General features: G+C 34.7%; 1 protein-coding gene across 1 annotated transcript; it reads right to left on the bottom strand.

Annotated features, from left to right (window-relative positions):
- Positions 1 to 18,519: 18,519 nt before the first annotated feature.
- Positions 18,520 to 43,656, bottom strand: LOC107854199 (probable proteasome inhibitor). The gene is made up of 9 exons (XM_016699203.2): positions 43,185 to 43,656; positions 36,580 to 36,751; positions 36,270 to 36,416; positions 36,101 to 36,187; positions 19,472 to 19,549; positions 19,316 to 19,347; positions 19,169 to 19,229; positions 19,008 to 19,085; positions 18,520 to 18,760 (listed from the first exon to the last, which is right to left on the bottom strand). Exons 1-9 carry the CDS (start codon positions 43,357 to 43,359, stop codon positions 18,682 to 18,684), a joined length of 909 nt encoding a protein of 302 aa, XP_016554689.1. The 5' UTR covers positions 43,360 to 43,656; the 3' UTR covers positions 18,520 to 18,681.
- Between the last annotated feature and the right edge of the window lie 28,433 nt (positions 43,657 to 72,089).

The raw sequence follows: 72,089 nt of genomic DNA, 5'->3' as shown, positions 1-72,089 counted from the left end.
ATGTTGTGTTAACATTATAGCAACATCACCACCATTTAAACAACACAACAATAATGCCTAATGACAACATTCATCAACAAAACATTCCAACATCACACATCATCATTCATATCAAAATATATTCACATTCATAATGCCTAACCATTAGGCAACATTAGTCAACAAAATACAATGCTTAAATTATTTTCCAACACCAAAATAAAATTATTTTTATGTCAACTGAACTAACTTAAAACAGTGATTAAAATACACCAATAGTACTATAATTCCATGGCATATTGGACTGTGAAGAAGCGGTATTTTGACTTGGATGGTTTGAACTACTTTCCACTTTTTTCTTACTTCTATTCTCTTTAAGTTCTTGTAGTTTTCTTGTTGAGATTACTTGGTGTATAACTAATGTCACCAGTTACATCAACTGATCTTACCACCTTTGCTTGACTAGTAGGGTATATCTTACTGCTAGGCATGCCAGGCTATAGGGAAGGATAAAAAAGTTTAATAATCAATATGTATCAATGACTCATAATTTACAAATGATATAACAAAGTAAAAGACTTACATTTAGGACTTTAAAGTCATTTTCAGCTTGAAACACACTCATTCCTACTATTATTTGCTTTTTGAATGGAGAAGTGTTTCCCCTACCATTATCCATTCCTCTTTTAGCAGTTTCAGCTACTGAAGATGATGTACAAAAATCAGGAAGTACAGAAGAGGATGCTGGAAAAATAATAGGTACTGGAGGTGCAGTAGGTAGAGGAGTTGCAGTAGCACCTACTGAAATTGTTCTTTTGGGTCTCCCTCTTCCTTTTTTCCTTATGGAGGTTCAGTAATAGCTTCTGATAAAGTTTTCTATAAATATAAAAGAAATGTTATGAATTAAGCAAATTATAACTAAATTCAAGCATTATATACCTTTGGTCTGCCTCTTCCCCTACCTGAACCATTACTTTTTCCTTGAGGAGCAGCATTAGGTGCTTCTGGTGGAGTTTTCTACATATAAAAGAAATGTTAACAATTAGAGTAGTGTTATAACATAATGAATTCATGTGAAAAAATTATCTTTGGTCTGCCTCTTCCCCTGCTTGAACCATCATTTTTTTCTTGAGGAGCAGCATTAGTTGCTTCTGTTGAATTTTTCTACATATTAAAAATAAATGTTAACAATTAGAATACTGGTATAACATAATGAATTCAAGTGAAAAATTTACCTTTGGTCTGCCTCTTCCCCTGCCTAAACCAGTATCTGTTGCTACTGCTGGTGCAGTTGGTTCTGTTGATGGTGCTCTGTGAGGACAACCCCTTTTGTTGTGGCCTCTAACATGACACACACTACATATCATTTCTAGTCCAGTTCTAGGCAATTTTCCTAACTTTTTTCCCCTACTTCCTTCTTCCTATTCTTAGCTGGCCTGCCAGGCAGGGTTATGATTTCAGGTGGTGCAACAGCAATGTTTGAAGAAACTGGCCACATTTCCATGTTTGTAAGTGGTTAAAGAACATTGGCATAAGTCTGCAAATATGTTTTCTTACTGCAGTAGCTATCAATATATTCATACAGAAGGTACTTTTTGAACAATATTGCAGCCACACCATGTGCACATGGTATGTCCTTTAACTGCCACACCCTACAACTATAAATCCTCTTGACAATATCAACATTGGCATAAGTCTGCAAATATGTTTTCCTCTAAAACCTTTAAACACATTGGAGAGTAATTGGACTTCCAAGTATTTGGAAACTCTCTTAAAGTGCCTATTCTTGTCATCAGCTTTACTCTGATTTCTTCAAGCATGGTAATGATGGTCTTGTGCCTAGGTGGTAAGATCCATGCATTAAAATACTCTGACATGTTATTATCCACAGAATCACATTTCACTTTAGTGTTGAAGTAAAGCTTGCACCAGTAATTAATGTTGAAGTACATTAAGTCATCAATCATTTTTGCAGGACCAAGCAACTTCATCTTCTGTATATTTTTCCTCAATTGAGACTCAAATATACTTTTGGCTATCCTCCAAAATTGTTGTCTTCTTTAAAGACCTCTCCATTCCTTAGCCTAATTAGCTAAGATGTGTCTTGCACATCTTCTATGCTCAGATTGAGGTAACACCTGCTCAATTGCAGTAAATAGTCCCTACAATACAAAACATGCAATTAGTCCCTACAATACAAAACATGCAATAAAACAAGGTAAACTTACTACATAATTACATTTACTTGGCTAAATTAGAAAAATAAGTACACATAATACAGAATACATACCTTCTGCATATCTGTAATCAATGTAAGACCTTCTCCTTCTCTAAGTCCTAGGTCATCCTTTATGCACCTAACAAAACCAACTCCAGGTGTTTGTGTTTTCCTTTTCAACTACTGCCCAAGCAAGTGGAAGCATCTGGTTATTACCATCTTTTCCAACAGCAACTAACAATTGCCCTTTACAAACTCCTTTAAGAAAATAATCATCTAAACCTATACACTTCGTACAATGTACCCATGCCTTCTTCAGAGCATCAAAACAGATGTAAAAACTCAGAAATTTTGGTTTACCTTCTTCATTAGCCTCACCAAGTTTAACAACACAACTTGTCCCTGGATTTGTCCTCAGTAGCTTATCCTTGTAGTCAAGAATTCTTCCAAATTCCACAGCATGATCACCCATGAATCTTTTAACACTTTAGTTCTTGCTCTTCTCACAGTAGTCTTACCAACATACAGTTTGAATTTTTTTTATTTGGCTGCTCAATTATTCTCTCTCTGAAGGTTTCAGCTAAAAATTTTGCATTGCATAAATAATTTCTGGTTGTTTTGTTGCAAGTATGTTTTGGAATGTAAGTTTTTATGATGAAGTCATTTGTGGGGTTGTTAAGACCTGTATACAAAAGCCATGGACAACCATCCTTGCATCTAACTCTAACCTTTTTGTTTCATCCACCCACTTCTCCACAGAAATTCTCTTTCTTACTGCATATTTAGTCACAGCTTTTCTAAATTCATTCACATCTTTAAACACCATACCCAACTACCAAACAACCTTCTTTGCAGTTGGGCCATGAATGATTTTCTGAGTTGTTGGCCTTTTTTTCTTGACAACTTAATAGATCTTGCCCTACCAGATGCAAGCACATCATGTTCTTCATCACCACAACAATCATCTTCATCTAACTCAAAACTACCCTCATCAGAACTTGCAAAGTAAGGCTCATCACCACCCAACCTTCCTTCATGACTTACTTTACCTGTTTCAGTATCATCAAATCCTAGATCTAGTCCTGCTTCACCTACTGGTACCTCTGCATTGTCAACTGGTAATCTCTTTTTTCTTTTTCTCCTTTGAAACTTCCTTTTTTCATCTCTCAACTCCCTAACCTCCTCATGTACATCACTACTATACTTTTCATCATCATCATCATCTCCAACTAATTCTCCTTCTGATTCAACACTATCTTCAGTAGACTAATCAGAATCCTCTACTTCTTCTTCTGAGAAATCACTTCCAGTAGGACCAACATCTAAATCATCAACTGCAGCAGCATTACCTGCAGCAACACTAGTTGCAGCAGCACTAGGTGAAGCAACACTAGCTGCAGCAGCACTAGGTGGAGCAGCAGTAGATGTAGCAACACTAGGTGAAGCAGTAAATGTAGGCACACTAGGTGCAATAGTAGGTGCTGAAGCATTATATGCAGTAGCACTATCTACAGTAGTGAAATGAGGTGTGGTAGTGCAAAGGGGTGAAGTTGAAAAAGAGGTAAAAAGGTTTTCCTCATTTATATGGTCCTCACCTACCATAAAGTTAGTCCTATTATCAAAAGATGCACCAGATTCCTCCATATTCTCAAGACTTTCATTTTCTAAGAATATTGGGAGGGTCCACAATAATTGGTTCATCCATTAAATGCTTGACAAATACATCCACTTCATCTTCATTTTTCAAGGAACACATCATTTCAAAAATATCCATATCATTATCCACATCTACCAAAATGCCACTATTAGGTGGTTTAATACTAAAGGTGCATGTTGTGCTGTATCCTAATTTTCTTATATAGTCTCTCAATTCAAAATATGACATCTTGTCAACATCAACATCTAAGAATTCTGTAACTTTTCCACCTTTGTAAATCAGTTCTCCACGACTTAAATCTAACACTCCACCATGGTAACATCTTAGAATAATCAAAGTAAAATCACTCATGTTTGACCTGATGATAATAAACACTCAAATAAGACAAAGATCGAAAATCAAGCATCAACAAACTTTAATACAACTACATCATGCTTAAACAATGAAGAAAAAACATAAATTTATATCACATTATGCGACTAAGATGAGAAAGATAAAAATTGATTACATAAAAATTGTTCTACTTCGGATGAACTACATCATGCTACCACACACAATTTATTGCTTTATATTTCAGATTAATAGTAAATCTTAAAAAAGTTCTAATTTTTAATGAACTCACTAAAACATTAACAAAAATCCTAAGTAGAGATGTCCTTAAGAACTTAATATGTTGTTAATTGAAAACTTAGACAACTTTTTTAGCAAGAAACACAACTTAATTTTCACATCCTAAGCAGTCACAGTCATCATATGCTTAGGGCAAACCATAATTAACAATGACAATAGTTTAGAAAAAAAATGACTACCTCTACTAAGTTAATGCTGCAATCGATGACAGAAGATTTACAAAACTTTATCAGTAACAGAAGATTCACAAACTAAAAAGGTTAAATTCGTATGTAAAGGTGGGAAAAAATTTGTCAAGGAAAGATAGGAAGAGAGGGGAGAGAGAGAAGAGAAGAGAGAGAAAGTTGAAAGGGTGATAATGGGTCCATTTACGTTTTAGGAGGGAAATGACCTGAAAGACATGGGACCCGCACGTGTAAATACGAAGGAATTATGATTGGTTTATGTTGTCAGCTCAGCATTTGGGGGGTAATAAATACATGAAAAATAGATCAGGGGGTGATAGGACTCCCGTGAAGATTAAGTGTGTAGTTGAGATTTGAGGTAAAGCTTGGACGGTCTTTTGTCCATTTTCTCTGAAGTTATGCTAAAATATTAAGCTATTAGGGATCGTTTGGTGTGAGGTATAAGTTATTATAGTAGCGGGATAAAATGTAGGATTATTTTATTTCACGTTTGATTGGAAGTAAGTTTGTCAAAGGATTATTTATCCCACCATTTATGTTTTAGTCATGAAAAAAATTATTCAATATATATGATGGAATAACTAATCTCGAGATTAATTATCTCGGGATAACTTGTTCCCAACCAAACAATCCCTTATATCCTTATTCTATTACATATCAAAGTTTAATTCTTAGGATGACATCAAACAACCAAAACGAAATAAGTATCGTGACTACAAGTTAAGCATTTGTCTAAATAGCTAATTCTATCCGTTGTAGAATAATACACAAGTATCTCATAGTCTTTCATCACTGAGATCATGTATATATATAAAATGTATCCATATCAATGTCTGCATGTGAAAAAATCCTCAAACATGTGGTGTACTACTTAATTGATATTCTCAGCGTCAAGTTAATCTATGTAGGTTAGTTCATTATTAATGAATGTTTATCATGTTCTGAATACTGAAATGTTGTTTACCATCATAAAATGGTTTCTAACTTTCAAATATTATTTTGTATCATGTTCCAATGTAAACCTACAAACTCTTAATAAAGTTATTTGATTTATACTTTTAACAAACTATTTGTACAAAATATGAGGTTTCTAGCTAACTTCAACACGGAGGCTGAAATATCATCAATAAGAGCAAGGTTTGTAGTAAAATACAATAACATATTTAACAAAAGGTTTGTAATCAAATTTATCGACTAATTTGATGACTGAATTAGATGAAATGTTTATTGTTCTTTTTTTTTCTCATGCATAAACTGAAATTAGTATCAAGACTCACAAAAATATTTTTAGGGAGATAAAAATTGTCATAGTTTTTGGTATGACGCCTTTCAGAACTATAGGAAATAAACAATTTGTACTTTGCCAGAATAATGGAGGACTTTGATACAAGTTACAGATATGAGATGTATAGATAAGTTGGCCAATAACCTCTTTAAATTTGAAAAGATGTTACTTAATCTGTCCTAATTTATGTGAAGTCTGTCCTTTAAGGAGGAAGCTTATAAAAAAGTCATTTTTATCTTCATAACCTTCAAACGTGATACAATAAAGACTTGGTGAAGTAACTATTTGTTCAAATTTAATAATTTATTTTAGTTTCGGCGCATTTGAAATGAAGAGTACACAATATAAGTTTTAGGCTCAACTATTTCAAAGCTTAGGTGATTCTCTTATCTCTTATATATATGTTGTGATTTTGTTTTGAAAATTACCATTACTAATATTAGTATGTGGGGATATTTTACGCAGAACAAATTGGTGATTGAAATTTGACTTAGCCATAAAATTTTGAAATTTTCGAGCCCCCATAAAAGTGGCTTATTTTGGTTGAAATTGAACTACAGGAATGACAGTCTGTTTAATTTAAGAAATGCTACAAAAGAGAATTTTCTATTTATGAAGTTGATGCTTATGTGAAAATACTCGTAAGAATTGACAGGTTCTGTTTTGCATAGCAGGTAAATAATGCAGATTTCTAAATTATGTTTTAAGTGTTCCTCTATGTACCATTTGGATTGTTTGGTTGAAGAGCATATGCTTTGAAGCTCAAAAATACTTATTTCTTATGTAAAGAGCAGATACATATAAAATCTGAACCTTTAGGGGTCGTTTGGTAGTGTATAAGATCAATGTAAAATATAGTGTATTAGTAATGCTTGTATTACTTATGCTTGTATTAGTTATTCATGTATTATTTCCTATACATTGTTTGGTTTGATGTATAAGAAATGATACATCTTACATAATTTCTATAAAAGAAATGTTTGTTTACAAAAATACCCTTCTTTGATTTTGTACACTTTTTTCCAACAAAATTTTTTTGTCATCCCAAATATAATTAGTATTGTTGAACTAGTATATAGAGATGTCAGATTAATTGCAAGACCTTCGTCTTTGCGCATGAAATATTATGCCAACGAATTAACATAGTCGAAACAAAAATAAAATATAAGACGTAAAATTAAGAAATAGTCTCAATTTTTTTTAATCTTTTTAAAGACCCTCTGTAACGACCCAATTTTCTAGAACCGAAATGTCACACGGTGCTCATGATCACGAAGGACCACAAGCTAACCCTCTACTGATATTTGTACCTGAACATAGCATAATATAGATAATAAATGCGAAAACTGGCCATAAGGTTCAAAACATCTAAAAATACTCAAAATTAAAAACTGAATACTGATACATCTGTCCGAAAAGCCTCTAAACTATCTGAAGTGGGGAGTTGATGGGACATGTCCCCAACTAACTCCGTCTACTGAAAATAAACTAAATCTGATATGATAATAAAATAAGAATCATCCTCTAAAGAAGAGGACTCACTGCTACGTCTACTGCTGCTGACTGGGACCGAGCTGCTAAGGGTACCCTGAATCTCATGCCTCTGAACCTATGGTGTCAAATAAAACATCATGGCGCAAATGCGCCAGTACGGGAATGTACTGAGTATGAAGATGAGATAAGGCTAAATGTAAGGGCTTATGCATGAACAATTACTTATCTGAATAATCATGAGAATATTGAATGAGGACATATGCATGAATACACAAACCATAACTGAAAACATCGCAACTCAAAATACTGAAACTCGAATACTGCTTTACTAACATCTGAACTCACTATTAATACTGAGATACTGAATAACTGAATCTCCTAATATCGATAACTGAGTACTAAAGTTGAGATCAGTCTTATCTAGTAAGTGATCTCAAAAACTGATGATACTGAAACTGATTAACTGAATCTACTCATATCAATTACTGAATTCTGAGCTTTCTACTACTTTCGACTAACTGAATCTGAGATCAAACCTCTCTAACGGATGATCTTTAAATCTACTATCAATTATATGAAATGATTATGTTTGAGAACAAACCTATCTAGCGAAAGATCTCTGAATCTGATAATGAGAATATTCAACTGAATCTGAGACTGAGATCAAGCCTATCTAACGGGTGATCTCTGGATCTGATAATGAGATTACTCAACTGAATCTGAGACTGAGATCAAGCCTATCTAATAGGTGATCTCTAGATCTGATAATGAGATTACTCAATAACTTTATGTGGGACCATGCCTATCTAGCGGTGGTCCATGAGTCAATGGAACTATCTGAGTTCCTTACTAAGATAGATGACTATATCTGACAGTCCTAATTTCTAAGTTCTACTCTGAAGATTGATACTAAAACTACAACTGTGGGAGTGCTCACTTAACCGACATGCCCCGAATCTGAATTGGTAGGGTCTAACCTATAACACTAGCTGGAAGGGTGTTAATACAGTGCCACGGGTAAAGACCTCAACTCTGGCCAAGCCTCTCTAACGGGTGACTCTCACAGGAAGTCAAGTCTAAGGCAGTATAATATAATAGTCAAGACTTTTTCTAATGGATGACTCCTGTATCCTGCGCTGGCTATGTAGTTCTGGAGTTTAGGGATTGATCCTAACGACTCTGCCTCTCTAATGGGGAGCTGTCATCCCTGTACTCGCTCGGTCTAGCTCCTACTCCCAACTGAAAGACTCTGAACTAATTTTTAACTAAACGTAAACTGAGTTGAATCTATTACTGATCATATTTCTCGACTAATCTGACTGAGTTAAGCTGAATTTGCTTGGTTTTGTTATCTGACAGAATACTACTGAATCTCGTTATCTAACTGAACGATACTGAGTTCTGGACTGAACACTCAAATACTACTAGATCTGAGTTGTGTACTGAACTGAGGATAGAATACTAGTGATACTAAGATTACTGAGATTTCTGAGATTCCTTATGTTCTGTATCTCTCTGAGAGTACAGAGTTCTATAACTCACTGAGTTCTGAGAATTGTGGCTTGACTGAGATTATAGTGAAAACTGACACTGGCTCTAGACTGCAGCTAAACTGTCGGGTATAAATACCCCCAGGACTCGATAACATAAAAGTAAAACATAACCATTCACTATCACAATCACTAAAGCATCTCCTCAAGTATTTAGGAATCACAAACATGTAATAACATAGGGAGACATGCTATTGGCTCATACTCGATTCAACAAGGTCTTACATCAAACACTCAGCATGTATTAAAGTCTTAGCATGTATCGAAGAGCACATAATTGGGGAATTTCATGTTATCATATCACAATTCATTCACTAAGACTTTTCAACAAACACTTGCCATGGATGGGTTTGCACACAATTGGGCATTTTGTAGTCCACATGTTATAATGACTCTAATTCTTTCACATAAGCATTTTATCAAACATATGGGGAGCATGCTTTGCTTATTCAATAATTTCTACACTTAATTGACATGAACACATCACTTAACAAGCAACTTGAAGAGGTTTTATCATGAATATCACATACTAGGGTCAAAACTTGAAACCTCATGAACAAAACATGAATTAAAATTCGATAATAGCATGAACATCAATTTCAAATCACATGAATCATGAAAACTCATAAACATAAGATCTTTGAAATTTATAAAAGGGTTCTTGAGCTTCTTGGATGAAAGGGTCCTAAGAATCAACATTTGCATACCTTAGGAAACTCTTTCTTGAAGGCTCTTGGAGAGATTCTTGATTTCTCTTGATTTTTCTTGAAGAAGAAAGAAGGGTTTTGATTTTGTAGATACCCTAGCTTTTGATATTGAAGAGGAGAAATAAGGTTGTGAGCCTTGATCGGATATAAATAGAGGCTGAAAAGAGTGGAAAAAAGACCAAAAGGCCCTTTTAAAATTGTCTTAAAAATATTGAACGGGGGCTGCGACGGATCGTCCGTCACACATCGATTGAAAAAAGAACACACTGCCTCGATGCGACGGTCTCAGCGATGGTCCATCGGATCGTCCATCACACGTTGGCCAGGATGAGCCACACTGCCTCAGCGCGATGGTCCCAGCTACGGTCTGTTGCAGCCTCAACGGTCCGTCATCCTGGTCGTCGCACTTGGTCCAGAAAAGGGAGTTACTGCCTTGGTTGCGACAATCTGGGCAACGGTCCGTCGCAAGCTCTACGGTTTGTCAACCTGGTCATCGCACTTGGGCGGTTCTGACTGCTTTCAGTAAAACTGCCATAACTTTCTCGTTCGATGTCGGATTTTGACGAAATTGGTATCGATGGAAAGCTTATTCAATTATCTACATTAAAAAAAGTTGACATTAGGAAAATTCTACTCGGTTCAAAATATTTCTCACTTGGGAAGGTACTTCTCAATCTTTTAGGACCGGATTTATGCTTCACTGAACACGCTCTTAGGCTCAGATTACAAGAGAATTTTTTGGGGTCTTTCACCCTCGAAGCAAAGAAAAAATATGTTACAATTATTTAAATCAATTATTCATTGTTATAGATTGAAATGGTGGGAAAAAATTGTGAAATGTTTTGAAAAGATTCACTATTGCAAATTAAAATGGTAGGAAAAGGAATGGTGAAATATTTTGAGAGGGAAATTGATGGGTATTAAGGTCATTTAGGGGTCGTTTGGTAAAGTGTATTGTAAAATATAATGCATGCATTAGTTAATGTGTACTACTAATACCTTGTTTGGTACGACTTTTTGCCTATGTATAACTAATGTAAACATTAGTTATACACTCTATTGTGTATTATACACTCTATTTCCTATGTATTAGTAATACAAAGACTTTAAACACATGCATTAACTTATTAATTGACCTTAATACCCCTCAATTTCTCTCTCAAAATATTTCAGCATTCCTCTTCCCGTCATTTTAATTTGCAATAGTGAATCTTTTCGAAACATTTCACAATTTCTTTTCCCACCATTTGAATTTACAACAATGAATGGTTGATTTAAATAACTATAACATATTTTTGCTTTGCTTCGAGAGTCTTTAAAAAGATTTTTTTAAAAAAATTGAGACTATGTCTTAATTTTACGTCTTGTATTTTATTTTTGTTTCGACTATGTTAATTCGTCGGCGTAACATTTTTGCGCAAAAACGAAGGTCTTGCAATTAATCATAAACCTCTATATAATAGTTCAACAATACTAATTATGTTTGAAATGACAAAAAAATTTTGTTACCAAAAAATGTACATAATCAAAAAGAGTATTTTTGTAAACAAAAATTTCTTTTATAGAAATTATGTAAGATGTATTATTTCTTATACATCAAATCAAACAATTTTTTAGAAATAATACATGCACAACTAATACAAGCATAAATAAAACAAGTATTACTAATGCAAGCATTACTAATACACTATATTTTGCATTGTTCTTATACACTCTACCAAACGACCCCTTAATAAGTTAATGCATGTATTAAAGAATTTGCATTACTAATACATAGAAAATGGGTGGTATTAGTAATACACACCTTAATACACAATAAAGTGTATAACTAATGCTTGCATTAATTATACATTGACTAAAAATTATACCAAATAAGGTATTCATAATACACATTAATTAATACATGCATTATTTTTACCAATACATTCTATCGAACGACCCCTTAGTGCAATAGTATGATAGAAAATATGCCTCTATTCTGATTGTCTAAACTTTATGAGAGTGTACTTGTAACATAATTTTGTAATCCTTTTTTTTAACTACCATTTTGGTACTCGATACTAAATATCATTTTCATACTCAAACTCATTTATTGAATTTTATCGTATTTTATAAAATAATTTGTCATACACCAGTCATGCATGAAATCCTTTTTAATATTTTTTAAAATAAATTGAATTCACTTAAGCATCTATGCATAATGTTGGGTCCGTTTTAAGCACGGGCATTACCTATTTAGTATATATATATATACATAAGAGTGAAGGTATGTGAAGGTCGTCATGTCTGCTTATTTCATAATTTTACTATATCATTTTTAATTAATTATTATATGTCATTTACGTATTAAAAATTAATTATATTTAATAAAAAAAATAAAATATACATTTATGACATGTCTATTTCAGTTGCTTCAATTGTAATTTTACTATTTCATCCCTAAATAATTATTATAAGTCATTTAAGAATTAAAAAAATTAATAATATTTAATAAAAAAAGGTAAAATAAATTTAAAAAAATGATAAATTAAATATTGATATTTTAAATTAACTTGACATCTTATATGAGGTCCTTTTAAATTTTTTTCACACCTATTTTCTATAGTAATTTTACTATATCACTTCTAATAAGTTATTATGAGTTATTTAAGACATGTCTGCTTCACTGCTATATCACCCCCTAATTAATTATTATAGTCACCTGAGCATCAAAATATTAATAATATTTCTTTTAAAAAAAAGTAAAATAGGCACAAAGTCAATATAAAAAATTTGGTTGACTATCGAAAATATATTAGTGCCACATAAATTGGAAGGGAAAGAGAAAGACGTAAAGTAACATATATTATTTGAAAATAAGATAAAATGTATTGTAAATAACAATATTAAGAACTTAATATAAAAAATATGAAAAAAAAATAGTTGTTTGTTGAAATTTTTTCTATGCCACATAAACTGGGACTGAGAGTCTTATTGAAAAATTATGTAAAAAACATTATAAATTACATGATGAACAACTTAAAAAAACTTAAAAGATATAAAATATTTGGCTGACTCATAAAATTATATCAGTGTCACTTAAATTAAAATGGAAAAAAAATATTATAAATTTCAATAATTAAAAACTTAAATAATTTTAATAATTAAGATAAAAGAAATATATATATTAAGTTTGTGCTAGCACGGACCACTGATATCTAGTTAAGAGTTAAAAACCGTTAACTTATGGAATATATTGAGACTAAACAAAGCAACTGAAACTTTATTTCAAAACGGTACTACTCCCACTGTACAATAAGGGGTTGTTTGGTAGAGTGTATAAGATAATACTGAATAGATTAGTAATGCTGAGATTAGTAGTGCAGAAATTAGTAATACTGAGATTAGTAATATTGAGATTATTTTTTATGCAGTGTTTGATTTGATATATTGAAAACAATATGTATTGTTATATTTTAAAAGAAATATTATTTGTTTACAAAAATACCCTCGTCATATTATATCTTTGTGTGTTTTCTTTGCAAAACTTTATTATTCTTTTTTTAAAATAAAAAAATTAACAATATAACTAATAACTTATTTTTAAATTTTAAGATTTAATCATTTACTTGCACAAAAAAAAAATGTTATCTTTTTTTTATTTGTTCATCATTTATTTGTTGTTCCCACTTTATGGTGTTCTTAAGTTGGAGGAAAGTACCTGTAACTTTTGAATGAGACAATAGAATCATTATTAACATAAAATTATGTTCAATAGATTGTTAAAGCTAAGTAAAAAAAAACTGTTTTTATTTATGAATATCCTATTTAAAAAATTAAAATTCGTATGCAATCATGCAATTTATTTCGAATTTTGATCAATAAATATTTTTTAAGTTAATGGAGTAATTTTTTTATGACTAAAATTATTTGAAGGGATATTATTATCTTGGTAAATTAAAAAGAAGTAACTCATATGAATAAATTGAAAAAAAAATTGAAAAAAATTAAAGGAATTTGAAGGCATTTTTGTCCTTATTCATATTTATCCATGGATTGTAATTCATGGATTACTAATCCCATCAAATTGAGTGTATTAATTATACACCCTATAATATCATATAGGGTGTATAACTTTCCATGTATTAGTTATACATTGCTCCAAATTTATTACCAAACAATGTATTAAATAATCCAACCATTTAATCCATGGACTATCAAAATAAGACATCCTACCAAACGGCTCCTAAGTGATTTCTTTTATCTTTTCAACGGAAAAGATACAAATACACCCCAAACTTTAATAAATGATATAAATATACTCATCATCATACTTTGAGTATAAATATATCTTTGTCGTTGATGAAAAGGTATACATATATCCTCGAACTTTAATAAATGATATAAATATACTCTCTGTCATATTTTGGATACAAATATACTCTTATCGTTAATGAAAAGATACAACCCTAAATTTAAATTGCCGATTCCGGGTTAACCCGATTCAGCCCACTTAACAGCCTTAGATACAACCCGACCATGTTTTAGGTGCGATCAATTAGCTTCAAACTTCAACACAATTTAGGACCACCTTCTACTTCTGTGGGAATTTATATGGCCCCAATACATTTTGCATTCAGTATCGCCAAAGACTTTTGACTTAGCCTAGTGGGTATTTATGGATTTCAATCTCTATCCTATTTGATCGGGCATAAAGTTTAAGAAATAAGAGAAGACTTGTAAAATTTACCAAATTATTCTTTATCAAAAAATGTGTTAATATTATTTTTTTTAATTAAGTGAGACCAATAAGGATAAAAGGGCAATTGTGTCTTTAAAAAGTTGTCAAATAAGGAAATGTGACACTTATTTTGGGACGAATTAAAAAGAAAATAATGACACATAATTTGGAACGGATGGAGTATTAGTTACGCTGACCTGTTTAATCGAATGAGACAAGTCATTCGAAATCAATTAATTAAATGCAAGGGTTCAGTCGATGCTCGGTTAGAATCGGGTGCCAAACACATCTCACCTCATTTTTAGAGCATCACACTTACAAGGAAAAGGAACAATTCCCTCAATTAGTCCAATAGCATCACTCTTACACTTAAATTATTGGTCTTAGATAAATATACTTACTTGAATTATTCACCCTCTTTATAGTACACATATTACCACTTAGCAATGCCATTGTATTGAGAATACTAGTCATTGCCCAGCTGAACAAACACACCCCGACTGTGCTCTTTTCATTTTCACTAGGCCCCTTACTTAGAGCATGGTTATTGGCCATTGCTTGTAATGGTTGTCGGATTTCTCCTGCTCGTTTCTGGCGTTCACTAGATGTCCACGAGTTCAAGTCATAAAAACAACCTCTTGCAGAACTTAACTCGGTGATGTGATGAAATAATTGATATTTCTTAGCCCTTAATCTAAGTTTTCAAATTTAAGTCATGAAAATTAAAAAATTCTTGGTTAGGAGTGTGTTACTCCCTAGGTAGTTTTGCGTGAATTCAATTTAATCAGCTCGGTGAGTTAAAAGATAAAAGGATGGTTAAACCAAAAAACAGAGAGAATAGGCAGGGTACTGATTGGTCTCTATAAATATTACTTAGTACAGATATACACAAAGCAAAAGTTTATCATACACTAATAGAAAGCCAAAAGAATCATTGGGATTTCCATGGAAAGCACTGAAGATTGGAGCAAGAACCGACCCAAGTAGCACTACACAATTCTTGTTTTTTTCCTTTCTCAACATCTATACCATCACAACACTTGCAAACCATTCCAAGAGTCTCAAATTTCTTCAAGTAATCTACTGATGAGGACAACTTATTACTCCTATGTTGTTGTTGCTGTTGTACAGTACTAATTGGTCTTGCAGCATATGCAAGGCCATATCTTGATTCCTCTTGAGATGAGAAATTGATAACCAAAAGGGATATCAACAGCAAATGAACCTTAAATGATGACATCTTATATTCTTTTTCCTTGTTTCAGACTTTGGGAAAGACAAGCTATTTATATGATGCTAATGATTATAAAAGCAGAGAATTATATATATAATACAAAAATGCATGTTCTGAGATGTTCCTTGTGAAGACTTTAGAGGAAAGTGATTTTTTAATTTAAAAAGATTTAAAGTCATATTTATATATCATAGAAAGGTGACCGCCTAAAGGTTCTGGGGAGTGATAAGTACTTTTTATTATTAATCAAAAGCCTTGAATTTTGAAAAATTATATAGTCATACATTTTAATCATAGAAAGGTGTCCGCTAAAAGGTTATAATTAATGAAATGATACCAACATGGGTTGTGGTGCAGTGGATGGAGCTGTTTCACCCTTAATTAGTGGTTGAGGATCGACCTTGGATATGGAGAAAATGAGAAAATTCTGTTGGGAGTGCTGTCAAGCTTTGCAACACGCGATCCAAATTAATCGGGATAAATATTTTTTATTATTAATTTAAATTTCAAACTCTAATATTGAGTTTCTTTAATAAGAATTGTATATATTTCTTAAAAAAATAAAATTTTTTATTATAAATTTAAATTAATTGAATCTCAAAATTCACAGAGACACTGGATTAAAAAACGAAAAAGTTCTACAGAAGGAGGCTGTTTTTATCAACTTTGAAAGGTACATGAAAGACATAACGTTGGGCTTCTAGAAAAATTGAGAGATTTTAGATAACACGACAGAAAAGCCTTGGCCCCCACACGTTTATAAAAGGTCCAATTTTCATACCTACTAAATTACTGTGTTGTTTGTTTAACATGTGTAAGAAGTTTCCTTTTTGTTACATTTGTTGGTTTTCTCTACGATACATCCCTTCTAGATCCAATTGCTATACACATGAAGACAAATAAATACTAATATTTTTTATATATATGCTTGAAAAAGCAGTTAATAGATTTATCATCTGGCTAAGGCAATTGTCCTAAAACACACTGAGGGTTTTTTTTATATGGATATTTCATAGTTAAATTTGGTACTAAATTTATGTCATGTTTGGTTGATGATATAATTTATTTTAGAGTAAATATATATCATCAACCGAATATATGAATTAATATCAAATTTAATTTTGGGATATTACATCTTATTTCATTCAATAAGAAATTATTTTATACCACCTTTTACATAAAATGAATTAATCGGGGATTATAATGTTAAGCCTATAATTTTGAGATAATATAGTCTACTATCAAACGATTCCTTAGGATAAAGATAATACTAGAGTTATCCAAATTAACAAAGTAAGATAATTATTCTGGAGGCAGCTGATTGCTAGATATTCTTGTTGTGTAGTAGAGTTGGGTTAGTTGTACTAGATGCTCTTAGTCCTCCTTTGTCATTTTCTTGTCTTAGTTTAATACGGAAAGAAAATATAGAATTTTGAAATTTGTAAAGTTTTAAAGAAATTATTGGAATATACAATTTTTTAGTCTCATTCGAAGATATCAGCAAACAAAGTGGAATACAAGAAATAGTCTCTCTGAATTTCATGTTGACGAATGTATATCTATTTTCTTTGATTAATTTGTTTGTCGTATTTTTCTTTTTTATTATGTTTTAAAAAGATACATTCTTTTTTTTTTTTGACAATTTTTTAATTCTAACTTTTAACATGACATGTCATATTTATGCATAATTACTTTAACAGGATTCGAACCTGCGCACATGATTTCTAATCATGCCCGATAACCACTCCGGCACGTCCACATCTTGGCGGGTTGCCTATTTCTTAGGTACAACACAAATAACAACAACATATTGAGTATGATCCCCCAAATGAGATTTGAGGAGGATATTATGTACACATATTTTACCCCAACAAATACATCTACAAGGTACAAAAGTTATTCCCGGTAGATCCTCAGTTCAAGTACAAATATTACAAAGCAGTTCAAAAAAATAAATAACTAGACCGAGATAAAATACTAAAGAAAGAATGACAAAACATATTAAAAATGAAACAGCCATTACTACAATATAATATAATAATTTAAGTGCTAGAAACATTAACTAATAACAAAAATGATATGGCAAAAAACTCTCATAGTAATACTACAAATACTAATATGAAAGACTAAGTGAGACAACCCTCTACCCTTAATTCATGTCCTCCATACTCTTTTATCAGGGGTCATGTCCACAATAAACTGATAAACTGAAGTTGCATCATAATTTCGTATATATAAAACGAAGGCATCATTGCCACTAAAAATTAATGATTGTAAATGATTTTTCTCGCTTGAATCCTATTTTAGATTAAACTTTGACGAGTTTAAATCCTATTGTAGATTAAATCTTTGATGAGTTTAAATTTTATTTTAGATTGAAACTTTGAGAGAGTCGATTCACCTACGTGTTTTACCTCTATTATATCACAAGTTACTTCGCATGCTATTTGACATAAAATGAACAATGGATTAGCTTCCCTCTTGTTTGACATTGTTTAAAACGTTAACGTTCGTTCTTTTTCTAGCTGCATATAAACTTGGGAGTCAAATTTGTTATAGTTCCCCATCAGAGAGCTATTAAGCATATTAGAAACTCGATTCAATAGTATTTAGTTCTGCCCATTATCTTTCTCAAGAAAAAATTGAATTCGCATTGCCAGTTGAATTACATTCTCAAGAAAAAATTATATTACCATGGCCAGTTGAATTACACAACAAACAACAATATCATGTCATGTTTCCACCAAATTGTTGTGTCTTGGTCTACGAAATCTTTTTCCTACTTTAGTCCTCCAGTAAATAACAACCAAAACTCGGCCAACACTGATACAGATATAAGGAAACCCAAATAACAAGAATCTTGACCAACACTATAACATATATTTAAAGTTGGCACAACTTATATACACAGTTGAGTAAAACCAAAATACTCAATCCAGTCTACAAAACCAACATTACAAAAAAAGAGACAGAAAACTAGTGTTTGAGGGAGTTAATTAGCTCTTATAATAGTGGTACTACTCTATATAAAGTCAGAATCACCCCCAAAATGCGGCAGATCTGGATGAGGACGACCTCCGTCTCCAGGCCTCCTTGGACCCCTGCATAAGATTTTAAGATGACATTAGTAAGAAGCAAAACAACTTAATCATCTAGTCAGAAGCAATTTGCAAGCTTAGATTATTTTCAGTCAACAAAATAATTTGCCAATGTTAGAATACAATTATCGTGTAAACCAATAAATAAAAGCACAATTTTGAGTTCACGTCTACAAGTAGCAAAAACTAGATGGGAAAAGCAGAATTTCACCAAAAAATAACATGTGAAAAAGCATGTTGAACAATATACCTGATAAAGCGATCTGGCTCAAAGCCAGGAATACCTGGTGGACCATATGGATCAAAACGGGCACCAGGTGGAACGCCCCTGTATGAAAAGATGACATAAAATGAATCCTATAATACACATTTCCCACCTCTGAAATGGAAGGGATAGAGAGACAGACTTACAGCAGTCCTCCAGGTAGACGAGGGTCCCCACCCACTCCAACAAATCTAGGGTCATCAGGCCCTGCACCATAAAACATAAACGGTCAGTTTTTACAAAATGCACAATTTGGAATTCCTATACTGAACTGGACGAGGCTAGTCACACACCTACAAGCATGCTCCCATCTCCTGATCCGCCTCTACAATGATAAATAATGTTGGTTGAGAGGGAAAAAAAGAACATTTAGCATATAAAATTTAGAACAAACGGACTGACAAGTGCCATTCACCATGACAACTCAAACTACAAAGAAGACGATAAACCTGGTCGGGTATACTCCAGCACCAGGCCCAGGTAAAAGATCACCGCCACCAAAACCAGGAACTGGAGGGACGACATATCTGTAAATCCAGGCAATTTAAGAAATAAAGATTATGCACCACCTCCAATAGAACGAGATATCAAAATCCTATACATATTTCTGTTGACTTACAAAAAGTTAAAAATGATGGTCGTACTTCAAGAACAGCCCAACCCACCATAAGGGATTTCTCCTATCGCAACCTACTAGCAAGTATAACTTACCCTCTTATTCAGAAACTAAAATAGAGAGCAGTCTCCATGTTTGTCTGCCCACTCCTCCCTTAATACCTTACCTGACTTTCGTGAGAAGATTATCCACGCAACTTATAATAAGAACCTGTTTTATCAACCCCTCCCTATAAATCTAAAGACCATACATTCTTCTTTGCCTTACTAGTGATCACCAGCAAGTTACCAATAGTACTAATCATTGCACAGCTGCTACCACTAACAACTCCTTATCAAATAACTAATGTAGGCCCAGAAACTAATTAAACCTGGATTCCACTGAGCAAAATGGCAGAATCTCAAATAACAATGTCTTAATTTGGTTCATAAAATACCCCAAGATTTCCTAAAAGCACATCCTTGGGGGTTTCATCTTATTTAGTCTGGTATGATCTGAGAAAAAAGGGCACTAAAAAGAAGCGGTTGAAAAAGTGAACGAGAAAAGAAAATCATTGCACTTGCTTGAGAGAAGTGGAAAATTTATGAGGACTTCATATGAGAAAGAATATAAGAGGACAAATAGAGCTCCGAGCTTAACGTTTGAAATGGCTTGAAAAGCCGCCAGTTGGGCGAGAGAGAAAATACATCCCAACTTTTTCTTCGATGAATATAGAGTAACAAATAAATCCCAACTTTTGTCAGGAACATCCTCGAGTACCTAAATTTAAGTTATTTTGTGATGTGCACGATAAAAGGGGCCTTTTACGAGGAAATGTAATCCCATCACCACCACAGAACCTACGGGACAAACCTGCTAAATAGGTTGGGAGGGTAGTAGGGTTGGGGTGTATGGGAGCAACTCCTCAAATGATGAGCTACTTCTACGGAAGGAAGAAAAATTGGACAAGAATCTTATACAGAAAGAATAGCATACAGCTCTCTTCTTTAGGGAAGACTCCAAGACAAAGCCATATAACTTGGAGGGAACCGCTTGGCAAGTTGAACAGCAGGAAAAGGCAGGGGAAAAAAACATAGCAGCAAGATCAAGTCGCCACTGTCATGAGCTCCAACGGCAGCACATAGGGCTATGTTCAAGGATCTGGCCAGACAATTCCCCATAGCGATTGATACAGAAACCTAAAAGGTGAATAAATCCTCGAAAAATACCAAAATCCCAAAAATATAGGAGTTGACTTCTCAAATGATTAAGTGAATTTCCAAAAAAAAAAGGATAAGATGTATGTCATTTAACTCATAGAGAAAGATGAGGGAGTCATTCCAGAATGGAACTTCTATCTGGACTAACCAATTCGTTCTTGCATGAATATAAATACACAAACATGACCTGGCAGGAATTTACCAAGTCAGAGCTCCAGACTTTTCATCAAGTGAGGAGATATCACTACACAACACCCAAGTAGGCTCATACCACATGTGGGAGATATTCCTTCCACAGATGCCCCATACTTCGAGTTAGATTTTAGCAGCAACAAGTCTATCAGGTTAGGGGTTAAATGCAGTTACAACATAAATTTTCAACTCCTAGAATTTACGAAGGTATGCTGCAGAATTTGAAGGAGACTTGTCACTAACGAATAAGTACAACGAGGTAAATAACTAATTCATTGCCTTCCATCTATTCTGCTCTTGTTGACATTGATTCAGAAATTAAAACTTAAAGTTCTAACATTGACAATTCACTTCAACGTTTTGTTAATAATATTTCGGGTAAGGCCGCGTACAACAGACCTTTGTGGTCGGACCGTTCCCGGACCCCGTGCATAGCGGGACTTTAGTGCACCGTGCTGCCACCTTTTTTTAATTTTTGTTACTAATATTTTTCATGTCCAGTTCTTTTCGCCTTTTGTACCCAAATCTTCATCTTTACAAGTTGAATTAGGGTAGCACTTTTGCCAAATTGCACTCCAATCCTTTTGCTGCCTGATCTTGAGAATTTAGATCTTTCTACTCCTTGAACTCAGGTTGGGTTCATGAAGAACCAATCATGTAAGGTACAGTCAATGTTCTCTCAGAGATAGTGAGTAATTTTTAGTTGGCGTTCGGACAAGCGATTTTATCTCGTGATTTGAAATCAGGAGATGGCGTTTGGACATGCGATCTAACACTGATATCATATAATGAGATGAAAGCCCAAATTTTTCAAAAAGCTTAATTAGGGGTTTTATATCATGATTTGGAATAAAATACAAAAATTGACCCACAAGTTTATATATTATTTAAAAAAAGAAACATCCAATCTACCAACCATTTATTTCATATGTAAATAAAATTTATAATTCATATTATTACTCTTTGAACCATTTATATCTCATATAATCATTACTCTCGCCAACATAAAATTTATTATTACTTCAAACCAACTCCTACTTTACCATTTATTATTCACCAAATTCATTCACCAACAAATTTATTATTACTTCATTCAAATCAATGCTTAATAAAAGAAACATGATTTTCAAGATTACAGAGGAAGTGAAGAGAGCCTTAAAACGCTAAAGAACTGTTTAACTTTAGACATTCATCGTTGCACAATATGATTGAATGAACTTTTGGAGCTTGGAAAACTAGATTCAGAATACTGAAAAGAGGCATGAACCATTATGATATTGACACAATGTTATAGCTTGTGCAGTGTTTACATAATTGTTTGCAAGAATACCAAAGGAGTGATGAAATATTCACGGTATGTACATGGAGATACAGTTACTAATAATATTGACCAACAAATGGCTCAAAGTAACCATGTTGTTCGTTTTCTTGGTCATTTGATCTAGAAATGCAAGCTCACTGTGAGGAGAATGTCCGTACTATGTGGGAGGATTGTATCAATAAGTAGTACACTACAACTCATGTTCAATTTTACTTTTTTATTTAAATAAAGTTCGATAGATAAATTTTTTTTGGAATAGCTTTGCAATAGTGTATAAAGTTTGATCAATAAATGTTAATTTTTTTTACTTTGTGATGGTGTATTATACTTTTTTTATAAACTTTTGCTTATTTGGTAAGATTGTATAAAAAATTGGGACAGTGTTGATAATTTTCACAACTTATGGGGTTTTTATGTTTATGAGAGAACATACAACATAATTAAAAAAATTCAAATTGCAAGTCCAAACAAAACTTCAACTTCATCTCATGATTTCTTCTCACATGTCCAATCAGGCCCTTAGTCTGTGTTTGCAAATATGGACACTACTTACTCTTTCAACCGTAAGGCGTTCTTCACTAGTGATAGTAATAAAACTAAGACCCGCAAGATGCAGCGGAGAACCACTTAAGGAAATTGTCCTATAGGTAACGACCCGCAACTCTTTTGCAAAAATTAGGCCTCAAGAACTAAAGCGAACTCCAATGCCACTTTACCAGGTCTGCAAAAACTCATGAAAGTGTTCTCACGGCACATGTAAGAGGCAGGATAGAGATCAAAATAACCAGAGCCTACAACAGTGTTATCAAAAGCAAAAAGCGCAGAAAAGCTCTAAGGTTCGTTGGGGCTTTAAGCGCAAAGCGCAAATAAAGTGTGGGCTTTATTGAAAAAGGCGCAAAGGGACAATAAAAAGATATAAGTTTGGTCCAAGATTAATAATTATAATCATGAATGACAAATATATGAATAAAAAAATTGAAAAAAACTTATGATAAAGTGAAATGTCAATTGTGTAGTGGCATCTCCTCAAAAGAGGCTCATTGGCAAGGAAAAGTATGTCTTAAAACCTTGATGATGACACTGAAGCTCACATTAAGCAAGGCGAAGCGCTCAACACGTTTTGAGCCTCGCTTTAGGGCTTAAGCACGCCTTTGATAACACTGGACTACAATGGATGCAAAGAGCAAGACTCTTCTTTGGTTGTCAACATACTTCAATCTCTAGTAGAAATTAAAATATAACTGGTTGAGCTGTATGTTCTACTTCTATGTGGTAGGATATATACTATTAACCATGTGTTAAAGACATAGTATATTCTAACAATTGTCATTGTCAAAAGTCTAAGTAGGAAATTGTTGAAACATGTACGTGGAGCGGAAGCATTCCAGAATCATATTGCTTACCTGAATAATAGACATATAACTTGAGAAAATGCTTCTTAAAGCGTGAACAAATATCTTCCAAAAAATCATACTCCAGCCCTTTAGTCAGCTACAGTGATCCCAAATTAATAGTCGAACTCTTTCATTAGTCAGCTACAGTGATCCCAAATTAATAGTCGAACTCTTTCAATACTAGGTTGAGAAAATATTGTTCGAAAACTTAAGTGTCTTCTCTAGGTCAAAAAAAGCCTTATATGTAGGTACATTTTGCCTGTACTAGACCTAGATAAAAACGATTTCTTCCCTTCTCTATCAAGAAATAAGATCTTGATATGGACCAAACATGGACTACAAAACTAATTCATGAGGTTCCATTAATAAAAATAATACAAAAATCTCATTTGAGTTATTCTTATCATAATAAATCACAAATAACTTCACTAGAAATTTGTAACTGCACTCTTCCATTTATATTTCGAAATTTCCATTAAACACTAATGTAATTCCCCACGTAAAGATTACATATACTCTTCAGAATGTCATAAGCAGAGTTCAACCAAAGTCTAGCACCCATTTGTTGCCATTGACTCCTATATTGCATGTTGTTGTAAGTGCATATACATTATCAAAATCACGTACCTATTCAACAATGGATGCACTTGTTTTTTCTTTGGACTTTGACGTTGGCAATCTCTATCAAAGTGCCACTTCTTGTGGTAGCCCCAACACTCCGCATTCTTCTCGTTCACATGAGACTTTGATTTGTGCTTTGATTTGCTCTCTCCACGTTGGCTAGTATGGCCTCTCACAAAGAGCCCACTAGCTTCATCATCTTTTTCTTCTTCAAAATGCCTCCGCACATCACAATAGTTAAGTGCTTGCCGCACTTGCTCAAGAGCGATGGGCTCCTTGTTATACATCATTGGAATCTCAATATCACCATATTTTGAAGTCAGTGAAAATAACAAAAGCAGATGCTAGCATCTCCTCATTCTTTTTAATTTTGGCGGTTTGTAATGCATCTAGATGGTCTTGCAACAAAGTACCCGACTCCATCTTAAATGTGTGAAGACGCCATTGTAACATCTTTGTTGTCATCGATCGGTCCTATTAAAGCCCCCTGCAACTTATCTCATAACTATTTAGTTATCTCGTCGATACCTATATTCACTTCACAAAGCATGTTCGATGCAAGGGACAGTTGGATGACAATTAATGCATCGCCTTCAATCTTCTACTTGTCAGAATTCAATGTACCATTGGGGTACCTTCCGTCAATAGCATAGACTAAACCTTCCCTCCGCAGCAACGCCATCATCTAGATCTTCCAGATATGAAGTTGTTACGCCCACTAAATCTATCAATTTCAAACTTCATGGAACTCATTGTTATTTGTTTTTCCTCTTCTACTATACACCATCCGTTTCATAAATATGTTATTTGACACACATATTAAAGAAAAAGCATTAAAGACATAAATTTAACACAACTTTCCATTTTTACCCCAAAAAAAAAAAGAGCTGACCTTGTAATACCTTTTCAAAAGTTAATTGGTTGTCAAATCATAAGGGCAAATTTGAAAAAAAAACCAATGATTCACTTATTTTGAAACGCCAATAAATACCCCAACAATTTACTTATTCCGAAACGGAAGGAGTAAATAGTATCTGAAATACAGAAAACCAAAAATAATTCTTTTCAAATGTGGAAGTTCAGACTATGCTGCAACCACTGAGCATACTCAGACAAAACCTTGGCTCTGATAAAAGTTATTAGTGGAAACATGAAATAAAGAACAAGAGAAAGAACACAAGATTTAACGTGGTTCGGATCCGAATGATCCTATATCCACAGATCCACTAGAGAACAACTATCTTTATAAAAGGAGAGATCCCAAACACACCTAAGAGAATTGTTCTCTCAACTCTCTACTCATACAACGTATTTAACTATGAACTTTTAACTCTCTACTCATACAACGTATTTAACTATGAACTTTTGGGATGATTTTACACTAACGAAGCATCATTCTTTATAGATAACAAAACTTGGCATCTAAACACAAAGAAAGAAAAGGAAAAATAAATACAAAATTTGCCCCACGAATTTTGTTTGTTCACCAAGTTACTTCCTAGCCAAGTAATTTGGTACATGGGATTTTCTTTCACATGGATTAAATCCCACAAAAAAACCAAAACCAACTCTTTCACCTATTAGGAGTCGTTTGGTACGAGAGATGGGGGATAATAATCTCGAATAAATGCAGGACTATTGTCTTGTGTTTGTTTAGGGGCATTAATTAGTCCAAGGATTATTTATCCCACCCATTTGCACTAGAATGATGGGATAAGTTATCTCATATATACGGTGGATAACTAATCCTATGAATATCCCAATCCATGGGATAACTTTGTCCATCTCATCCGCTATACCAAACTAGCTCTTAAGTTCATGGCAATTCTCATGGCACAAATACCATCAAAACATACAAAGAGCAAACTTGCAACCAAAGGTATGGCATACTGGTTAATGAAATGAGTCGATGTGCAACAGCGACGACGAAAAACAGTAGGACTTGACGAACGGGACAAAGCATTTTGTTAAAAAATAAAAATAAAAATGTCAGTTTATTGGGTCACTCTGGTTTTATTTAATTGGGGTCTATTTTTACTTTTTAATAAAAACAATCAAATACACCTAATAGGTCGGATCAGTGATTTTATATGACCCTATTTTTTTTTTTAATAAAAACAATTAAATACTAGATATATATATATATATATATATATATATATATATATATATACTAGCTTCATTTAGCCCATGCTAAGCCCGGCCCAAACTAACATACCGCTACCTCAGGTAAAGAAGAGAGGCCCGGGCCCAAACTAACATAAAAAAAATTATATATATTTTTTAAATTTTTCTCGTTCTTATTTTTTTTATTTTTTTGTGACATCAGTGTGATAGTTTTTAAGGAGTTTTAAAACAGGACAGTACAAAATGGTATTGAAAAGTAAAAAGATAATATTTTTCTTAATTTAAATATTAGACTTTCAAAAAAAAAATCAAAACAAATGCGTCTAAAATTCTAATTTATATTTTATTGAAATCTTTTGAGTTTCTAATCTTTGATTATTCAAATTGAGCTTTTATCATAAATTATTAGGAGATCAAATTATAATTTCTTTAACCACCTTTTTCTCTCAACATTTTCAGAATATATACAAAAATAATATTTATTATTTATTTTTAATATGGTCATATATCAGGTAAATTTTATATTAAAAATATGCGTACATAAAATTAGATTAACTAACTATCATATTATGAAATTTATTTTTTGACTGAAATAAAAGAATTATAACTAACATTTTTGACACATTTTAAAAGTATTTAATAATGATAAATTTAATTATGGCTATTCTTTAGTATAAAATATAATTTTATATAAATGAAATCTTTGTTGATTACTTATGTTTGTCATCATGTACAATATAAAATTACAGGTAAAATTAAAATAAAATAAACTATACTTATTAATCGATGACTAAAAATTTAAATTGCAAATTAAACATTATAAATAACATCAACAAATAATATTATAAGAAACACATTTTAATTCAATAATTAAGCGTGTATCAGGATAGAATTTAAAGAATAGAATAACTATTTAGGTGTTTATAATTAATTGATAAGATCAAATATATTTTGAAACAAATTCAGTAACATTTTCAAAAAAAATAAAAACTCAAATATGTATGAGTATGCTTTGTGGGGCCCACTATCACCTTTTTCATTTTTTAGTGGCATGTAAAGAACCTTAAAAGTTTTTAAAATTTACTAAAATGTGTGTTAACTTACAAAGTAATAAAAACTTCAATTAAGGGTAAAAAAGAACAAAAAAATCATGTGAGACTACCAAAAAACTCTATTCTCTTATATATATATAATAGCAATATAAGCAGCTACGTAATTATGGTAACCTAATTGAAAAGTAAAATCAAAGACAAAGGTAACTAAAAATAGTAAAGTAGCTAAAAAAATAAATTCTAATCCCTATGTGTCAAGGAAAAATAAATTAGTTTTAAACTGGGAAAAGTCTAAAATTGTCTTCATCAATAACATTATAAATAGATCCTCTATCAAAAGAAATTTTAACTTTAAAAAAATTATTATTCTTTATCAAATAATATGGCACTATCCGCATCGGGTAGTCAAAATGGAAAGGGTCCTATGAGACCAACAAAAAGTATAGGAGTAGATTTTGATAACAAACCATTATGAAATCATGTAAAAGTAATTCCAAGTGCTCCCAATGGCAGTGGAAATAGAACATGGTCATGTAACTATTGCAATAAACAAGTTGCCGGATCATATAACAGAGTTAAAGCACATCTCTTAAGATTATCGAGTTATGGAGTTCAAAAATGTAACGAAGTTCAAGGCAATACATTGAGAACTTTGAAGGTGGAGCACGAACGCTGAAAAGAAAAAATCTTCCGTTCAAGTTGATGCAAGAAAAAAAGTTGATTATGCATCTCTTCCGAAAGGCACTGATTTACTTCAACATAAAAAAAAAAAAAGGTTCAAAAAGTGGAGCCATAGGAAAATCTTTCGGCATCCATGAGAGGAATACTACCGACAAATTAGCAGCTAGAATGTTCTATGCATCAGGTTTATCGATTAATTTTGCAAATTCTCCCTACTGTAAAAAATATTTGAAGTTTTTAGCTAAAAATTTCATCCCCGGTTATATTCCCCCATCTTATAATAGGTTGAGAACAACTCTTTTGGATCAAGAAAGACTCATATTAATAGGAAGTTGCAACCAATTAAAGATACATGGAAAAAGAAAGGATTGTCGATTTGTTCGAATGGATGGTCCGACACTAAAAGACGACCTTTGATCAATCTATTGGCATCATCTAATGGGGTCCAATGTTTTTAAATTAAATAAATTCTAGTGGATGCACAAAGGATGGAGAATATATTGCTAATTTGTTTATTGAAGCAATAGAGAAAGTAGGTCCAAACAATACTGTTCAAGTCATTGCATTAAGATAACGCAAGTAATATGAAACTTGCTGATACTATGGTGGAGGAAAAATATCCTCATATATTTTGGACTTCTTGTATTGTTCATTGTTTGAATCTAGCTTTGAATAGTATGTGACGACCGTCTGATAAATCGTCTTACTTTGCTAATTGCCAATGAATCACAGAGTTTCTTAATGAAGTGAGTAATTTGACAAACTTTGTTGTGAATCATGACATGGCCCATGCAGTTTTTCAAAAACATTCAGACTTGTGTTTATTGAAAGTTGTTTCAGTTGGTGAAACAAGCTTTGCCTCATATGTTATTATGACGACTTGTATTCGCAAAGTGAAATCTTCTTTAGAAAAGATGGTCATGGATGATGAACGGAAGAATTATAAGGGGGATAAGGGCATTGAAGCCAAAACTCGTGAAATAAAAACCTTCATAATAAATGATGAGAAGTGGGATAGTATGACTACTTTTTGAAGTTTACGGAACCTATTGTACATATGCTTAGAGATGTCGATTTAGATGGTCTGAAATTACATCTCATTTTTAATATGTTGGACTCGATGATTGAGAAGGATAAAAAAATAATCTGTGAGCATGAGGGGGAAGATCTTATTTCTGGCCAATCAAACTTTTTTGATTCCATTCACGGTATTCTTGTGGCTAGGTGGAACAAAAAACACCCATTTACACTGTATGACACATTCTTTGATTCTCAAATACTATCATGAATCATGGCTTCAAGGAGAGAATTGAATTCAACGGGTAGCTCAATCTTCAAAATTGCATCGAATAGAATAAAATGCTTTCAAAGATATTTAAAGATTCTAATCAAATGAAACAAGTCTTATTGGAGTATGGAAAATTTGTGGCGAGGGTGGTTATTTTGGTGAGCCTCATGTGATTGATTCTATGGAGTATGAAGATCCTCTTTCTTGGTGGGAAAATCATGGTGTCTCGACTCCACTTTTGCAACAATTAGCTTTCAAGTTGCTTACTCAATCGGCTTCTTCTTCCTGTTGTGAAAGAAATTGGAGCACATATTCTATGATTCACAGCATCAAGAGAAATACGTTAGCAACTTCAAGAGCCAAAGATTTAGTGTTTGTACATGATAATCTACGGTTGCTATCTCGCAAGAAAGAGAAATATAAATGGGTCGAGCAAGTATTGGGATGTAGGTATGTCTACATTTTCTTTATTAGTTCCTCAATTATTTATTTTGAATGATAATTTTTTCTTTCTTTCAAGGCAAGGTGCCGTGGTGTATGTTATTTACGGATGATGTAGTGTTGATTGATGAGACGCGGGGGAGTTTGAATGAGAAACTGGAGGTTTGGAGGCAAACCCTTGAATCTAAGGGGTTCAGGTTGAGTAGGTCCAAGACGGAGTATTTGGAATGCAAATTTAGTGACTCGAGTCAGAAGGACGATGTGGTGGTGAGGTTGGATTCTCAGGATGTTTGTAAGAAGGATAGTTTTAAGTATCTTGGGTCTATGATTTAGGGAAATGGCGAGGTCGATGAGGATGTCTTTAAACGTATTGGAGCAGATTGAATGAAGTAGAGGCTTACCTCAGGAGTGATGTGTGATAAGAAGGTGCCCTTTAAGTTTAAAGGCAAATTCTACAGAGTGGCATTCCGTCCGGCCATGCTGTATGAAACGGAGTGTTGGCCCGTCAAGAACTCCCATATTCAAAGACTGAAGGTGGCGAAAATGAGAATGTTGCGTTGGATGTGTGGCCTTACTAAAGGGATAAAGTTAGGAATGAGATTATCCGAGAGAAGGTGGGAGTGGCTTCGGTGGAGGACAAGATACGAGAAGGAAGGTTGAGATGGTTTGGGCATGTGATGAGAGGCACGGATGCCCCAATTCGGAGGTATGAGAGGCTAGCTTTGGAGGGCTTCAGGAGAAGTAAAGGTAGGCCAAAGAAATACTGGAGGGGTGATTAGGCATGACATGGAGTTGCTTCAGCTTACTGAGGACATGACCCTAGACAGGAAGGTGTGGAGGTCGCGGATCAGGGTAGAAGGCTAGTGTGAGTATATGGGTTGTGGCTAGGTGTTAGGAGAGCTTGGGTGTGGTGGGAGTCTTAGGTCTGTGAGTATATGTTACTACTACATATGTTACTACTACAGGGGTATCTGTTTTCTTTTCATATTTCGTATTGTTCGTATTTCTCTTATTTCCTATTTCTCTGATATAAATTGTTATTGTTTCTTATCTCTTATTTCTGTTATGCTATCCATCTTTGTCTCATGTTTCATTACAACCTTGGTATACTATTCTCTATCTTGAGCCGGAGGTCTATCGGAAATAGCCTCTCTACTTCCTCTAAGGTAGCGGTATGGACAGCGTACATTTTACCCTCCCCAGACCCCACTTTGTGGGAATACACTCGGTCTGTTGTTGTTGTTGTTTGTATAAAAACTTTTTAATGTATCCATTCTTTTTAACTTATTTAGGTGGAGATCAATTTGAAGGTGAGGAGACAATTAATAATTTAACCGAGCTATCAATAGATGAACCTCAATAGGAAGGTGTGGCTTTTGACGAAGAATTAGAAGATTTGGAAGAAGTTGAAGAAGATGCGGAAGAGTAGTTAACTTGATAGTGGACATTTTTGTTTGTTCTATTAGTTTTGAATTAATGTTTTAAGTTAGGATGTTTTCTTGTTTTTGTTTTATGAAGTATTTTTAGAATATCTTTATAAATTTATATTTGATTTTTTTAAGCCAAATCCCCGCGCCCATATCCATACTCGGATTCGCACCTCCGAATCTTAATATTTATATTTTGATGAATCTGACTCTCGGATCCGCACCCGTCTCAGATACCCGCCCTTGAGTCCAAGCAACAACAACAACAACAAACCTAGTGTATTCCCACATAGTGAGGTTTGGGGAGGGTAATATGTATGCAGTCCATACCTCTACCTCTAAAGAAGTAGAAAGGCCGTTTCCGATAGACCCCCGGCTCGAGACACGGAATACTAAACAAATTCATAGTAAAGATTGGAACAAAATGGCATAACATAAATACAACACCCACAAGTAATAGTAAATAGAGAAAAGTAAACAGATTCGTAATAAAGCATGACACAAGGTATCATAACAAAAATAATACCCCCACCAAGTAATTCCCTACACTAGCGACCCAAACTGACCCAAGCCTTCTGCCCTAATTCGCGTCCTCCATTTCTTCCTATCTAGGGCCATGTCCTCAGTGAGCTGTAACTGCTCCATGTCCTGCCTAATCACCTCTCCCCAGTACTTCTTCGGCCTACCCCTACCCCGCCTAAAACCATCCAAAGCTAGCCTCTCACACCTACGAACCGGGGCATCCATGCCCCTCCTAATCACGTGTCCGAACCATCTCAATCGAACTTCCCGCATCTTATTCTCCACTGGAGTCGCACCAACCTTCTCCCTAATAGTCTCATTCCGAACTCTATCCCCCCTAGTCAGCCCCCACATCCAACGCAACATCCGCATTTCCGCCACCTTCATTTTTTGAATGTGGGAGTTCTTAACTGGCCAACACTTCGCTCCATACAACATGGCCAGATGGACTGCGAATTTGCCTTTAAGCTTGGGCGGCACCTTCTTATCACACAACACCCTCGAAGCAAGCTTCTACTTCATCCATCCCGCCCCAATACGGTGCGAGACATCCTCGTCAATCTCACTGTTACCCTGAATCACGGACCCGAGATACTTGAAACTATCCCTCTTACATACCATCTGTGATTCCAACTTCACTACCACCTCATTCTCCAGCCTCACGTCATTAAACTTGCATTCCAAATACTCTGTCTTGCTCCTACTCAACCTGAACCCTTTAGACTCAAGAGCTTGTCTCCACACCTCTAATTTATCACACACACACACACACCCCGTGTCTCATCACTCAAAACTACATCATCTGCAAAAAGCATACACCAAGGCACCTCTCTTTAAATACGCCGCGTCAACACATTCATCACCAAAGCAAACAAAAAGGGACTAAAAGTAGATCCCTAATGCAATCATATCAAGACAGTGAAATGCTCTGAGTCTCCTCCCGCCGTCCTCACCTGAGTTTTAGCTCCATCATACATATCCTTAATTGCTCTAATATATGCCACCAGGACTCCACTCACCTCCAAGCATCTCCAAAACACCTCCCTGGGGACTTTGTCGTATGCCTTCTCCAAGTCGATAAATACCATGTGCAGGTCCTTCTTCCTTTCCCTATACTGTTCCACCAGCCTCCGTACCAGGTGAATTGCCTCCGTCGTCGAGCGGCCAGGCATAAAGACAAACTGGTTCTCCGAAATAGACACTATCCGTCCCAGCCTCACCTCGACCACTCTCACCCAAATCTTCATAGTGACTCAATAACTTAATACCCCTATAATTATTGCAACTCTGAATGTTACCCTTGTTCTTATAAAGAGGGATCATAGTACTCCACCTCCAAGCCTTGGGCATTTTCGCCGACTTGAAAATTCTGTTAAACAATCCAGTCAACCACCTTAAACCAGCCTCGTCAAAAAACTTCCAAAAATCCACAGGTATCTCATCAGGCCCCATCGCCCTACCCCTTCGCATCCTGCGAACAGCCTCTCTAACCTCCTCTACCTTAAAACGTCTACAATAACTAAAATCCCGACACTCCTCTAAGTGCTCCAGCTCCCCTAACACAATAGCTCTATCCCCTTCATCATTCAAGAGCCTATGAAAATACGACTGCCACCTATTCTTAATGTGGCCATCCTCCACCAACACTGTACCGTCTTCCCTCTTAATGCACTTCACCTGATCGAGGTCACGACCCTTCCTCTCCCTAGCCTTAGCGAGTCTAAACAACTTTTTTTCCCCTCCTTTCTCCTGTAACCCCGCATACAACCTCTCAAAAGCTGTCTTCTTAGCCGCCGTAACTGCTAACTTAGCCTCCTTCCTAGCTAACTTGTACTCTTTCCTGTTTACCCGCTTCTCTTCTTCGTCCTTACTCTCAACCAACTTAGCATACGCCCCTTTCTTGGTCTCCACTTTCTTCTTAACCTCTTCATTCCACCACCAATCCCCCCGATGATGCCCAGCCCGGCCCCTAGAAACACCCAACACCTCACTAGCATTCTCCCTGATGCACCTAGCCACCCTATCCCACATACTATCCACGTCCCCCTACACTCCCACACCCCCATTCCCGCCAACTTCTCCCCTATCTCCCACGCATTCACTGGCGTCAAGCCGCCCCACTTAATTCTAGGTCTACACTCCTCACCCCTTCTCTTCCTATCCTTCTTTATACCCAAATCCATAACCAAAAGCCTATGCTGGGTCGAAAAATTCTCACTCGAGATGACCTTACTACAGTCCTTACACAACACCCTATCCCCTTTCTTAAGCAACAAAAAGTCAATCTGAATCTTGGCTATCGCGCTTCGGAAGGTGATCAGGTGATCGTCCTTCTTCAGGAAGCCCGAGTTCACTACCACCAGCCCAAAGGACCTCGCAAAATCCAATAGAGTAGCCCCCTCTTCATTTCTTTCCCCAAAACCAAAACCACCATGCACATCACCAAAGCCTCCCGGTAACGCCCCGATGTGCCCATTGAAATCTCCTGCTACAACAATCTTCTCCGAGCTAGGCACGCCTCTCACCACCTCATCCAAAGCCTCCCAAAACCGCATCTTCTCCTCCCCATCCAAGCCCACTTGCGGCGCATAAGCACTACACACGTTCAGGGTAAACCCCCGAATGACCAACTTAATAGTCATCAACCTATCGTTGATCCTCTTTACCTCTACTACCTGACCTTTAAGCTCTTCATCTACTAAAATGCCAACTCCATTCCTACGCCTCTCGCTCCCAAAGTGCCAAAGCTTGTAACCATCCACATCCCTAGCCTTAGACCCTACCCACTTGGTTTCTTGAACACACGCAATATTAATCCTCCTCTTTATAAGAATCTTCACAAGCTCTATGGACTTACCCTGAAGAGTCCCTATATTCCAAGACCCAACCCTCAGCCTACCATCTCTATCAACATGTCTTCATCTACCGCCCCTGAGGCCAAACCTTAGCCTCCCTCCCACCCCCGCCCTTTCCTCTTCCCCCGCCCCCACAACAGCCCCCCGCCCCAACCCCCTCGGACATGACCCTATCCAACCATCAACGCCCACAGCCACTACTACAAAAAAATATAAACAATGGTAGTAACAAAGCAGCAGCAAGAAATACAAGGCTCACACAAATTAGAAGAAATAATCAAGAAACAAAACTAAACTCAAATAGGGAGAAAAAACAAAACCCAGGTAAGGACAAAACTAACAGTAAGAAAAATAGAGCACACTAATGGCCTTGCACCAAGGACAGCCAAACAAATAATAAGGAGCGGTGCAAGTCACGAATATACTACAACAGACACGCAAGTCAAACCAAATTAGGTGAAAACCATGAGTTATCCGGTTCAAATTCCTGCAAAGACAAACTAGGTGATTTCTCTCATCTGTCATATGTCCTAGCCTTGATGTATTGTGTTACCTAGTATCTATTGTTGGTGGGAGGTCGAAGGTACACCATGGAATTAGTCAAGGTGCGTGTAAGCTTGCCCGGACATCCCAGTTGTCAAATAAAAAAAGCATCGAAAAGCAGCCTAGCTCAAACTTTGTTTTCTTTTGCTTGCAGAATCTTTTGTCATTCGTAGGAGTGGTGTGTTCCTAGAGTTGGTTATGGTCAAGAAATCTCCTAATCTCCAGATTGGTATGATTTTCAGGATAAAGGAACTACTATTTGGAGCACTTGACGAAGAGGCATGGCCATCTAGGGTCCAGATGTCTTCTCGAAGGTAAGTGGCTGCCAATATATATGGATCCTTGAAATGTGTATCTCGAGGTGAACAGCATCTGGCGCTAGGTTGCCTGCTATCAATCAGTTCACCCCTCCTGAGACCTCAAAGAAGAGAAGAAAAGTACTACATCCAAAGTCATATGGATAGAAAAAGTCACAGGGATTTAAGAGGAGACAGGCTGCTTTACTTTACATCTTTTTAACAAACACTCCCATTTTTTTCTTTCAAGGTAGAGCAGTATACACTCATTTTTTTCTTTGATAAAGTTAGAGCAGTATACACTCATATCTCACAGAATATGATGATGTAATATATAGAAAGTGAAAAGTCAGAGCATTTGTTTCTTATGAACATCTATTGCCTATATCTAGGTATGAACCAATTAGCAACATATTAACATATATATCAATAATTTTTTATATCCAACATATATATCAATAATTACTGGCAGGAATAACAATAACTCTTTTATTTGACATTACCCTGAGGGAAAAGAACCAGCAGGCTGATATGGGTAGTCAGGTTGGCGTTCAACATTAGGCTGGTCGTTGAGTCCTTTCTTTTCAGAACTGCATACAAGGAAGCATAGTTTATGAACTTAATGGTCACATCACTAAACCGTAAATTGATAAACAAACCAATTACATGTACCTTGAAGTTTGAGTAGAGGAATTTGGCATAGGAGAACCAGTATATTTAGTCAGGATTGCTTTGTTCAGTTCTCCCACCAGCTTTCCCAAATTCTTGAACTGGGTGTTGTAGTTAGTTCCCCCATCCTCAACAATGTAGTCCTCAACACTGCAAATTACCAAGATGAACCCATTAGAACATCCAGACGTAACCCCTGATTAACTAGCAACTACCAATGGAAGGGGAAAAAGATGCCTTCGATTCCTCCCTTTGTAGGTGGCCATAGGGAAGATACGAAGGGTTGTTGATGTAAAGGAAGGAAGTTAATTGCCTTAGTTCAAGGTAAAGTGGCTCGTTATCGCCATCCCTGAGTGTATCTATAAGCAGCTTATTGTTCATTGCAAGGCACTTCACCAACACTTTTTTGGAGCTCTTCTCAGGCTGTGAATACACGAATGCATAACTATCCTCAAATTCATTCCAATGATCAATTCCCACCTCATCTACAAAAAAAAAAAAGACACAATTATTGCAAATATATATGAAGTATACTAAACATTCCAATAACAGAAGTTTTACACAACCTGAAAATCTCAAAAACAGAACTGCAAAGAGGAAGGAAGTGGGAAAGCAGAATAAAAGGGATTATAGGGATAGTAACAGAAACTGAAGCTTCCATTGATCTTTTCTTTATGAAGAGCTTCCATTTATCTTTTGACAACCACAAGGATGTACAATAGAACAGACTTAAATCAAGCTAGATGCTCCCTCTGTTTTAACTAGACGAGTACAGACTAAAACTTAATAGTCTAAACTAGGAGACTAATTTTATAACGGGCAGAAGAAACACAAAATGACAGTCCACCCAAAATAGCAACCCAGTAAACCTGTTAAAACACTCCCAATGGTAGAGGTATGGACTGCGTACATCTTACCCCCCCAGACCCCACTAAGTGGGAATACACTGGGTTTGTTGTTGTTGTTGTTGTACACTCCCAATGGTGATGGATACAGTACCACGTAATAAAATAATGATCCCGCCTAATAGATACTTACATGACGTCAAAGATGTGCTAAGCAACGATCAAAACAAAGTTGACATCTACTAACAACAAATAAAGGGAAAAAATAGATCGAGTTGACATCTAGTCCTTTGTTTTATTAATTGATCAAGGAAGTTGAGATCTAATCCCTTCAGATAAGTCAGTCATGCACCAACTAGTTGCACTGTGATTCGGAAAACATAGAAGAAGCTGAAGGACTTGAGCAGCAATCCATGTAGTACACCTGATACAAGATCGACAAGGAACACACAAACAACACCAAAATCAGTTCACAAGTTGAAAGAACCGTGTACCCTTTTGATGACCACTCTCGGATTCAACAAAAACACAATGTATTGTGGTGTTTAACACCTAAAAATAGCCCACAACAAACTATGTTAACAACATCAAGATGAAGAACAAGAACAACACACGGGTTACAAGAGAAACAATACACCACACGGCTACAAGATTACAACAAAGGAAATGATAGAGAGTGTGACATACACTACTAAAAGACCAAGAACCTAAGTGTATTCAAGCACAAAGACCCTTGATAAAGATAGTAGAAACACCTACACTATGAGGTGGACACAAGAGAGGACCTCAATCCGTCTAGCACCCAACGATCCAAGCAAACAAACAACAAAAGTGATTCCACACCTAAGTTGTTTCCTAGTTTCAGCCAAGTCTCTATAGCAGAGAGAACTTGTGTTTTTCAAGTGTGTTATACAATCTTCAATATCAAAAAAACTAAGTAAAGTAACCCTAAAATTTTTCTTATATTGTGTATTACAAATAGAAGGCAAAAAGTCCAAAATGCCCCTTAGAGATTAGGTGCCCCTCTAGTGTGAATTAGTGGCTGCTTTGATATGTTTTAAGCCCTTAATTCCACTTCTCTTGCACACACACATGAACGAATTCAATACACATCCTCATAAGTTCATCTACGCGATCGCACTTGTATCATCCTCTCCATCTTGAGAGGAATTTGTCCACAAATTCAAGCAATCATCACCCGCAAACTCTCCTCTTTGAATTATCTTTTCAATGTTCCTCCCAAGGTTAAGATGTTCAACCAAGGTTTCCATGAGGTCATCAAGCTTGCAACTTGGACTTAAATGTTCTTTAACCTGCACATAAGAAGAAAGGATGCTAGGCAAAGTGCTAGCATCTTGGTTAGTAGGAAACAAAGGGTCTTTGTGGGCAAACCCCACAATCCTAACTCTCGGCTTCTTTTCTTCACTCTCCTCACTCTCGGCTTCTTCTTCCACAATCTCACTAAGCATGATTCTCCTTGCCATATACATAGGCACAACACACTCTCCATCCACCGGCCAAGTATCTTCCCCACCTTCATCAATTTCCACCTCGGCCTCAAGCTCTCCATCTTGAGCTTTTTCATCACCCTCATTCGATTCAAGTCCTACCTCCTCACCAAGATAAAACAATTTTCCCTCCCTAAGGATTACATTCTTCCGGTTTGGGCACTCACTAGCCTTATGCCCCCACCCTTGACATTTAAAACATTGAAATCCCTTAGGACGAGAAGTAGAATTTGATTTACCTTCGTTTCTTGGAGGATACTTTTGGGAAGCATTGGTTTCGGTTTGTACAACCTTGTTCTCAGTTTGGTTGGCATTGGATGAATGCTCTTGATGTTGGTGCCACTCCAAGGAAGGTCCTTGGTGATTCTTGGGTTTGGAGGCTGAGAGCTCCCTTTCAATTTCCAAGGCCACTTGGAAAATGCCATCGATCGTGTCAAACTTGTGGAGGGTCGTCCGAGAAGCTATGTCCCTATTCAACCCGACTTTGAATCGTATAATATCATGGCTCACTTGTTCTCCTCTATGGTCAAGCTTCAACATCAATTGTTGAAACTCGTCATAGTATGCCATGACACTTTTGTTTCCTTGCCTCAAGTTGTACAACTTGGCAAGAAGTTCTTGTTTGTAGCCCTCGGGTAAGTACCTTTGACGCATAAGGTACCTCAATCTAAACCATGGAGGTGGCCGCCCGGCAATCAACACATCACTAAACCTCTTTCACATACTCCTACCAAGTGCTTGCATACCCCTTTGAGCGATTGCATAACAACTCTTCTTCTCTTCAGTTAGATCATTCACTTAGAATATCCTATCACAAGATGACTCCCAAGCAAGATATGCCTCGGGATCACTCTCACCCTTGAAGATTGGAAGACTAACTTCGATGGAATTGAGGCTAAGCTCTCGGGTTTGGTTACCACCCCTCACTTCTCGGCCTAAATCACCTTGCCTACCCCTCTCCTCCTCTTCCCTCAAGTAAGCATCACCATAACCCCCATGTTGTTCCTCCCTACCATAACCCTCAAAACGGTTTGGTGGATTTGGATAAAGTGGATTCGGATTTGGAGGATAGTAAGGCCTTTGCTTCAATGGAGTTTGGATTGGAAAGTGAGGTCTTTGGATAAGTGGAGGGTTCGGGTTTGGTGGCATTTGGGTTCCAAATCCGTCATGTTGGACTTGGTGAAGTGGAGGGAGGGTTGCTCTATCATACTCACGGTTTTGGGAAACATTTGGTGGTTGGCTCGGTGACTTGTTCATTTGGTGCAAGGCCTTGGGAGTAATGGTTGGGGAAATATTTTGAGGGGTGGAAGGCCGACTCCTTTGACTTTCCACACATTCTAATCTCCCACTCATTGATGCCACATCCGTATCTAATTTCTCAAGACCCACATTCAACCTAGCCACATCTCGGGACATAGTTTCAAGGCGAGCCAAAATGAGATTGATGGCATTATTGTCCATTGTTTGAGCATTTGAAGCCTCGGGTTCCATTGTGGTTGTACCGAAAATAACCCTTCAAGTTTCTTCAAACTCAAGCTCAACAATAGTGGATGACTCAAATTACCACCAATTTAGCTCAAATTCGAACCCTATACTTCTATAGTGTTATAGAACACAAATTTAAAACTAAAAACACAAGAAAAACATGAAATCAAATAACTCAAAATTTGACTTAGGGTTAAAAACGGGTTTAGTATTTTTTGGGGAATTTTTGATTTTGACACTTCTTTTTTGTTGGGATTTTCAATTTCTAGACTCTAATAGTATTAGGGAACAAGGACCTAACACTAGAAACACACAAAAATCAAGTTTTTTTTTGAAAAATCCTAATAACATGAACAGTAACTTTACTCTTTTTTTCTACTTTTTCACTTTTTTTTTTTGGATTTTCAAGATAACAATCCCAAGATTGATTTTGTTGGAACAAAATCAAACCTTGCTCTGATACCAAATGATACAAGATCGGGAAGGAACACATGACCACTCTCGGATTCAACAAAAACACAATGTATCGTGGTATTTAACACCTAAAAATAGCCCACAACAAACTATGTTAACAACATCAAGATGAAGAACAAGAACAACACACGGGTTACAAGAGAAACAATACACCACATGGCTACAAGATTACAACAAAGGAAATGATAGAGAGTGTGACATACACTACTACAAAGACCAAGAATCTAAGTGTATTCAAGCACAAAGACCCTTGATAAAGATAGTAGAAACACCTACACTATGCGGTGGACACAAGAGAGGACCTCAATCCGTCTAGCACCCAACGATCCAAGCAAACAAACAACAAAAGTGATTCCACACCTAAGTTGTTTCCTAGTTTCAGCCAAGTCTCTATAGTAGAGAGAACTTGTATTTTTCAAGTGTGTTATACAATCTTCAATATCAAAAAAACTAAGTAAAGTAACCCTAAAATGTTTCTTATATAGTGTATTACAAATAGAAGCAAAAAGTCCAAAAATGCCCCTTAGAGATTAGGTGCCCCTCTAGTGTGAATTAGTGGTTGTTTTGATATGTTTTAAGCCCTTAATTCCACTTCTCTTGCACACACACATGAACGAATTCAATACACATCCTCATAAGTTCATCTACACGATCGCACTTGTATCAACACCTGAGCTCAGCATGCAATCTCGATTCGTTATATTTAAATGGCTTTTGAGAAAACTACTTATTGTTGACAGTTCAAGTTTGTCGTTGAACAAACTACTATTCTGCTAAGAGACCTCTCCACGTCAAAAAATCCTTTGTTTTATTAATTGATCAAGGAAGTTGAGATCTAATCCTTTCAGATAATTCAGCCATGCACCAACTAGTTGCATTGTGATTCGGAAAACATAGAAGAAGCTGAAGGACTTGAGCAGCAATCCATGTAGTACATCTAAGCTCAGCATGCAATCTCAATGCATTATACTTAAATGGCTTTTGAGAGAACTACTCATGGTTGACAATTCAAGTTTATCGTTGAACAAACTCCTATTCTGCTAAGAAACCTCTCACATCAAAAAATCCTTTGTTTTATTAATTGATCAAGGATGCTGAGATCTAATCCTTTCAGATAATTCAGTCATGCACCAACTAGTTGCACTGTGATTCGAAAGACATAGAAAAAGCTGAAGGACTTGAGCAGCAATCCACATGAAGTACACCTGTGCTCAGCATGCAATCTCGATTCATTACACTTAAATGGATTTTGAGAAACTACTCATGGTTGACAGTTCAAGTTTGTCATTGAACAAACAATTATTCTAATAAGAGTACCGCTCACGTCAAAAAACGGATGAAAAAATTGATAATGAGGTTGATTATAATAAATAAAAAAACTAACCATGTGACCACATTCAAGTCAAGTCGTCAAGAAAGATAACCTACTAGAGCAAATTCAATATAGACAACATGATAACATAGATGAAGAGGATGAAAATCAAAGATCAAAGTTATGTCTAGCCATAAACATGAGCCACATACAGATCACATCTATGACCATTTAAAGCTTCCTAAAAGCCCAAAAGATTTTATCAAAGAAATCATTAAATAAACAACCAAACCCATGATCTTCGGTTTGTAGCTATAAAATTGAGCTTCCATGTTCCTTATCCAGACATAAAAATGAGCTCCAATACTTTCTATTTCCAATTATTTACGCCACTTCCAATCAAACGATTCCCGGAGGCAGCTTTTCTATTATGTTCTCAGGGGAGAATGAGAATATAATGGAAAGCGTGCTTCATAACTTGATACTTCTTCTGGTGGTAGTTTCACTATAAAGTTCCTCTATATCTTTATTTTCTTAAAAAAAAAAAAAAAAGTAAAGCTTCTCGATTTCGGTCTGGTTTCTGAGCTTTCACCTTCAATTCAACACCTTGTAATTAATTCTCCTCCCACTTTCTCCTTCCCTTGGCCCCTAATCCCATTTTTCTCCAAATAAAAGAAATATATACCCGATGTAGAAAAAACTTCAATTTAGATACAACAACAACAACAACAACAAAAGGGAAACTTAGTAGCTCAATTAGTTGATTGTTGGACTTTCACCTTGTTAGGGTTTTTGCCCCGATTTTCTTACCAAATTTGAGTGAAAAATAAAAGTAATATAATAATTACTTTTACTTTTACTAAAAAAGAAATATAATTCTCTTTCGTATTTGGCTAATCTCTCTCTTGTAGGGCAGTTTGGGACCGCTATAAATAGAATACCCATCTTCTCATACCAGAAGACAAGAGTATCTCTTCAAAAGAGTCTGATTTAGAGACATATTTTCTCCTACTAGGTTATATGCTTGAATTAGCTTTTAATATGTAGGTCAATTGGTCAAATCCTACTAATAACATAAACACCTCATTCATCTTATTTATCTTCACAAAAATTTGCAACTAATTAGCTTCCGCATGACGCTATCAATTTCGAACCCAACACACCTTATTGGTAAAGGTCAGATTCCTCACAGTGTAATTCCCCTCCCCGATTTCCCCTTGCTAATAACATCAACAACATACCCAGTTTAAAAAAAAAAAAACTTTAAATTCGATAATAGGTCAAAGAAAAGTACCAGTGGAGGAGGAAGAAAGAGCATCATCGACGGAAGCAGAAGGGCCAGTAGCGTGAAGAACAAACCCAGAAGCAAGGAAAGCAGCGTGAACAGCAAAGGCTGCCTTATCATGGGCATTTCGGAAAGTGGGTCTTGCTGCCCGTATTACTGCAATAACAGATTGTTCATTCGCCATTATTATCGAATGGTAATGACAAATACACTGTTTTTTGCCCTTTGAAAAAGTGAACTGATACTGTTTTCTTTCTTTCTGATGCCAAAAGTGGTAGTGCTTGTAGAAGAAGAAAAAGGCACTGTATATATACCCCGCCCAATTCGCGTATGTTCCGTCTCTCAAACTTTGTAGAAGGTTAAATATTTCGCTATTAATATTCTGTAAACTAAGTACGAATATGTAGAAGAAAAGTAGGTTGAAATCATTCTTGTGAATTAACGTTTTTTAATGAAAAAATGGTGAAAAGCTTACTAATCTATACCTCAAATTTCAATTATATATTTATATTTTGTAGGGTCTAAATTATTTTAAAGTAAAATTATTATCCCAAAAACCTCGACAACCAGTCATTTTGGATAAGGTGTGATCCACGCATCAACAGTATTTTGACACGTGTTTTTTTATTTAAAATTAATTTTTATTTACTTTCTTTTCCATTTTTATCATTTTTCATCATTTTATCACCATTATTTTTTTCATCATTACTTTTCACCTCTTTTCCTTTTCAAACTTTATTATTTCTACTTCTATGCAAATAATTTTTCGACGACCTTGAAGTAAAAAATAATGAACAATACCGAATTTAAAATTTTCAACAATCTTGAAATCGAAAATAATAAACAACATCGAATTTGAAAATTTCTGACAACCTTGAAGTGGGAAACAATGACCATATCAATTACTCCCTCCATTTCAAAAAGAATGATTCTTTTCCCTTTTTGCAATACTTTAATTTAAACTTTCCACATGGCATGTTTAGGACCACAAGATTAAAGGGTATTTTGGTACATGTGACACAACTTTAATTTAAGGCTACAAGATTTAAAAGTCTTCTTTATTTTCTTAAACTTTGTGTCAAGTCAAAGTAGGTCATTCTTTTTTAAACGGAGGGAGTATTAAATTTCCGACGATCTTAAATCCGGAAACAACTAACAATACTAATTTCAAAATTTTCAACGACCTTGAAGCCGAAAACAATGAACAATATGAAATTTAAAATTTTCGATGACCTTAAAGTCGGAAACAATAAAGAATTTTGAAATTTTTGGCGACCTTGAAGTCGAAAATAATGGACAATACCCATTTTAAAATTTACGACGACCTTGAAGTCGGAAATAATGGACAATATCGATTTTGAAATTTTCGATGATCTTGAAGTCGGAAATAATAAACAACATCGAATTTAAAATTTTCGATAACCTTGAAGTGGGAAACAATGAACAATATCAATTTTTAAATTTTCGACGATCTTAATTTCGAAAACAACGAAGAATACCAATTTCAAAATTTTTGAAGACCTTGAAGCTGGAAATAATGAACAATACCGAATTTAAAATTTTCAATAACCTTAAAGTCAGAAACAATAGAGAATTTTAAAATTTTCAACGACCTTCAAGTCGGAAACAATGGAAAATACCCATTTTAAAATTTACGACAACTTTGAAGTCATAAATAATAGACAATATCGATTTTAAAATTTCCGACAATCTTGAAGTTGGAAACAATAAACAATACCCATTTTGAAATTTTCGACGAATCTGAAGTCGAAACCTATTGATTTTGTACTTGGAGATGAGGAAAAAGATAAATTAATTTTGGATGTAATTGATGAGTTCTTGGATGCCATTGTTTGTAAAAAAGAAGAAGAAGAACAACAAGAAGCAGAAGAAGAAATAAAATGAATATAAAAATAATAATTAAAAATGAAAAAAGAAAATGAATAAAGGAAATAAAGAAATATTAAAAATAAATTTTTAATAAAAAAAACTCGTTCTCACTCTCTTTAAAGAAAGTAAAACACTCTCTTGACATATCATCATTCAGGGGTAATAATTCCACTTTAAAATAGTTCAGGGAGTCATAGGACCCCCGCAAAATATAAATGTGTAGTTGAGATTTCGACTAAAGGTTGGGGGTAATTGACCATTTTCACTTTTTTAATTTAACTTTAATTATCTCTTTTTTAATTCATTTGCAGGTTACTTTCACATTCTTAACTTTTCAATAATCTGTAGCAAAAGAGAAAAATAATCTTTATAAACATTTCTATTTTTTAGTTATTGTTTTGCATTTATCTTATAACATTTTAAGTTAGAGATGATACTAATTTTTTTTTTGTAGTGTTTGAAATTTAAATAAAAAAGTAAGAATTAGTGATATCAAAGAATAGGAGATCACATGTTCAATCTAAGTGAAATAGGAAATGAAGAAATATTGTGTGTATAATCTATATCTATATCTATAATCTATAATCTATAATCTATATTTATATCTATAATATATTAAAAGTGTGAAGACTCTTATAAAAGTGATTTGAAATTTTTTTCCTTCATTAAAAAAAATTACAATAGACAAAATCATCTTTTTACTTATTTTTTGCAATTATTATATTATTGTATTTAATATTAACTAGAGTTCTAAAATCTATAGGGAAAAATAATAATTGTATTTCCATGTTCTCGATTAGAAAAGGAAAGATTTAATTAGAATAGAAAAAACAAATCTTAAAATAGGAGAATTAACAAAAGAGCAGAAAAAAAAATGTTAGGAGTATTTTATTTTTATTTTTGGAAAATAGAAGGGCCGCACTTTTTTGATAGAAAAATTTTCTACAGTGCAATTTGTTTTGAATTTTTTCCTAACAAATTCCCTTATTTTTCCAACATTCAGTTTTTCTTAGGGAAAAAAAAAACTAATGTTGCAACATTCATTTTTATCCTCTAATATAATAACAATAATTTATACGTAATACAAATCATATACGCATTCTAAATCAAACTCATTTTGATTATGAATATATTTTTATAAAAAAAGTTGTTTTGGAAACAGAAAGTTTGAACTCTCTATAAAAATATAGCCATTAATTTCATAATCATTACGGTACTTTATTTTCACTAGTAAGCAAGGCCTATTGTTTGCAACCAATAGTTAGAGTATAAAATAATGGAATTAACAAGAAGTTTGTACCACCGTTAGAATCTTGAACACTTAGTTACGTTACAAACCAAAACCCATAGATCCCACAACTCGGGTTAAGGGAATTTAACTACTCACAATAAAACAATCATGACAATAAGTTGAATTCATACTTTGATATATGCACTTACAACAAGATGAATAGCAACAAATTTTTCTGAGATTTGATTCACAGTAGAAAATCCCAAAATAATTTTAATAATCTCTCAGAAAATAATTGTAAAGTTCAACTCAGAAAACTAGAGAGAAAAGATTCTCAAAACATCCGTTCCCACTTGATTAGAAAACCCTAACATATGCTTTAAATACTTCAACCAAATTATGAAAATAAAATTATAGATCACAATATTTTTTCGGACAGGCAACGACGTGTGTGATGGCTTATCAGGAGTTTGACGACTCATCAGGAATGTCGTCAGCTCCTCTTCACTTTTGACAATCTTTGCCTTAGGTTGACGATGAGACGTGACGGCTTATCAGATATGTGACGACTTATCAGAATTATCGTCGCTTCTTCACTTTAAATCCTATTTCCTGCCTAATCCTAACGATGAGCCTGGCGGCTTATCACACTTCTGACGGCCTATCACAGATGTCGTCACGAATTCCAGCTGAAGCTCATTCTTTGTTTAAGGCTGACGGTAACTCTGATAGCTTATCACAAGGTTGACGACTTATCCAACAAGTCGTCCTATACTTCCCTCTCTACTTGCTCATAAATTAACTCTTTTACTTTCATTATTGCTGGTTCTCTTGCATCTTGACTTTTACTGCAATATCAAACAGAAAATAATCAAAAACGATAAAAGTTGCTTAAGACTTTGCAATTATTCTTAGCTAAAAGCCTCAAATGTGTTAGCATCTGCTCACACATCAACACCCTCAACTTAAAACAGTTGTTTGTCCTCAAGAAACTAAAACACAACCAAGAGGATACGGAGTACATTCGGCAGTCAACCATCCATATTATCTCAAAACATCTTCACCATCTCCAAGGTCAATTAATTTAAAAACAACAACTGTGCATATTATTGAAGAACAACAATGCAATACACGGGAATCAAGATATGGCATCAATTCAGCAACAACAACCATGCATGTACCAAGATTACACTATCCAAACAAGTTAGTAACTAGCAACATAACCAGTGTGTCCTCACTACAAAGAAGTCTCACTCCACTTATATCAGACAACACATATGTAACCATGGGGACAATCAAAAGACACTCACTCTCAAAATGAAGTTCCAATCAATGTATGCCAAATACCATAGGCTTGCTCTTATTTTCATTACCAAGATTTTCAGATAGGTCTACTAGGATCACTATCGGTCTTCTCTTTGGCTTGTAATGTAGGCTAGGGGCTGGTATGATACTCGATGATATTTAAAGTGACTAAGCCTCCTAGACACTACACTAGCTTCTGGGGTCTCACTTATTAACCTTTTTTCTATTCTTCTCTTTTCTTGATCACATATATTCAGGATGAGTGTGGTCTTTTCTACAATCACTTCTTCTTTTTCACAACTTTTCTTTTCTTGTTATTTTCCACCGCACCCAGCTTTTTATTATTTTCTTTTATTTAACCTTTCTTCATACTTATTTTATATCACGCACCCCTATGATAGCCACCCTCAACTTAGGTCATTTGCCTAAGTTAAGGTGCACAGTGTCCAAGGAGGACCAGGGCCAAAACAGGTTCATTATGATATAAATAAGACGGTGATAGGTATCATAAAAAAAGAAATAGGTTATTCAGGCTCAAAATAGGGATCAAGGGATATTATGCATACAGGGAAGGCCATTTAGGCTAAAATTGGCTAATATCGAAATGGCTTATGATTATTTCCTAACCATTATCCTTCAATCTAGGTAAGACTAACCGGGAAAGTTCTGGATTCAACATACAAAGGGAGCTAAGTAAGATCTCACACGCACATGGCACATAAGTATATCACAAGTTACTACTTATCTAGTTTATGGAATTATTTTAGCAATGATTATCAAGTCACTAGAACAGATACCATAACAAGATGCACAGTGTTCACAATTAGATGCAAATCACACAGTTAAACAATCGGACCATTTGAGAGGTGTTCACAAAATAACAAAAACGTTAACTGCCTCAGGTACTTGTATTTCTCCTAGTAAACTACAAAATGTTACAACAACAACTCACCCTACACCCTCAACTTAAAATCAAAGAAAAGATGAACTAAGGATTAGGGTATACCTGGAGTAGATCAAGCACGGGAATCATGGGTCCCTGGCCCTGCTGCTGCATTCTAAGCTACCTTATCTCCATCGGGAGCCTCCCTCCGTTCTGATACATCTAGCCTAGTAGTTGTTAAAGGCCTACTAGTTGAGGTACCTACGGTTCTCGCTCATAGGGCCTCCTCCCATTTCTCATTTTCATCTAGGGACTCGATCATCGCCTTCTTCGTCTCCTTTTTTTCAGCCTTCTTTCTTGCCCTTTTCTCCATTTTTCTTTCTTCATCGCTATCAGGACTTTCTCTCTTACCCTTACCTTTCTTCTCGCCCTTCTTCTTCTTTTTCTTCATTGGTTCCCCCGTGAGATCAAGCAATGGGATTTCACCCTCAGACTCATCAACAGCTGGGTCTGCCTACACGATAAGTTGGTGCTATTGTAATACTCTAACATCCTCCTTTACCTTGTCCAGGGATGATCTAAATTATACAAGGTCTGACCCCAACATTTCTCTTAACCATGTATTGAAACGGTTTTCTAACTCATCAATCCAACCGGGCAAGGCTCTAGAGGGCTCAAGTGTGACCTAATCCTCTTATCTACCGCAGAGGCAAATTGCTTAGCAAAAAGTTGTAGCTGAGCCTCGCACCAGTTGGCTTATTTTGCCAATCTCCTAAAACTCATCAGGTTGAAGGCAAAATTTATGGTAAACACAGCAGCTGAAGGATTTATTTCATTTATAGGCACTAAGTCTGCTAGTGTTGGGGATGTCGGTAGTGCAGCTTCAGAATCCGGCACCTCTACATTAGGTGTTGAGCTGGTATCTGTAACTGGTGGATCTGTTGCAACCCCTTCTCCTCTATCAAGTATCAGCCTCGGCTGATTTTTATCATATCGGATGGGGTTGTGGGTCTTCTTGACAGCTAGTTCGTTGTCTATCCCTGCAACTTCAGGTACATTGGCTGCCTTACACAACCTCGTAATTAGACAAGGGAAAGGATATGCTGTGTCGGGCCTTGAGATTCAAATTTTTATCTCCTCAGCAATGATTTCTCCAAAGTTCAAGTTGATTTTAGCCATAAGATTTGCGACCAGTATTGCTCTATCGTCTCCAAGGATATTATCTCTCTCGATAGGCATTAAATGGGTGCTTGAGTCAGGGAGGCCTTAAAAATTCTTTCATTCAGGTTGGTCAGCCATTCAGGCTTTCCTTCAGCTATGAGGGTGGCTAACTAAGATTGTTGATTTGCACGATGCTTCAACCGAGCATAGAATATAGGTGAAGTAGCCTGAGGAATAAATTTGGGGCCATGAAGAAATCTGTTGATTGTTGTTTCTGAGAGATCTACTATCACACCCTGTACTGGAACTTTATCCAACAAGGGTTGATCTGCTAATTTCTCCCCTTCTTTGCACATGTTCTCCAATCGAGCCTGATAGTTTGCATAGAACTACCAAACCAGTGTAGGGCAAAATGAGTTTCCTCTTTTAGCGGTCCATCCCAAGTCGTAGACTCAGAATTTCTACTCCACTTTAGGATATCTGCTCAACCCAATAGTGATGATCTTTATTTTTTCAAAGATTGACCTTTTAATGGTCCTTCTTTTAGTTCTGAGAAGCCCATCATAGAAGATTTTCTGTGCCTTGGGAATTTGCCACCTAGTACTGTCTCAGACCCTGGGGTTCTTGCATTTAACCAGAGTTCCCCGAATCGTAGATTCTTCATCATCCTGTTGCTCAGTAGAAGGGGAATCAGATGATGGTCCCTCAGATTTAGGTTGCTCAGACTCAGGCTCCCCAGACTCAGGATGCTCAGAAGTTGTACTGCTACGTGGTGTTTTTGCTTTAGTATCACGTTCTTAACTCTCCTCCACCTCAACTGGTGGAGGTGGCGAAGGCTTTTTCTGGCTTTTTTTTTTCCTTTTCTTCCTGAGTAGTGGCTCCCCCTCCTTATAATCGGATTCTTCATCAAATAGTCTCCGAGGTACACTCTTCTTTATCACTTTCTTTGTAGGTTTGGGGCTTTTACCTTTGGGTGCCATTATAAGACCTGTAGCAAAAGAAAGTACTCATTTAGCACTCATGATCATCCAACTTAAGAAGTTCAGTCATTATAATTCCATGTCCCTCAAAAGAGGTTCACAATTGTATCAAATCAAAGTTGTGACAACATGTTCTGATAAGTCATCACAAATATGATAACTTATCATTCGTGTCGCCAGCCTTAAACAGAATAGGCTTATTTTTCTCAACTTATGACGACATAGTCTAATAAGCCATCACAAATGTGATAGCTTATCAAATACGTCGTCAGCTCAGAATACAACCTCCAGCTCAGTTTTAGTCTTGATTATCAACCCACTTTCTTCTTAGAATCACATGGAGTTGTGTTCTTGAGCTAATCCCTAGGTTTTTATGCATAATGTAGCACTATACACCCTAGATTCTATTTTTCACACAATGGCAAGTTAAGTTTGCCTCAATCCCTTTGAAACTAAGATTTACCTCAGTTGCATCACTTACCTAATGAAGAAGAGAGTTGAGTTATGAGCATACCTGATAGGCGACTTCACTTGGCTAAGCGAGTGAGAGGAAGTAATAGATGAAAGAAGAGCTCTTGATCTTGATTTCAAACCCACACTTCACAGGGTAACATATTTTTCTTGTTTTACTTAGGAATTTATTTTGAAAAGAGTAAGTAAATAAACTAAATATGAAAGGAAATAAAACTTAAAGAAAAGAAAGGAGATACGTGGGAAGGTGAAAAGGTTTAATTGTGGGCCGGGTTAAATTTTTCAGTATTTAGGTCCAAGATTACCTGATGGCTTATCAGATGTCTGATAAATCATCACAGATGTCGTCAACCTTAGGCAGAGTGTTGCCTTATTTTGGATTTTCTGACGACATATCTGATGGCTTATCATAATTGTGATAACTCATCATATCTATCGTCAGGGTCCTTTGGCTGACTTCATCAATTTTTACCTAGACCCCTGCATACCTCTTCAGTTCATTATGCTTTCTATCTAAATAAATTAAAACAACTTGTGTTTAAATATAAAAATTTTGGGTTGCTTCTTAATAGCGCCTAATTTAATGTCGCGGCACGACTAAGTTATCTTGACTACTCAGACTTCGTCAAGACACCATGCTGCTACCTCTTTCCCATCTTTATAAAATACATCTACGATTAAGAAGACACTCATCTCCTTTTGTTGTGTCATGGATGAGTGCATTTTGAATCTTGCTTCTTTGTCATTGAACCTGAACGTTAGCTCATTCAGCCCCATGTTCACTACTACTCTCCCAGCAGCAAGGAATGGTTTACCCAAAATGATGGGTACTTTAAAATCCACCTCATAGTCTAGGACTACAAAATCAGCAGAAAGTATAAAGTCGGCCACCTTTACCAATACATCATGTAATATTCCCACTGGCTGCTTTACAGACCTATCCACCATCACCAATCGTATGTTTGTCGGGATAGGATCCCCCAAAACTAGCTTTTTATACACGGCTAGCGACATCAGATTTATGCTCGCCCTCAGATCACATAGGGCCTTAGTAAAATTGAGAGACCCAATTGTACATGGAATAGTAAATGCTCTAGGGTCAGCCTTCTTCTGCACTAAGGATCGTGTAGAAATAACACTACAGTGGTGGAGATTATCCTCCGGTTAGTAGCTCAACACTCTTTTCTTCATCACAAGGTCCTTCATGAATTTAACATGTCCTGGCATTTGCTCGAGGGCCTCTACCAAAGGCACATTTATCGTTAACTACTTTAATATTGCCATGAATTTATTAAATTTTATGTCATCGACCTTCTACTTCAATCTTTGAGGAAAGGGAGGTGGTGGTCTTGGGAGAGTTTTCACCACTACTTCCTTTTCCTTCTCTTTTCCTTGTTTCGGAGCATCATCAGAACCATCCAGCTTCCCAGACTCCACTAGACATTCTTCTTTGGGTTCATCATCTGCTTCAGTCATATCTTTAACTCCACCTTTGCCTACAGAAGGGCCAGATAATATCTTACCACTTCTAGTGGTAATCGCCATACATGAACCATCATTCCACGGATTTTGAATTATATCACAATGTAACGTTTCATTATTTCTCTGGTTCAGCACTGCGTAGAGTTAGCTCATTTGTTGTTCTAGCTGTTTGATCGAAGTGGAGTCCGAGTTTACCAACTGACTCGTAGAGGACAGATCGGCCTTCATGGTAGCCACCCCTGAGTTGGTAGCCTCCACTCCCTTTAACAATTTAGCCATCATGTCCTCTAGGGACATCTTTTCAAAACTTGTTGTAACAGCCTCACGATTTTCAGGAGGGACATATTGCCCACTCCCATCATTATTGCTTCTCAGATTACCTTACTCCTGGTTCTTATATCCAGTCTTGTCATAATAAGCCCGACCTTGATTTCCTTGGCTATTGCCTTGGAAAACCCCCTAGTTATTTACATAGTTTGCTTCTTTTTCTGAGTCAGACTTCACTTTGCTCTACGATCCCACAACCTTCACTTTCTTAGTTTTGCCTGATAGTAAATGCTTGGTTAGCAAGTCCATCTGCATTTTTAGGTGAGTCATGTCTTGATCACCCTCCTCATCTTTTCTGTGTTGTTCTGTAGTCATACCAACAAAAATAGTGGGGCTTTCTACCAAAGAGTCCCTGGTATGCCATGCCCGACTCAGTTTGGTTATTCTCTCAAGCATTTCTGAAGCCTCTAGGAATGTAAGACTAATAAACGAACCACCAGCAGCATTATCTACAATCGGTTTTGCCACAGAGTTAAGATCCCTATACAAAGTCTCCATCAAGTATATGTCCATCATGTTGTGGTTCGGACACTACGTCATCTTATTTTTGAATCTCTCCCAGGTTTCATGCACGGCTTCAGTTGGGAGCTTTCTAATATTGCTGATCTCATCCCTCAACTATACCCTCCTGGAAGGTGGAAAGAACCTTTTAGGAAAGATCCTTTCAACTGCCTCCAGTTGGTTATAGAATCGGGTGCCAGCTTATTAAGCCACAATGTTGCCTCCCCAGACAGAGACAGCGGAAACAATCTCAAATGGATAGCATTCTGACCCACTCCTGGGTTATCAAAAGATTTACAAATGGTGACAAAGTTCACCAGATGCAAGTTCGGATCGTCCCCAGGAAGGCCACCAAACAACCCCTTCAAATTAAAAAGTTGAATCATAGTAATCGTAATGTTGAATTTTGCCTTAGGTGCTAACGGTTGAGGAATAATTGCACTCATTGAACCTGCTACATCCATTCCATCAGCATCATCATTGAGGTCATACTGGACCGGCTGGTGATCTTGCCTTCCTTGGAACGGATGGTTTCTATTAGCATTATGTTGTACTGGTGCAGCTATTTGCTCTTCACGCCTTGGGTTACCAGGGTTTAGCAACTCTTCGTCTCCCAAGTCATCATCCTCAGGATTTGGATGCCGTACTTGTTGACCGTTATTCTGCATATTCACCTTAGCTCTAGCTAAGGCTGCTAACCTGTCAGCCTCCTGCTGGTCTGCCATTCTACTGATTAGTTATGGTTTCAGATTAAATGGTAATAATGGTTCTCCAGAACTTCTGGTTCTTGGCATGCACCACAAAAATCCTACAGCAAACAAAAACAACAAATAAACGTAAAACTAGAAAACTTGACTAATAGTCAATTAGCGCACACAACTTCAATTTACAACCGTATTCCCCGGCAACGGCACCATTTTTGATAAAGCTCAAACTACACCTCTCTTACGAGAATTTAAGCGATCGTTGTCAATATATAACCCAACGAGGTTGGGGTCGAATTCTATAGGGAATCTGGTGTGAATTTGAGTTTTCTGCAAATTAATCAACTGATAGTTATCAATTTTCTGTGAATGGGGTTTTTTGGAAAGGTAACAGATAATTACTTCTCAATTCAGTGTTTGAAATCAATATGATAAGGAAAATCAGAGTTATGTTCACTATGGGTGTTGAGATTTGACAGACGCTAGTAGCGGTTCAAGATTTTTGTGGTAAGTAGGAACAATAGACTATCCTTGTCGAAGTTATGTCTAAATGTTTCTCAACCTATTTAGACATTTAACCACCTAATTCTCTCGAACTTAAGGAATTTATATTTCATAATAGGATGTTATCTCAAGTTAATTAATCTTGTTACAACATTAATTATTAAATGAAAGTTTGATGCTTGCAAGTCCCTGTTGATAATTCACTTCTTACTAGGTTTGATTTCTTATCTCAAGCAAATCACTAGTAAGCAAGGTCTATTGTTTGCAACCAATAATTAGAGTATAAAATAATGAAATTAACAAGAAGTTTCTACCACCGTTAGAATCTTAAACACTTAGTTACGTTACAAACCCAAACCCATAGATCCCACAACTCGGGTTAAGGAAATTTAGCTACTCGTAATAAAATAATCAAGATAACAAGTTGAATTCATAGTTTGATATATGAACTTACAGCAAGATGAATAGCAACAAGTGTTTCTCAGATTTGATTCATAGTAGAAAATCCCAAAACAATTGTAATAATCTCTCCAAAAATAATTGTAAAGTTCAAGTCAGAAAACTAGAGAGAAGAGATTCTCAAAACGTCCGTTCCCCCTTGATTAGAAAATCCTAAAATATGCTTTAAATACTTCAGCCTAATTATGGAAACAATATCATAGATCACAGTATTTTCTCGGACATGCGACGATGTGTGTGACGGCTTATCAGGAGTCTGATGACTTATTAGGAATGTCGTCAGCTCATCTTCACTTTTGAAAATCTCTGCATTAGGTTGACGATGAGATGTGACGGCTTATCTGACATATGATGACTTATCAAAATTATCGTCGCTTCTTCACTTTAAATTCCATTCTCTTCCTAAGTCTAACGATGAGCCTAATGACTTATCACACTTTGACAGCCTATCACAAATGTCATCACGAATTCCAGCTGAAGCTCATTCTTTGTCTAAGGCTAACGGTAACTCTGATAGCTTATCACAAGGCTGATGACTTATCAGACAAGTTGTCAGCTATACTTCCCTCTCTACTTGCTCAAAAATTAACTCTTTTACTTTCTTTATTGCTGGTTCTCTTGCATCTTGACTTTTACTGCAATATCAAATAGAAAATAATTAAAAATGACAAAAGTTGCTTAAGACTTTGCAATTATTCTTAGTCAAAATCCTCAAATGTGTTAGCATCTACTCACACATCACTTATATGCATATGAACTTATATTTCAATGTGAAAGAAGGAACCTACGATTAAAGAGAAAATTGACCTAAAGGAGAAGATGTATCTCATGAAATAATCTTTTGAAATCTAAAAAATAGGGAGTGTCTTACAGTTTGTAGGAGTTTAGAGGTAAAAATAAAAATATAATATTTCTTTTTGGGTTGACATTAAACTGATAAAAATTAGGCTAATCGTACTTGGCTCCAATTAATAATTAAGTACAAAATGGGTCAACCAAATCTGGTAGTATTCCTTAGACGTGAGAATTATATTGATATTCACTCCACTTCAGAGATGAGGCAATTTACTGCCCATTGTGGTCGAAGGAGAGTTTTATAAAAAGAAGCTCTTTAACAAAGAAATATTGCTTGTTGATTAATACCATATCGTGTGATTGAGTAACTAAATAAAATGAGTGCAGATCTGAATATTCAATATATTTAAATTTTATCTTAAAATCTTCTATATACGTAGTATTTCGGTCTAAGTATTGGTGAGGACACACCCCTTACTTATGATAGCTACTAATTTCGTCAAGTTAGATTAAAAAAATACATGTTCTTCATCTTGTAGTGAAAGTAGAAAATACACAGTAGATTATGGAGATTTTATATCTGCATTATCAGGTTTCAAAAACACACATTGATCGACACTATTAAAGGCTAAATATGGCAATCCAGCATACTAAAGTTATCGTGCCGTGACTGCATCTCTCGCATCACCATACGTGCCAACATTGCCTGAGTGAATGTGTAAAGCAGTAGCCACAATATTTCTATGTTTTGTCTGACCACCATTACAACGTTGTAAAGCCAATTTAAAGATCTATTATTCAATACTTCAAACGCTGATAGAAAGATTTTGGTTCATTTAAATTCTTCAAATAATTACAAAAACAGAACCAATTAAAAAAGAAGAAAAAGCGCTAATTGTAGATTAGATTCAGGTTCTTTCAGAAAAAGACAAAAAGTCTAAAAACGGCACAATCACGTGTAAATCCATAAAATTCAGTAGTTACCCAAAAATAACCTATTTTAATAGTAATTCCAAAAAATAAAATAAATACTTGCTAATCCAAAACACAAAACTTTAAATTGTCCTGTATACGGATTTAATCATAGAATGTTATGTCTTACTGATTAAATTTGAAAAATTTATTGCCAAAATTACATCAAATGACCGAGAAGAGTAAATTGAAATAAACAACCATGTCATCGAGGCTGAAATATGATCTAACTTTATTTCTATAAATTTGTTATGAAATAATGATGTTAGGAAATAGTATAAATAGAATAATAAAACAACATCCTAATATCTATCAGCATATGCACATCTGCATTTGAGTATCTTATGCTAGAGTGCAGAGAAAATTCTAACATTGTTATACGTATCTTAACCTTTTTTGGAATCAATTCACAAAGAACTACAATACTTTGGCAAGTATAACATTACCGCAAGTTCAAACTATGGTCATATAGAGATACATAAGGCAACACATGAAATAGAAGGAAACCAACAACATTGTCTAATAATAGCTTAGTGGGAAGAATTTATAAAGTACATCGTCATGAAAAAAATTGTTACGCACCATATTCTACTTAAATTAATCTTTATTCAAATGCAAGAATCACTTTATTTTATATCAAACATATTGAATGCAAAAATATCTCGTAGACCTTGCACCTCAAATGCGCAATGCTTAAAAGAAGAAAGAGTTAATCGTTGATATTACACAACAAACACATAAATACGGAAGAATCAAACAGTAATATTCAAAGAATACCGTTATCTAAAGCAAACCGTTGCCATAATTGTATACGCATGTCAATTATTTTTCTACAAACTATAAGGAAGTTGTTCTTTTATTCCCAAGTAGTTCAGGCCCTCCCAGAATGTATCGAAATAAGGACATAAAGATTTATTTAAGCAACCAAAACTCATACTCATCCTAAACATAAGGCATAATATCAATTTTAATTAGAAGTACGAAAAGATGAAACTGGAAAAAGATACTATATTTATTAGCCCCAAAAGTTTATTCTTCGAAGAGATTCTAATATCATTCTACCAATTAATCTTTGTTAACGATCACACAAATCAAAAAGAAATAAAAAAAATAACAAAAATAGTTATATTAACAATTTCATAGGGCAAAGAAGACAGAGTTGTGCAAATAGCTCTGCGTTTGGTTTAAGAAAATTGGTTTATTCTTAAAAATTCCTCTCTTTGAATGTTTTCAGATCCATAGTCTCTATATTAAGTTTCAGTATAAGCTTTACATGTGAAATATAACATGATTTTTTAGTTCTGGTAGTAGCCTATAACTGATTCTTTCACCAATTCAAAGGTTTTAAAGTCTAAAATGGTGCATTTCATTTGCCTTTAGAACCCAAAAAGTTATAGTTACCTTGAGGAAGCGGTATGTTATTGACTTAGTTATGCAGCAGTAGAGAATCTATCTCAGCAGTAGTGTGATTGAAACCCCTTTCGTTACACCATTTCACACTAAAAAGAAGAGCTCTAGTAACTACTCAATTAATGGACCCTTGTCCTAATGGCTCAGTAAAACATATGATGAATCTGCCAGCATTATCCCTCACTATGCCACCCTCGTTGCAAATATCATTCTTTCTTGAGCAATCAGTATTCAGTTGTGCAAAGGATATATGAGTTTTAACCACTAAATCAAGGTGGATGAGGTCTCCAGAATGTATAGAGTAATGTAGTTATATCTTTTAAAGTTAATCTTAAGGACCACGAAGCATAAAACTCTGTGAAATAGACAACCCAGAAAACCAAATTAATTAAATGATATGTTGTGGTATCTAAATCATAAATTTTGTACATTGTATTATGTTCACTTAGCCCATGAATTTCATGATTCAAATTTTGTTAGAAAATTAATAGAAGTGTAGAAATATGTTTAGATAAGTATATGGATATATCAAAATCACAAACCTAGTTGTTTATCACATTTGGGTCTAGAAAATCTGATTTGTGAAAGACAACATTGTGAAATTGACAAAGATCTCTTTCTTCGATCAAACATTGAGCGAGTAATCTTTGCATAAATAAATTGAGATACATATAAACATAAATTAGAAAAGGTACTGATGAAAATAAAATTTTCTAAGTAAACAACATTAACATTTTGATTTGCAGTTTGAATTGTCAGGACTTATGAAAAGTTCTGTTTAGAAGAAGAAATTGAGTTGAAAGAAGAAGAATAGTGATTTTACCTTTGAATTTTTCATCATGACATGCCTCTTGATTTGCAGAATTTCAATTAAAAACTGAATTGTGATATCGCATGAAGATACAGAAAATATTTGTGACTGAATTACAGGACAGAGTGTAACTACTTAGAAGATGAGCGTCTTGTAGAGAAGTTACCGACATGGTTGTCGAAATTACCTCAATGACTAAGAAGAGTAAACTGAAATCAACAACAGAGCCATAAGGGCTAAAACCTGATCAAACTTTGTTTCTATAAATTAGCAATGAAAGAACACTGTTAGGAAATGTTATAAATAAAATAATGAAACAACTTCCTAACATCTATAAGAATATGCACATCTACAATGCAATAAAGTATCTTGTGCTAGAGTATAGAGAAAATTGTAACATTCTTATATATAAATCTTGAACCAAACAAAGAAATAGTTGTAAAAAATAGTTGTTTATAGGATTTCTCGGGTAGGCAGAGAAATCAAATGATAATTAATCAAGAACATCATGAAAATAGTTGTGAAACCAATGAAGCACGTGAAGAAAACATAGTAACAAAAGATAATTATTTCTCAAATCCATTACCAAATATGTTGCTTCTTTCAAAACTTAATCAAGCAGATTAGACTTCTTCTCTATAAACACAAATAGATCCAACAAAAAGATCAAACTTAATTTTCAATTAGCCCTACTCTGCTTTATGATTCATTTTTTTTATTTTTTTTATTTTTCTTAGATAAGTACTGAGTTGATCTCTGAACCTCCTATAAAGCCTCATTCCTTTAATATGATGAGAAGAAGGGAGGATGAAAAATACCAAATTAATCTTCCATGCATCTATAGTCGTTAGCATAAGAAAGAAATAGATGAATTCATATATAAATCACTCAAAGTGGGAACTTTTAAACTCCCTTTTCATTTGCTATTGCAATAGTGATGCCAATTGAACTCCAAAAGTATTGAAGTTTAATTACAGCCAAGCAACATATGGAGAAAGAGAGTGAACTAAAATAGGCTTTAAAGACTTTTTAAACATCATAGGTAGAAAAAATAACACTTTAAAATAACTGAATAACTTCATAATTCAAAATAAATTGAATCCCTTCCATTATCCATGATCTATCACAAATTTATATGGATTTTTCTTAACCCATTCTGTCTATGAACTTAAAAAAAATATTTTATTTTTTGTCTTTTGATCTGCAAATGGAGTGTAAATGAAAGAGATAGGAGAGAAGTTGGGAAGAGAAAGAGATGAGAGAAATACTGTTTTTTAAATTTAATTGACGGTTGTTTTTTTTTAGTTTTTTTAAATGTTCGAACTATTGAAATCACAATTTGAAATGTAAAGACAGTTTGTGTGACTTACTAAAATCATATTTTGTGGGAAACATGGAGATTCTGATGATAAGTATGGTTTGTGAAAAGTTTTTAATTTTTTTTTAATTATTTATGAGAAAATATATTTTAAAATGCTAAAAGAAATATTATAATTTCAGAATTCAAGTAATTACACAGTTTTTTTTTAAAACATAATTAGGCTTTATTAGTTTTGGTATTTGTGAAAAATGCAGGTTAATTTTTGTTTTTAAAAATTCATACAGAAAGTAAAAATCAGTTAAAAAAGGCAAATTAAGTGGAGAATGTAAAAGTGACATGCAAGGAAATTGTATTTGGTGTTGGCAACTTCCCAATTTTTTTTGCTATAAAATGGAATAACAAATGACTATTTTTCTTAAAAAGATCAATTAAAACAAAGACCACCCCATTGCCCAAGAAGCATCAAACGTTTTTTTTTTATATTATTATTATTATTATATTAATCTTGGTTTCAGTTTTTATTAAAAAAAATGGAATAACAAATGACCAGTTAAAAACAATCCCATTTTCTCCCGACGATGGATTTTGTAAGAAAAAATATTTTATTAGATTAATATCTTGTCCGTTTTACAAATTTAAAAGAATAATTTATAATAACGACTAACTAATTTAACTAATTCTTGGTGATAAGATGCCAAATGAATTATTTGTAGGATGCCACTTGGCTAAATGTGGAGGCTTCATCCTTTCTTTTTAATAATAATATTATTATAACATTCTATTTAAGTAATTTATCTTTTATTTTCTATTTGAATTTAGTGTGTTTATTTTATGAATTGATGTGAAGTACATATTTTAAAAATTGGGAGTATAGTGGTTTATTTTATTAAAATAATAAAAAATATGTTTAGTATTAAGAGAAAATAAGGCCAAGTGACAACAATATAGGCCTTTTAAAAATCAAATGACCATAGATGAGAATGGATAATAGGTATTAATAATTTTTATGAAAGAAAGATGTTACATAAAATTAGAGTTTAAAGGATTTTCTTTTTCTAACTTAGAATATTTTTTAAAGAATACTTTAGGAGTCCAATCATTAATTTTATATTTCATATGTAGAAGTTAGAATAAACTTACAAATAGAATATAAAATAAAAGATAATTAAGCAATTATATCATGTGATTTTATAAATAAAATATGATATTAATATGCAATAATTAGGAAAAATTTCATAAATCAACATCTTAAGTTTCAAAACTACTAAAATTCCTTCACTTTTAAAAAATTACTAATACCCCAATATTTACTAATTTTACCTTTGTTTGGGAAAAAGTGAAGATACATATTAAAATCCTCTTTTACCATTGTCTTTTTCATTTTTATCACCGGTTACTCCTCTTTTCACACCGGATTTTGTGTCTTGCGGTTTTCATTGGTTTTTTTTTGCTCGATTTCAAAATTTAAATTACGTAAAAATTTTCTCTAAATTCATATTCAATTTCTTATTAACATATTTTACAATTTCTATCAAAAGTTGATTCTTTGATACAGTTTTCTATAAAGTATTTTTTCGGTTTCATTGTTCAATAAGTCTTTGATTTTCATTTTTTTCATTCCAGATTGTTTGAATTTACATAATGAATAGAGTTTCGGTACCATCTTTTAGTCTTGAAATCTTTTAATTAGACAATACCAAACAATATCAAGAAGTTGAAAATTTTGTTTGCTGATATTCTTTAGCAAGATTCTGGAGAAAATTGAAGGAAAGGTGTTTTTTAAGTCTTGAATGAAGGATTGGTGACATTGACCAACTTAAAGGGTCAAACATAATTAGGAAACTTGATTAAGTTAATTGTGGACTTGATTAATATTTTCAAAATTTTCTAATCTTTTCAAAAATACAAATCAACCCACACCCCTCTTCTCTCCAAATCATTAACCGTCTCTCCTCTCTCTCTCGGTAGCTTCCCTCAACTCTCTCCCAACCAACAGTTTTGCAAAATTTCTCCCTTCAATCCCCGACGACTTTAGCCTCCAGCGATAAATATTTGGGCGGGTTCCTTTTCGACTTTCAATTGTCAATCGCCGTGAAGACTTCTCCGGCGATAATAACTTCGAGTTCTTCGTCGTCCCATTTCTTCTTTCACAAGTAAAAAATTATGTCTTTTTAGTTATGAAGAAACAGAGGAACTTGAGCCAACTTCTCTTCTAGTATTGGTTAACAATTTCAATATTTCTTCCTTAAATTTGAAACGTGGACTGAATAAAAGTTTAATTTTTGGTATTTCTTCTCTACGTTTTCCGATGTAAAATATAATTTTTTGTTGTTATTGTAATTCTTCTTGTCGAACTGTTGATTTGATTTGTTGGTGATTTTTGGTCACCGTTGATGTTCTTAGTGTATGTGTGTGTTGTGTTGCTGGATTGATTTGTTGTTTTTCACGGTAAAAATGGTGTCGTAATAGATTAACTATCTGATACAACAAATTAATCATGTGATGCAACAGATAATCCATCTGATGCAATAGATTAACCATTTGATGCAACAAATTAACCATATAATACAACAGATTAACCACCTGATCTAACAGATAAAATATCTGATGCAATAGATTAAACATCTAATGTAACAGATGAACAAAACAGATCATTCATCTATTGTGATAGATAACTCTTCTGTTTAGAAGAAATATAAAAAATATTGATCCAACATATAACTCTTTTGGCAACAGATGAGTGGTCTATTTCAACAAATGTGTGGCCTATTTTTATTATTTTCAACAGATTACTCATCTATTGCAACAAGTTGCTTATAGGTTACAATAGATAACCTACCTAGTGCAACAGATGAGAGATCTGTTTTTATTATTTCTAATGGATTACTCATCCGCTGCAACAGGTTGATTATATGCTGCAACAGATACCCTACCTGGTGCAATAGATGAGTAATCTATTTTTATTATTTTTAATGAATTACTCATCTGCTGCAACGTGTTGGTTATATGCTGCAACAAATATCCTACCTGGTGCAACAGATGAGTGACCTGTTATAATTATTTCCAATGAATTATTCATCTGCTGCAACAGGTTGGTTAGATGTTGTAATAGATAGCCTTGCTGGTGCAACAGATGAGTGATTTATTTTTATTGTTTCCAATGGATTACTCATCCGTTGCAGTAGGTTGGTTATATGTTGCAACAGATAACCTTCCTGGTGCAATAGATGAGTGATATATTTTTATTGTTTTCAATGGTTTACTCATCCGTTGCAATAAGTTGGTTATATGTTACAACAAATAACATACCTAGTACAATAGATGTGTGGTCTGTTGGAACTATTATTTTGCTGTTGTGCATGTTAGATTTACTGTTATCCCTTTTTAATGATGCATTAATCAATTATAATCTATTTTATGTTTCTGTTAATTTAAGATAGCATGACTCCTAAAAGAAAAGAAATCAAATCAAGTTCAAGTAAAGGAATAAGTGAAGCAGCTAGTCTATATCCACCACTCAATGAGCTTGCTTTACAAGTATTATCTCAATTAGGAGCAGAAGATAATGAACATGGGAGTGGGGAGGGGGGACCGGGGGAGGAGTGTTTCAAAATAGATGATTCAAATGCTAATATCTCTTTCACCGAAGAGATGGTCAAAACCTTCAGCATTGATCGTTATCCTGTGAGAAAGCAGTGCGATGGTGCCACAGATTTAACGGGTAATTTTGTGGTTAAGTCAGTCATGAAAAAAAATTTCAACGCCATCAGAAAAACACTTCGAGAACAAAAATTGGATTCTTATTTCAGGGAAAGCTGCTTTGGGCAATATCTTCATTTGCCGGAGGACAACAATGCTCGTTTTCAAATGAAAATGGTATATGATTTTCTCAAGTGTAAGTTTATATATGAAAATAAAGATAAAATGTATGAGGTGTGGATAAATTATCATGGCATGCCTATTTGTTTTGGTTGAACGGAATTTACCATAATTACTGGACTAAAATGTTATCCTCCTCCTCAGTTATACCTACTCTAACAAAAAAAAGTACCCCGCACACAAAAAAAAGGCAAAGACAAGTTGAGTGATCGTGATGACCCGGTGTCCATTATTGGTCCAAGCTTCAAAAATAAAAATTTGATAGAAGCATTGAATGGTAAAAGACTTTCAAAGAAGCACAAGCAATCATTGTGCTTGGTTTGATTTGTACATAATATTCTTTGGGCGAGAGACGTTAATAACAACATAAACCTCGATTTAATAAATCTCTCCGAGGATCTTGAGGCATTTAACAACTATTCTTGGGGTTATGAAAGCTTCAAAATGACTGTCAAATATTTATTGACTCCGTTAACGCCAAAGACAGTCAACTTATATGACTTTTCATGGGCTTTCATGGTAAATATTTCTTTTATTATGATATGATTTATGTTTTTATTCAATATTGCTTTTGATTTATTGTCGTTATGTTATAGGCTTGGACATTTGAAGTCATTTCTTATTTAAGACAACAAGTGAACTACCAGGAAGAAGTTTCCTGTCTAAGAATCCTGAAATAGTTGTCGGCCAAAACTGATAAAAATTCCAAATTTCTTGATCTTTTCAATCCCCCAAAGGAAGCAGTAAGTCTAATTCTAATCAAGTTTTTATTTTAATTAATAATTATTTTAAATGATTTCATCATAATTTTAATATATGTACTAATTTATTTTAGATTATCTATTCGTGGATTGTTCCGACCAATCGAGAGTTAAAGATATCATTTTTTCTTACTTTATGATTTGTCCAAACTTTATCGGACCCTAAGATCGTTGATAGAATAAAAATGGATTGTTTGGAGTAACAACCATCATAAGAAAAATAATTTTGGAGGGTGGGCTTATTATTGTTGTTGATGGTAGTGGTAGTGTTGTTGTTGTTGGGGCTAATGATGCTCCTCTTACAGTTTTTGAAAAAATAAACCATTATGATTATGATCATACTGGTCATACAGATTTTGCCACTTCTAGCGAATGTTCTGCATGCAAATGTCAAGACTGTAAGGTAAAGCATAATGGAGTGATTAATATTATTAATACACTAACTACTTCTGTAAAGGAAATGATATCTAAGAGGAGTGTCATTCCATCAAAGAGGATTTCATATCAATACACTCTACTAGAGATCAAGGTGGCTAAGAGGAGAAGGAAAGATATTTCCAGGGCATCATCAATCATCAAAAAAATAAAATTGCAACTCTTCTGTCTTTGTCTTGCACTGCTGTTCAATGTACAAGGGCCACAGGAGAGCAACATAAGTTGAAGAAGGTGAATATATATCATCTGTTCCAACAAACAAACAGGCACATATCTGTTTCAGCAGATGAACATCTACTGAAAAATCAAACAGATATATACATCTGTTACAACTATTATCTAACCTGTTGAATCATATGCATTATCTGTTGTAACATATGTCCGTCTGTTTTTGCAAATCAAACAGGTTTTTGTACAGTTTTAATTTATACCAACAGATGAGTCTTATGTTGCAATAGATAGGTTAACTGTTCAAAATTATCGTACTGCTCTATTTTACCTATTCAAATTTATCCCAACAGATGATCCATCTGTTATAATATAAAACTCATCTGTTGCAACAGATAGACAATCTGTTGTATATCTGTAATTAGCATTAACAATTTTAACTTTCCAGGTGGATGTCACAGTAGAAGCTACTGTTGAAGAGCATAATATCACAGTTTATAATCCATCAACTGCTTCCAAAGAAGAAGATAAAGTGGAGCCTATCAGTTCGGGAGAATAAAAAATTACCTATTTGAAGGGTTCAAAATCTCGGACGAGGCTCTAAAAAAATAATAAAGTTGATCAATGACTATTCAGAATGGATTGCCGATGGGCTGTTAAAGCATCATGTCGGCAGGTACATAAATCAATTTTAAATATATTAATTGATACAAGTCTTGTTGTAAAAATATGATATTAACACATATAAATCATCATGTAGAAAATAAAATGACGAACACTACAAAGTTAATGAATTGAATCTCGGTTTTGATATGTTCGACTTTATTGTTGCACATTCCAGAATGAATAATTGGTTTTATTTGATGTCACAGCCCCAAACTTGCTAGAATGATGAGGTTTAAATGCCATACATATTACTATTAATTAATACTTTATTTAATTGCATTTGTGTATTAATGATTTTGTCACGTAATTTGAAATGCTTGATAATATATACAGTACATCGATGTAATTTTTACTACCTTCGAAAGAAGACCCAAGTTACAAACACAAAAACAATATAGATACATGACAGGCAATTGTTTGTTCAAAGTTTACATCAATAATGCCTACGATAGGTATTATCAACAACAACTGAAAGTTTTCCGAAATGAGGAATGTTTAATCAACATCATCAAAGTTTGTAGCATTCCAGCTGACTTACCTTGACATTGGGTCGACGAAGTGTACATTTTAATTTATTGTGGTGATAAATTTCATTGGGTATTGGCTGCCGTCGTTCTAAAAGAGAGGCGCATCCGATTTTATGACTCGATGTCGTGAAGGAGATGTTTTGGATCATCATCTGAGATACAAAAGTTGGCTAAAATACTACCTACTTACCTTGATATGAGTAGCTTTTTGGACCAAAAGATTCGTACTGATTGGTGGACGATTGAAACATACCGGGATAAAATAGATAATTCATTTTATATAGAATATATTGAAGGAATTTCTCAACAACCAATTGGTAGCCTATAAGTCTCATCTTTTAGTTTCATTTCATAAATTTCACAACGCTTACATGAACTGCAAGATATGGATTATCTATTTTTTTTAAAACACAGGGATTTTGATCTTTTTGTTGCCGCTTACGCCGAGTATTTGAGCGATGGATTACAAGTACCAAATGATGGACTTGATGCTGGATTACTCTGCAAAAGATATGCTGTTCTTTTATAAAAATACGGAGAAGCAAAAGCTCAAAAACCATACGCAAGCGACATTAAAGATCCATGACGACCAAAGTCGAATTCTGTAGCACCGGATGAAGAACAACTTATCTATATTGAGTAGATCTTTATAGCTTAAGCCTATCAATGTAATAATCTATCCTCCTTGGTTAACTTTTTGATTTATTTGTAGAGTAGATCATTTGTACCCATTATTTCATGTAATTTTTGAAGGCTTCGATTTATTCTATGTTGTCTATGAATGTAATTTAATCCTTAGTTTTAAACTTGTTAATTGAAATAGAATACTAAATTCAAATATTGCAACAGATAATACATCTATTGGAACAGATGACGTATCTTATCAAACAGATTTGGACATATGTTGCAATATGTAAGTCATCTGTTGGAAATTATATAATAGGTCTTCCTACTTTTTTGATTTGTTCCAATAGGTTACCTATCAATTGTAATAGATAGATTATATGTTACAATAAATTGTATATCTATTGCGATGAACAGATAGAAATATCTGCATAATGCAACAGATGATCAACCTATTACAACAGATAATCAATTTCTCACAACAAGTATGATATTTGTTACAACAGATGGACAATCTGTTGCATTATCAAATTCAACTTTCGTCAGACATAAAAAATCGCCACTACAATGTAAAGTGAACAAAGTGGCTTGAAATAAAAAATTGTTATTGTATTTGTCTCTGTCTTTGTACATATTCCTCTTTATACGTGGGCTCCAACCATTTTGTTTGTACCCCATCAGCCTAGACCTCTTGCATCTTTTCCACAATGGCGACACACATACCGGCCATTTCTATGCCGATTAACTAACACTTGATGTATGCAAGCGAGTAAGGCCCACACGCTGCACCGATTTTATTTTTTTGAAGGTGGATGTTCTTATTTTGACCTTCAAAATCCCATGATTCCTTCTTCAAGACTTCCACCGGTAAATGATCCATCAGTTTACTTTATGTCAACAACTTGGAGAACAACTTTAAGAGTGGTTGCACGTGAGTTAAAAATGTGGCCTCCTTAAAAACAGGTAAGTTGCAGTCATAAACCTTAATCTTTTTCTCATCGAGTAGTATCTCAACAGTGAGAAAATGTTTGACTTCTACGTTCATGACTGCAAGAATTCTCTTTATCTTGGTCCAGCTCTTACCGTGTGGATATGGCCTCTTCCCTCTAACATGGTTAATCATGTCTTCATCCTATTCAAATATAAAAACTAACTGATCAAATTCCTGAACATCGGGAGGAGCTTGACTACGGAGAGTATCGTACCTACTCTTTAAATTGTTGTAGAAGTTGAGGTTCATTATCCTATAGGCAGCATCATAAGCATCCGAGTATGCTAATTGCCTGCCCATCACGAGGCAGAGAATTTCATCAACATACTGTGGTATAAGAAGATAATTTTTAAATACGTTAGTAATTGTAAAGAATAAAAACATAGTGGAAATATTCTACTGCAGAGGGTTCTCTGAATCAGTTCACAGATTACCCAGCTAACGTAACTTATGCAATAGATTATGTATTATGTTGTAATAGAATACCCAGCTGTTGCAACAAATTATACATCTGTTGCATAGCTTCTTCTTCATAGAGTAGATTGGAAGGCTGGGTTAGCAAAACTAAACTTATATTGTCCATATACCACTCATGCATATTTGTCATACCCGTGAAGTCTTGGGCGGAAAATAAATGCAAGGTGTATTCTTGTGAAATATTCGTCTTGCCAGTCATGATTTTTTACAGTTCCTTCTTCTCTTCGTCAACAAGTGACACGTATATGTCCATCTTTTTCAGCGGCCCCTGAACTTCAACAACTCTTGGAGCGGAAAGAGTTGTTATTTTTTCTGTTATCAAAATAGAGAGTATTTGTCTAATGTTTCTTCTTTTTCTCCTAACTGCCACTATAGGAGTGTATAGCTCCCTTACCTTCTTGGATGGTATGACACCCCTCTTGGATTTCAACTTCTCGACAACTTCAGTAATAGCCTCTAGTTTTTCAAGGAGTTTATCCTCTCTGTCCTTGCACACTTTGCATTTGCAATAAGAATATGAGGGTGAAGAGGGGTGAGAGGGACTACTATAAGGATGAGAGGGACCTATGTAAGGAGTGTTTCCAAATGTATTTATTTTTTCTTGAGCACAACCATGACCATAATCAGGATTGGCAGCAACAGCAGCATCAGGATGACTACCACCATCATCAACAACTCCACCAGCAACACCACCAGAAGAAACACGTGGATCTGTTACAGTAGGTTGGTTATGAGGAAATTAAACATTAGGCTGACCTTGCCTAACTGCTTTTATTATGACTGTTGCTCTAGCCAATTTCTTCTTTATTAACTCCACCGTTGGGTCTGCTGTTGTATCAAGAAGACCTAGAGTAATAAAAGAAGTCATCCCTAACTCCTGCTCAGTAGGCATGATCCAAGGATGCACAATCTACAAAATAAGATAGAAGGCATTTAAATCATATCATATAATAATAATTTGCATTCAGTTGGGTTACATGTTAACACAACCAACTTATGCAACGGATGAACTATCTACCAAAATAGCTGATCTGTATGTCACAACAAATTGACAATATGTTACTTTAGATTACCTATATATTGCATAATTTACAGTAGATGGGCAATCTGTTGAGTTGGGTTCAGGGAACCAGAGCAACAGATGGTTAATTTATTGTAAAATATGGATCATCTGTCATAGCAGGTTACCCATCTATTGGACCAGTTGTAGTTAACGGGTAATCTATTACAACAGATAACCCATCTGTCGCAACAAATGGCACATCTGTTTTAATATCTTTCTTTGAGGCAAGTTATTTTAGTTGAAAGAAGGCATACTGGATCATCCGGGGGGTTAAAGATATCAACCTCCTTAATTTTTTTATTGCTCTTTGTAGCCAACCACCTAAGGATCTTTGGATGAGAAACCTCATCTGGGTAATCCTTGAACTACTTTTGGAGAGGAGGAATGACTTCAAATGCCCAATCCTAAAAAATATAAATAGGAAGCATGAAAAAAAAGTCATAATAACTATATTCAATATAAATTAATGAATGAGTAAAAATAGTTATAAATGTTATCATGAAAGTCCAAGGAAAGCCGTATAATGTGATCTTCCCTGGGGATAGCTTTGTAAGTAAATATTGGACAGTCAAGTAGTAGTTGTCATATCCCCAGGGATAATCGTTGAATTTCTAAAAATCATCAGCAAGCGCCAACAAATCATTTTCTATAACTTTTCTGCGTCTCTTGCCAATATAACAGAATAGGCAAACCAAACTAAGAACAATATCCTCGAGATTTGCTATCAAATCCCCCGCTTTGTAGCTACGTCCAACTATGCCCAATAACCCCTTTTTTTTCTTACATTTGTTGGACCTTTTGTAGGGTTTTTTCTTGATGACAGGTTCTTCTGGAAGATCACATCTCAAGCCCGTCACTATGGCAAAATCTTTCAATCTAAAACAAATCGGCATGCTACAGTAGTTGATCTAGATTTTATCCATCTTTTTTTTGCCCTTCTTCGAATCTTTATCATCCTCTGCGTACTTGATCCTGCACTTGAGAAGACTATATATGATGCTAATTTGGAATTGTAGAGTGTGGTCCTCAGTCAACTTAAGAAAATATGCAAAGCAGCTCCTCTTAAAAAGTCTGCCTATGTTTTTTATGTTGGGCGTATTTATGCATTCTAGTGTCACTATTCTAGCTTTTTTAGCCTTATTTTGAGGATGATTCATATGATATATGGTTGAAAATTGAGATAAATGTGTATCATAGTGTTAAATCATGTTTTTATGATGTTCAAAGTGAGTTTCAAACAAGTTTGTACCTAAAAGATTCATTTAGAGTTCCACCCGAAAAACTAGCGTTACTAGCTTGAGCTAGGTGCTCGTCTAGTTGATTCTGGTGGATTCTATCATATTTAAAGTGTTCCAAATGGTTTTTACATTTAATTATATGTGAAACAACTTGTTGATAATGATCAAGGATCAATTGTATCAAGTCAAGGGTCAAAATAATGAGTTAAAGATCAAAGTGAAATTAACCTATGCTTAGCTCGTGTTTCTAGTTCGTCGTGTTGGATGTCGTGTTGTTTTGAGCTTTAAATTGTTGTGTTTAATTCTATATTATTCTTGAATAAATGTATTATGATGATATATTAAGGATATACAAGCTTCAAATCAAGTGAAAACAACTCAAAAAGGCTCGAATTGGCTCAACGAAGTCACAATACGCAGATTGGCGCAAAATAGTAACCAATAGGTGCGTTGTGGTCCAAAATAGTAACCAATAGGTGCGTTGTGGTCCAAAATAGTAGCCAATAGGTGCGTTTAAAAATCTCAGGAGAGGGAATGGGGGATAGAACATGGTGATGAACAAAGTATGGGTTTTATTCTTTTATAAAATAAAGAATTGAACTTACCACCTAGGAAAAGGATGTACTTAGGAGCCTTACTTGATTCAAACATAGTATGATAGCTTAAATAACCTAATTGGATCATTATATCCCCGCTCAATGATGTAGTTGTAAGGTTCAACTTAGGTGAAGGATTAGAGGTTGGGAAACCATAATTATGCAATTAACCCTACGAATCTACAACCAAGATAAGCACGTTAATGAACGAAATTCAAGACATAGTATGATTGTCGAAGTGCTTTAACCCTGGATTTTCCCCCATTGATTGTTTAAAATTTT

The sequence above is a fragment of the Capsicum annuum genome, chromosome 9 (genome assembly GCF_002878395.1).
Source record: "Capsicum annuum cultivar UCD-10X-F1 chromosome 9, UCD10Xv1.1, whole genome shotgun sequence".
Taxonomy (NCBI): domain Eukaryota; kingdom Viridiplantae; phylum Streptophyta; class Magnoliopsida; order Solanales; family Solanaceae; genus Capsicum; species Capsicum annuum.
Note: the sequence above shows the minus strand (reverse complement) of the source record. Positions and strands in the feature narration are given on the sequence as shown.

Excerpts from the sequence above, each read along its gene's own strand:
- LOC107854199 (XM_016699203.2), bottom strand. The coding sequence starts at position 43,359 with ATGGCGAATGAACAATCTGTTATTGCAGTAATACGGGCAGCAAGACCC. Across the intron at positions 19,550-36,100 it reads GCTGGTTCTTTTCCCTCAGG|ATATGTCGTCCCTCCAGTTC; the intron begins GTAATGTCAAAT and ends CTGGATTTACAG. Across the intron at positions 19,086-19,168 it reads CGTCTACCTGGAGGACTGCT|GGGCGTTCCACCTGGTGCCC; the intron begins GTAAGTCTGTCT and ends CTTTTCATACAG.